The sequence below is a fragment of the Drosophila rhopaloa genome, unplaced genomic scaffold (genome assembly GCF_018152115.1).
Source record: "Drosophila rhopaloa isolate 14029-0021.01 unplaced genomic scaffold, ASM1815211v1 contig_218, whole genome shotgun sequence".
Classification (NCBI taxonomy): Eukaryota; Metazoa; Arthropoda; class Insecta; order Diptera; family Drosophilidae; genus Drosophila; species Drosophila rhopaloa.
The window spans coordinates 1,142,616-1,214,704 of NW_025335104.1; the positions used below are offsets into that span (position 1 = coordinate 1,142,616).

At 38.7% G+C, this 72,089-nt stretch overlaps 2 protein-coding genes and 2 long non-coding RNA genes across 5 annotated transcripts; 1 reads left to right on the forward strand and 3 right to left on the reverse strand.

Moving 5' to 3' along the window:
- Positions 1-16,961: 16,961 nt before the first annotated feature.
- LOC123037904 lies at positions 16,962-19,224 on the reverse strand. Its single transcript, XR_006417680.1, has 2 exons — positions 18,784-19,224; positions 16,962-17,944 (listed from the first exon to the last, which is right to left on the reverse strand). It is a non-coding gene; the product is annotated as an uncharacterized LOC123037904 (long non-coding RNA).
- Positions 19,225-19,573: 349 nt separating this feature from the next.
- LOC108040096 lies at positions 19,574-19,963 on the reverse strand. Its single transcript, XR_001769048.1, has 2 exons — positions 19,831-19,963; positions 19,574-19,770 (listed from the first exon to the last, which is right to left on the reverse strand). It is a non-coding gene; the product is annotated as an uncharacterized LOC108040096 (long non-coding RNA).
- A 3,010-nt stretch (positions 19,964-22,973) lies between these two features.
- Positions 22,974-37,637, forward strand: LOC108040097 (CCR4-NOT transcription complex subunit 3). 2 transcript variants are annotated; one of them, XM_017117338.2, is made up of 10 exons: positions 22,974-23,620; positions 23,695-23,792; positions 23,880-24,029; positions 24,088-24,903; positions 24,968-25,037; positions 25,100-25,438; positions 25,498-25,644; positions 35,897-36,516; positions 36,589-36,792; positions 36,856-37,637. In XM_017117338.2, the coding sequence occupies exons 1-10, from the start codon at positions 23,596-23,598 to the stop codon at positions 36,952-36,954; spliced, it is 2,568 nt and encodes an 855-aa protein (XP_016972827.1). In that variant the 5' UTR covers positions 22,974-23,595; the 3' UTR covers positions 36,955-37,637. The 2 variants fall into 2 exon arrangements, with proteins under 2 accessions (XP_016972827.1, XP_016972826.1); XM_017117337.2 differs by having other exon boundaries at positions 22,975-23,620; positions 36,583-36,792.
- Positions 37,638-37,916: 279 nt separating this feature from the next.
- Positions 37,917-40,217, reverse strand: LOC108040098 (protein-associating with the carboxyl-terminal domain of ezrin). The gene is made up of 2 exons (XM_017117339.2): positions 39,933-40,217; positions 37,917-39,880 (listed from the first exon to the last, which is right to left on the reverse strand). Exons 1-2 carry the CDS (start codon positions 40,140-40,142, stop codon positions 38,030-38,032), a joined length of 2,061 nt encoding a protein of 686 aa, XP_016972828.1. The 5' UTR covers positions 40,143-40,217; the 3' UTR covers positions 37,917-38,029.
- Between the last annotated feature and the right edge of the window lie 31,872 nt (positions 40,218-72,089).

Below are 72,089 nucleotides of genomic sequence, written 5' to 3' on the forward strand. Positions count from 1 at the left end.
CAAAAGTAGGGTTACCCTACTTGACGAGGATAGATAGGCAATCAAAGCAAAAATTAAAAATATTGATTGACACAGGAGCAACATCCTGCTATATAAAAAAGGAGATCTATTCAAACAAAAGTGAACTCCCCATATACAAAAGAGTCTCCACTGTAAATGGATACTCAATAATAAAACATTACCACGTAATAACTATTTTTAATACAAAACAAATATTCTACGAAATTGAAGGGTTAGACGCCGATTTGTTAGTAGGATTTACCCTACTCAAAAAAATAGGTGCCGTAATCGACACAAATATAGGCGTCATTAAATATCACGGAAAGGAAGAAAAATTTGTTTTTCATAATAAAGTGAGCGGAAATAAAGCATCCCCCACCGAGGAAAAAATTAATCTTCCCCTAACTGAATTCATTATAAACAAGAGAGAACGCTATAGTCGGGTGCCCCGACTATCAGATACCCGTTACTCAGGTAAAGGGAGTGCGAGGGAGATGGAGATAGAAACTTTGATGACGCATAACTTTTTAACGACTGGTCCGATTTGAAAAATTTCTTCTACATTTCGATAGGTATTGATAAACAAAATAAAACTGCATTTTTACTTTTCCGAAATATTTAAATTTTTAAAATCGTATATAAGTGATTGTGGGCGTTAAAGGGGGCGTGGCACCTTTTTGAAACAAACTTGCGCTGCGTAGGAACTCCTAGAATCTGCATGCAAAATGCCAATCTTCTAGCTTTTATAGTTTCCGAGATCTCAGCGTTCATACGGACAGACAGACGGACAGACAGACGGACAGACGGACAGACGGACAGACGGACAGACAGACGGACAGACGGACATGGCTAGATCGACTCGGCTAGTGATCCTGAACAAGAATATATATACTTTATAGGGTCGGAAACGCTTCCTTCTACCTGTTACATACTTTTGCACGAATACAATATACCCTTTTACTCTACGAGTAACGGGTATAAAAATTCTTCAATGAATTAGCATTAAATAAAACCGATTCACTCTACGCTGAAAAAAGTAATTGCAGCTCGAAAACGGAGCGTTCCGACGTTGAATTATCCGTCAATAGTGAATTAAATAATATCCAGTTGGAATTTTCAAACCAAGTGGAAAGAATGAAAGAAAATATAATAAATCAAATCGAAACAAAACATTCTACGATCGATATCCAAATTCCATTTCGAACGGATATAAGAGGAGAAATTACTACAATTCTGTCAGTCTCAGATTTTGTTAATAGGGAAATAAGCCGAATGCTATCGGAACAAATAATAAGGCCAAATAGAAGCCCATACAACTCACCCGTCTTAGTGGTCCCGAAAAAGGGACAAAATGAGGACGAAAGCCCTAAGTTAAGATTAGTAATTGACTATAAAAAACTTAACGAGAATACCGTTCCAGATAGATATCCGATGCAGGATCCATCAGTGATCTTAGCAAATTTCGGGAAGGCAAAAGTATTTTCAACAATCGACTTAGAGTCCGGTTTTCATCAAATCTTGATGAAAGACTCCGACATTGAAAAAACGTCATTTTCCATAAATAATGTGAAGTAGGAATTTTTAAGAATGCCATTTGGTCTAACGAATGCTCCTCGAATTTTTCAGAGAGCTATGGACGACATATTAAGGGAACAAGTCGGGAAAATTTGTCACGTCTATATGGACGATATAATTATATTCTCCGACTCAATATAACAACATTACCAAGACTTGCTGAAAAAAATAAATATTTTATTCAAAGCAAACATGAAAGTGTCTCTAGAAAAATCCAAATTCTTCATGTAAGAAATCAGTTTCTTAGGGTACGTAGTATCCTACAATATTATTAAAACAGACCCCGAAAAAATTTCAACAATACTTAAGTATCCGCAAAAACCTCTTACCAAATATTTAGGAGGAGACAATGGTAAAATATCCAAAACAATGTCTAAAAAAACTTTCCAACAGCTGGATGAACCTGCTGTAAAAGCTTTTAACGAGCTAAAACAAAATCTAGTAGCTCAAAAAGAACTAACTCAACCAGATTATAACAAGAAATTCACATTGACTACAGACGCTTCAGATTTTGCTATTGGCGCAGTCCTTTCACAGGAAGGCAAACCAATAACTTTTATTTCAAAAACTTTATCGAAAACAGAGCAAGTGTACGCAACAAACAAGAAGGAATTATTAGCCAAAGTCTGGGCATTAAAAAACCTTCGAAATTATTTCTATGGGGTAGTTGGAATAGAAATCCAAACTGACCATCAGTCATTATCCTTCACGGTCTCAGACAAAAACCCCAACATAGAAATGAAGCTATGGTACTCATTTATTGAAAGTTACTGTCCTAAAATGTAGTCGCTGATGCATTGTCAAGAATCCAAATTAACCACCTCTCAGATGAAAATCCAAGTTTGGACAATTCAGAATCAACAGGTTCAGAACAAAATACCATCCACTCAACAGAAAGCAGTTTCGAGAATATTATCGAGGAAACAAACAAACCTTTGAATCAGTTTAAAATTCAACTACTAATTACAACGGGCAGGGTCACCATTCATGAGTCATTGAAAATATTCGACAATACCAGACACATAATCCAGTATGATACACCCGAGAATTTAGTATCAATTCTTAGAGAATATATTCAACCAAATATAACCATTGAACTTCACTGTACCCTTGAAGACCTTTACGTAATTCAAAAACCTCTTAAGAAAAATTTCATAAACAAGTTTTTATTTACAAGAACATTCGTTCTAGACATAGAAAAAGATGAAGACAAAGCAATCATTATTGAGGAAATTCATTGCCGTGCCCATAGAGGGCTGGACGAAAACTACAAACAAATAACGAGACTTTACTACTGACCGAAATTATTTTTAAAACTTAAAGAATATATTAAGAACTGTACAATTTGCAACGAAAACAAATACTGTAGACACCCTGCAGAAATTCTGATTGGGGAAGCCCCTATACCATCAAAGGAGGGAGAAAATCTACACTTAGACATTTTTTACGCTGATAAAAAAATATTTTTAACTTGCATTGACGCATACTCCAAATTTTTAGTAGTAAAAGAAATTGAGAATAAATTAAATATTGAAAACAAGGTCTTAGAAATTTTACAACAATACCCACTGGCCAAAAAACTTATGACGGACAACGAGCCAAGTTTCACTTCGGCAGAATTTAGAGCATTTATAAATAGATGCGGACTTACAATACATTACGCTGACCCTAGACATAGTTCTTCGAACGGACAAATCGAAAGAGCACATTCCACACTGACAGAAATTGCTAGATGTATTAAAGACGAATTTAATCTTACTGACCACTCAGAAATAATTATTAGATCTGCCCAAAGGTATAACCAAAGCATTCATTCTGTAACAAATGAAAAACCAATAGACATTCTATACAATAAAATAAAACATGAAAAAGTCCCTGAAATACTTAAGGTGCGCAATCAAAAATGCTTAAATCACATAACCGAAACAAAAAAGCAAAAGAATATCATGTAGGACAAGTAATATATGAAAAAAAGTACGGGGAACGAAATAAATTCAAACCAAGATACAAAAAACAGGTAGTTAAAGAAAACAAAGCTAATAAAGTAATAATAAATAATAGAAATATAAATATCCACAAAGATAATATTAAATATTAAAATATTTTTAACTTACAGATAATAAATACTATAATATGTATATATAGTTTTGATAATCGCTTCAACTAATTCTGAGATAATCGACTATTCAAACCACGACTTTTTTATCTACAAAGACAACAAGGACATCCTGACTTATGATTCATACGCAGAACTTTTTCATATCACTAATATAAGCTTTTACAAAGAAATTATTAAGGAAGAATCAGAAAGCTTAGAAGAATTCAGAAATGATCAGTTCCACTGGGAGTTGACTTACAACCTAAAAACCATCGACTTAACTTTATCACAATAAACTTTATCAAGAAATAAAAGAAGCATTAACGAATTATGCACCATTTCAAAATGGATAACTGGAACACCGGACCATGATGATTTTACAACAATTCAAGAAAAAATTAACGATTTAATTGAAAATAATAATAAGCAACAGATAATAAATTCCAAATTGTTTGACGAAGTTAAGAAATTATCTACCACATTAGATTCAGTTTTCACCCACCAAAACACCGCTTACGCCTAATAACTTTTGATTTACAAAATTTAATTGACACCATTACTTTAGCAAAAATCGACGTTTTTAACACAAAAATATTAAACCATGACGATCTTCAAGAAATTTATAAACATGAAGAAAAACTTGTCATGATCACAGATCTAATGGATATTTCCGAATTTAAAATTGCACTACACAAAGAAATATTTGTAATTTATATTCGGTATCCAGTCATTCGAAATCGATGCGATACATATTTCACCAGGGCTATCTCTCAAAATGATGGCAAATTAGTTTTAAGCAACCAAATTGCAAAATGCAATAACACATTTTACGAAATTTATAATTTTAAAAAGGAATTATTCAACAACTATTGTACTCTAAATAAAAACCAATCATGTTTTACTCGTTTATTGAATGGAGAAAAATCCTACTGCATTAAAATAAAAGAAAAAAATAAACAAATTTATGTTATACAATACGGTGCAGTGCTGATAAGCGGAAATAATATTGTAAACGATACTTATTTAACGGGAACATATTTAATTATATTTAATGGCACTACCGTAATAAACAATATATCCTACACAAACATAGGTAATAAGATGCTCGAATTTATTACAGCCCACAATTACATTAATTTTGAAATATCCGAATATATATTATCCAAAAATTCGGAAGTATCCTTTGACAATATAAAAATTCTAAACCCATTTGTTCAAATCAGAATGACAAAAATACCCCTAACACTTATTGTAATATCAATAGTTATACCCGTTACTCGTAGATTAAAAGGGTATATTGTATTCGTGCAAAAGTATGTAACAGCTAGAAGGAAGCGTTTCCGACCCTATAAAGTATATATATTCTTGATCAGGGTCACTAGCCGAGTCGATATAGCCATGTCCGTCTGTCTGTCTGTCCGTCTGTCCGTCTGTCTGTCCGTATGAACGCTGAGATCTCGGAAACTATAAAAGCTAGAAGATTGGCATTTTGCATGCAGATTCTAGGAGTTCCTACGCAGCGCAAGTTTGTTTCAAAAAGGTGCCACGCCCCCTTTAACGCCCACAATCGCTAATATACGATTTTAAAAATTTAAATATTTTGGAAAAGTAAAAATGCAGTTTTATTGTGTTTATCAATACCTATCGAAATGTAGAAGAAATTTTTCAAATCGGACCATTCGTTAAAAAGTTATGCGTGATTAAAGTTTCTATCTCCATCTCCCTCGCACTCCCTTTACCTGAGTAACGGGTATCTGATAGTCGGGGCACCCGACTATAGCGTTCTCTCTTGTTTTAGTATATTAACTTTTATTGTCAATCTTTAAAGTCAAAAAATATCTGTTAATCATCAAACCACGGCTAAAAAATATTATTAAAAATAACAATATTCAAAATAATTCCCAAGAAGAAAATGTTGTAGCAGATTAAGCAGCTCAAACTAAACGCCATCTAACCAACGTCATTTGAATCGGGACGCTTCAATTTAGAAGGGGGAGTGTTATCCAACCCATGAATATTCTTAGCTTATGAGTTTCATAAACAAATTTTCAATCGTAGCAACCGCTGAAAAATCTAAGCTTCGCTAGCAAAATCTCCCCTCGGGCTATTGTAAACAAATGACCCTTTCCAATCTTAGCAACCGCTGGAAATTCTAGCTTCGTTAACAGAATCTCCCCTCACTCAAACCTAGCCCTGTGAGAACCACATCCGGCCTACTGTAAACAAATGACTCCAGTCATAAACAAAGCTTCCAAATTTTCCACTTAGGGTCCGATCTAGTCCGAGCCAGTTGCTAACCAAATTTTTGTCAAATAATCAATTTACTGAGTTTAAATTACTTCTCAATTATTTCATCAGCCAATTGTCCTACTCTCTTAACTTTGCCTAATCTCTTTTAATCTCTTCTGAGCAAGATTATCTTAAGCCTAGGTTTCATGATTAATATTTTATCAAACCAAGGGCAGTTCTTTTTTGGAGACGACTCGATCGGTCGCGAAAAATTAAGTTAATACATAAGTGACTTGTGAAAGTGAATTTAAAAAAAATAAAAGGTGAACATCATAACAAAATAAAAAATTATTTTGTTTAGAAATTATCAACTAATAAATTTAATTTGCACGCTAAAAATCGTCTTGTTTTGTTGGTATGTTCATCAACGTTTCTGGAAAATTAAGCCATTTGACAATAGGAATAAAAAAAGCTGGAGCAAACTTTGAAATAAGTCAAATATTACAGTTTTGCACTGCGGTCATTTTGTAAACAAATATTTTTATCAATTTTTTAATAATGTGTGCACAGCCATTTTAACTTTTTTAGTTCTCCTAAGAGATTTGGCATACTTTGTGTGTAGCGTTGCACCAATTCGGGGGAATAGCATTCCATATGTCCTTTGTTCTCTCCCACAGCTTCTTCATTCCACTTGGAGGAACTGCATATTTCGCCAATTGCGATTTCACATGACTCCATTAATTTTTGAATTTGATTCATATCCGGAGATTCATGGCCTGAAATTTTTGTTTTAAAATCCTATTTTTACCAAAAGGGACGTAAGCTTTGGGTCATTGCCTTGCTAAAAAATGCATTTTTCAGCATCCCGTATTCCGGATGACTTGTGGACGATTTTCTTGTAAAATGCTCAAATATTGTTCCTTCCTCATTATTCCAAGGGACCAGACCATCATTAAGCCGGCACCGTGCTTGACGGTTTGTCGCACATTACTTGGTGTCTGGATTGTGGGTTCTGTAATCCAATACTTGGAGCGACCATCTGACTCAACTCGATTTTTGTTTGGTCAGACCATACAACCTTGAAAACCAAAAAATGTTAAAATAGTTGGCATTTTCAGATGAAGATCCACAATCCAGTTAGTGCATAAATAAAATTCGGACCAGTCATAGCCGAATATAAAAGTATTAAAAAAGTATTTTATAAAAGTTTGCCTTACGAAAGCAGCTATGTTCTCGCATATACAGTCAGCTCTAGAGTTGGGTGATAGGGATCCTCCGGTTGTGTAAGTGGTGATGTTCTTAATAGACAAACGCCTTCTGGACTTGAAACAAAACACAAGTTCAGTAAACGTCCTAAGGAGTTTGTAACATAGTTTACTTGGGATAGGACAATGTCAATAAAACCGTCAATAAAGTCTAAAATATATTCAAATAACCTAATACTACTTAATAAACTCGATCCGACAGTTTTTTGGAAATGTACTGGATAACGGAAAGGTGATTTACCTAAATTGGGAACAGATGATGGTGGGAAATATGAACAAGAAATATATATAAAACTACTGGGAAACGATAATTTAATACCTAGGAATTCGATGTCACTAAATTCTTCAAAAGAGTTGAGTTGGTTGAGTTAGTTCAAGTAAATCCCAACTTTTTGGGTATTGCCATTGATACGTTACCACTTTTTGAAACGAAAAAACTTACTCTAAGTGACAACTAATATTATAACTAAGAACAATGAAAATTCATTCACCAAAACATATATACTGTTATTATGTTTTTTTATTTTAATTAATTTTGTTCCTATAAATTTTAATTTATTTTATTATTTTTTTAAACGTTGGAAAAAAGTTTTAACGACAGAATTCCATATATGTAAAAACCAATAAAGTTTGGCAACTCACAATTGCAAAAAAGCTTCTCTGATCGTAACATTGAGGAGTTTCTGACGCTCTGCTTCTATACCCGTGCGGCTAGCTCAGAAGATTGTGTGTTCGTCCCACCAAATTTATATGACCTTCCGCAGATCAGTGAGAAGACAAAGGATTCGAATGGTAACAGTGGGCTTATTCTTGTGCTAATTATTACAGCGGGTGTGTGGTTTGGCTGGTCTCGATGTTGTCCCGCGCTGATTCCACTGGCTACTGATATTGCTCGTCCTAGATTGTTGACGCGTTGACCTGGTGACCACTGGCTCTTTCTTGTGTCTCGGGATGTTCCTAGTAATTCGCCTCCGCTCGCTCGTCGACGCGTTGACTCGAGACCGCTTGTCGCGCCTTGGGCTCGCAGAGAGATCGGCCATAAGAGAATACCAACATTCGTCTCATTTGATTAAATTTCTATCCCCGAAATTTAGTTTTTAATAGGTTGAAAATTGTGTCATCCAAATAATTAGCCAGTTTTTATAAGCTTGAATACAAAAACCTATTTGAGTTTATAAATTTAATTTTATAACGACAAGTAGCATTGAGTCAAATAGTTTGGGTGAGGGCATTACACAATTCTTTATTGCAGATATTGGTTTCGATTTATCTCATAATTTCTTAACAAATAATTGTATGTCAAACTATAAAGATGAAAAACGACTAGTTTAGTTCATACTCTACTTTAGGATTCTTATGTATATGACTTTTATAGTTAACATTGATTAAAGTGGTTCCGAATTGGTAGCACAGCAATGATCGTTTTCTTTGTAGTACTGATCGCATGAATCCAATGGCCCGGTCATTACGGACCCAGTAACTATTATAAAAATTCAAAGTAGTTCAAAGTAGGGTCTTAAAAAATTGTTTAATATAATCAGAACCTTAAAAAAAAATTATTTTACTATGTTTGTAAATTTCTTCAGATGTCCGTTGTTCGTTAAAAGATTAATTATATATTTAATACAGCGTTGATATCATACAAACTACTGGCAGAGATATTTATTATAAACAATTTTAAATTTTGTTACTGAATTTGTTATTGGGTATGCTGCTTTACCACTCTCCTAATAGTCGTGTGTCGAATTTGTAATACTAATTTGTGTCGGCAGATTGCTGACGTTTTGGGTGACTGACAGTCTACTGCTTGACTACCAGTTATCAACCTTGTTGTAGATCGACTAGTTCCTTGTAACCTGAATGGGTTGTTTAGTCGTCTGGACCTTGAGTTAGCGGTGAGGGAGTTACTTATAGCTGCTTATGTTTCCGAGGCGACTGAATGTGGTGTGTAGCTCGCTTATAACAAGCTTGTGGTGCTAATGCTGAAGTTGTTATTGCGGGCACTATATCCAAGGGAAAGCGATATTAAGATGTACTGTTGACGGACGTTTATTGCAGACTACTTTTATCCACACCATGTCAGAATTTGTTTTCCTAACTTCGCAATTCGTTGCTGATTTATTGTTTTATTGTGTGATGATTAAAACCAATGTGGCCAGCATTAAAGAATGGGCGTGCTTGGGTGAAAGTTCGTCATGCCCTAGCGAAAAGATTAAAAAAATATTATTTTTGGGGGTGTCTGTTTTTAGATCAGTGTTTTTTGGATCAAAAATGGACAGAAAAACACAAAAAACCCAGAAAAATGGCCTGCACGAACTGAGGGCAGCTATGATCTCTAAAACACCAAATAATTATGAGTAATTAAATTAAAGTATTAAATTTAAAGTATATTGTTTTCTAATTTCTTTGTATAGCAGCAGACAAGTCTTGCCCAAGTAGTTGTCCTTTAAAGGCTCTTTCCCGCAAATTAGATTTTTTAATTTGAACTGCTTGTTAACAAGCCCAGCTGATTGATTTTTGAATTTTAACTACTTGTTAACAAGCCCAGCTGATTGACAGTACGACCGTAGCACGTTCAATAGAGATGAACTCTCTAAAATGCTGTCACACTGGAAAGAAAGTTTTTCCGCTGGCGAACTCGTTTTCGATCTGAGTACTACGCTTTAGTGCCTAAGCCCCACAATGCATATTTTTTTGTGAATTTCCCAAAAAAGCATATTTACAATTGGATAGTTAAGCTGAAGTAGTAATTAATGCTTTATATTGTACGGAAGCGACAGTGATTCCTCTGCAAAGCACGGGCGCAGTATTGTTGGACGATGAATTTTGGTATTCACTTTCCCAAAAAGGTATGGTAGGTGGTTGCAATCACTCCAGAAATATCCTTTCGAATTCCGTCGGTAAGTTCTGCTCCTAATATTGCGGAATATAAGACCAGTCGGGGTTTGGTTTGCCATCGGAACAACTCGGAATTTCGAACAGAATAATCGAACTGAAACGCAGTTGTTTTTGTGTGTGGCGAGTACGTCGATTGCTATGCCGTATTCCTGTTCAGAGTCATCGACCATAGAGTAAGAATCTATATAGAGGTTTTATTTGCTCTGCCCGGGCCTCTGCCAAAGCTCTGCTGAGAGCTATGTTCGAAGCAAACTTCTTCTAACTTCTGTTTCTCACTATCCCTAACATGTGCGAAGCACAAGCAATAGTATGGGGAGTTTTCGCACCAATCCTTAGGAATAAGAGCGACCAATACAGCAATAGGTATTCACCATGGGACTCGATTCCAGTTCGATCGAAGAAATGAAAAACTCTCTTTTTTTCCGTTTTTCCCTTACGTGGCATCACTGGCAAAGTCACTCGAGAGCGCGGGCAGAGCAAATGAAACCTCTATATAGATTCTGACTCTATGCATCGACAAATGTGTGTAATTACTGCGTTACTGGAACTTTTACATCGTAAATGTGACAAGGAACCTTAAACGAATTTAAAGTTTGTAAATCTGTTTTGAGTTCGTTTTCTAGCTCGCGGTCACACCGGCCACGCTGGCTAAAACATATATATTTTTTTTTTTTTTTTTTTTCGCGCGGAGTCCCACGGCCCACTTACCCGCCCAACCGACCGAGGGGCGCAGCCGTGTATCGTACGGCACGATTCGCGATAGGATAGACGCGAGATAGGAAAATAAAGGTAAAGGTCCGGGGAAAAAGTAATAGTTAGATCAATCTTGTGCCAGTGAAGCAAGTATTAATCGTTTTAGGAGCGGCAGAGAGTCAAGATTTGATATTACAGGAAAAAGTCTATTATAGTCAGAACATAATACTCTGAAAGGCTCATGCAAGGCATAGTTAGATCTACAATGATTTAAAATTAGGGGAATATAATTTCTAGTTAATCTACTTGGCACAGAAAAGTTTAGCCGACTTATCGGGGCAGTCAATATCACCATGTATAAGGTTATAAATAAAGATAGTACCAAGCATCGTTCTACGGTTGGCTAGGGATGGTAAATTAATCAAAAGAAGTCTACTAGAATAAGAAGGTAAGATAAGATTTGCATCCCAGTTTAGGCGCCGTAAAGCAAAAAGAAGGAAGTTTTTTTGTACAGATTCAATACGACCAATATGTATTCCGTATTGTGGACTCCAGACGGGAGACCCATACTCCAGAATCGGACGGACTAGCGAAATAAATAAAGTTTTAGTCAAATAAGGATCATCGAATTCTTTTGACCACCTTTTAATAAATCCAAGCACTCCTCCGGCTTTATTAACCATGGACGAAATGTGATTAGAAAATTTTAGTTTAGGGTCCAAGAGAACGCCAAGATCGTTTACAAGAGTTATTCTATCCAAAGAGCTGCCACTTAACGTGTAAGTCGCGTATATCGGATCGGCCCGATAAAAAGTCATCAGCTTGCACTTGGAGCCGTTTAAATTTAGTAAATTATCTCGGCACCAGTTTTGAAAATTATCTAGATCGGATTGCAAGTCTAAATGGCAGGAAATGTCCTTATACTGCAGGCACAACTTAACATCATCTGCGTACATAAGTACGCGAGAATGACTTATAATTGAGGGAAGATCGTTAATAAATAATGTAAAAAGTAACGGACCCAGATGGCTCCCTTGTGGGACACCGGAGGTAACACGGAGAATTTCAGAAATTGAATTTTTAAAAAGGACCCTTTGTGACCTGCCATTTAGATAACTTGAAATCCATTTAAGCAGATCAACTGGAAAACCTAAAAGGTCAAGTTTATGAATAAGAAGTAAGTGATTTACAGAGTCAAATGCTTTACTAAAGTCAGTGTAAATGACATCTGTTTGAAAACTACTATTGAAGCCTTTTATCACAAATGTAGTGAGCTCTAGAAGGTTTGTAATTGTGGATCTACGTTTAATAAATCCGTGTTGACACGGAGAAATAATTGATCTGCAAAAGTGCTGCAAATGAGGAGTAATAATTTTTTCAAAAAGCTTAGGAATAGCTGACAACTTAGAAATACCTCAGTAGTTACTGGCTTCTAACTTGTTACCTTTTTTGAAAAGAGGAATAACAAATGATTCCTTCCAAATATTTGGGAATTGGGACGTTTCTAGAGATAAGGTAAACAACTTGTGAAGAGGTTTGCACAGGGCCTTAGCGCAATACCTAAGCACGCACCCAGGAATACCATCGGACACAAATAAATTCAATGGTATTGAATTCATCAAAAAATAACTCCTCAGACGGGAAGTTTGAATCAACTCCAATTAAGACTCCACCTCCCCGTCTAGAGGGACGGTCATACCTATATATTGTGTACTTACCTGGAAAAACTTCGGAGCTAAAGATCTCCGGCTTTAACCAGGTTTCTGTGAACACAATAATATGAGATGCAAAGGAAAGGCTATCAGAATACAATTTAGTGAGTTTGCTACGCAAACCTCTTGCATTCTGATAGCAAAGAAGGAGGTTAGAAGTTAGTTTTTTGAAATTGGTACACTGGTTTGGCCTCGACTAGGAAGTTTTACTCCTACGGGTCCCTTCTTCTTTATCTTAGCCTCGAACTCTTTTACAACCATATTATCCGGCCAAAAGTCGCCCGAGCATATGGCTTCAAAAAGCTCGTTAGGGACAGTTATCTTGAAAGATGAAATGTCTCTAGCATAAGAAAACTTAAACTTTTCCACCTTTACACTATTACAATCGGCTTTAGTTTTGTCTTGTATATAAGACAATACATCAGAAGATGTTTGATCAGGGGAAAGCCGAGAAACGAAAATTTGTTTCTTTAGTGGAACCACTAAAAGGGATTTTGGTGGAGCAGACATTGTTTCTGCAAAACCAACTTGAGCCGGTTGTCCGGACTCAGTAGTCCCTTGTGGTGGTGATACTACATTCTGAGAGATAGGTGGATCCACTAATTGTGAAACCACTACGGACAAATCGGAATTCTTAGAAGTCCCTGGTTGCATGCATTCTGTAACGGATTCTTCGGATACCGAATCTTTTTAGCTGCTGATCTTAGCAACATTTGAGGGTTTGCTGAAATCAGCTGCTGATCCGCCGGAATGCTCTGTTGTTCTTTTGATTTCGGTTGCGGGGTGTTCCCCTTTTGCTCCTTACCACCAGCGGCCTTTTTGCGCTTAGGGGACTCTTCTAATAGCTTACGACTATTAAACTGCGAGTCCAGCGCAGATAGGAGATCATCAGCTCGGCGAAAACTATCTCTAGCAACTCCGAAACAGCTAATCAGCCCCATCATAGCATAGAGTAAGAGGTTTCATTTGCTCTGCCCGCGCTCTCGAGTGACTTTGCCAGTGATGCCACGTAGGGGAAATACGGAAAAAATAGAGTTTTTCATTTGTTCGATCGAACTGGAATCGAGTCCCGCGGTGAGTTTCTGCAGCTGCACTGGTTGCTCTTATTCCTAGGGATTGGTGCGAGAACTATTGCTTGTGCCTCGCACATGTTGGGTGTGGGGAGAAACCGAAGTTAGCTTCGAACATGGCTCTCACCAGAGCTTTGGCAGAGGGCCAGGCAGAGCAAATGAAACCTCTATATAGTTTCTTACTCTATGTCTCCAGTGACTTTGCCAGTGATGCCACGTAGGGGAAAAACGAAAAAAAAAGTTTTTCATTTGTTCAATGGAGCTGGACTCGAGTCTCGCGGTGAATACTTATGTCTGCACTTGTCGCATCTATTCTTAAGGATCGGTGCTAGAACTCCCCATACTATAACTGTTGTGTCGCACATGCTAGAAGTGGTGAGAAATCAAAGTAAGCATCGAACATGGCAGAGGCTCAGGCAGAGCAAATGGAACTTCCATATACATTCTTACTCAGGGCCGTAGCTAGCATGGGGCAGGTGGGGCGGAGCCCCAGGGCCCCGAAGTGAAGGGGCCCCGCCGGGGCCCCTTCTTATCGACCACTTTTTAGTTCTGAAAAAGCCTTACCATGGCTTTCGGACTTTCTGAATGTGCTTTAAATGGATCACAATAGTCTAACAAAATAAAAAAATTCTAAATTTTTTACATTTTTTATTAGATAATGTACAAAACAACATGTTTTCGCTTTGTTTCAACATATCTCAGTATCTCATTTGGTAAATACCATTAAAAACGCCGCTTTCTCGCTTTGCAAGCCGCAAATTCGTCGATCGCTTGGCTGAAATCGATCTTTCTTGCTCGCTCATTTTCAATCGATAATAATGCCAATGCACACAATCGCTCTTGCCCCATAGAGCTTCTCAAATAATTTTTAATCAATTTCAATTTCGAAAAAGATCTTTCCGCCGTTGCAACTGTGACAGGAAGTGTCAGAAACATGATACAAGCAGTGCACATGTACATCAGAGTAAGTTGACGTTAAGGAACTGTTTTCAATTATGATCATTTCAGCAAGTTGTTTCACACTATCAATCAGACCGATTTTTTTTTCTGAACACTGAACGCAACGAGAGTAATTGCGATGGAAATGTGGAAGAAATGTGATCACGGAAATTTTTCATGAATTTTTCGGCTTCTAACGAAATTTCCCCGTCAGTGGCATTGATTATGAATTTTGGTTGAACAATTTTGTAGACATCCAGAAAGGGGAAAGGACCCGGAGGTTGTTTTGGGCCAGACGAAATAATAGCGTGTTTGATTATTGGGTCCGTAATGACGTCAGGAAAAGTGTTCCCTGTTCTTGCACCGATAGGAGGAAGTGAATCTGTTCCTGTTGTAGCGCTCGCGCTACTCGCATCGAACGAAGGAACCTCGCAATCTCTTTCATTTTGGGATGATTCTGGCAGTGGTTGTGGTTCTGTGGCCAATGGAGATAGATTCCGAGTTGATGTACTCGCTTCAGGTTCTAAGAATTCCGTATAAAGAATTAATTTTATAATGTCAGCCTGGATCATTCATAATTTATGGAATATTTGAATTATTTCTTTATTCCAACGGGATTATTTTGGGATGAATTATAGGATAAATTGATTGATTATTTCACTGTCTCAATTTGTATACCCTTGCAGAGGGTATTATAATTTTGGTCAAAAGTGTGCAACGCAGTGAAGGAGACATCTCCGACCCTATAAAGTATATATATTCTTGATCAGGATCACCTCCTGAGTTGATATAGCCATGTCCGTCTGTCCGTCTGTCTGTTTCTACGCAAACTAGTCTCTCAGTTTTAAAGCTATCGAGTTCAAACTTTGCACACACCCTTCTTTCCTTTGCACGCAGTATATATGTCGGAACGGCCGGGATCGGCCGACTATATCCTATAGCTGCCATATAACTGATTGATCGGAAATGCCATAACTTTGGTGTTCGTAAAGTTAGGAAGTTGAAATTTTCTATGGGTTTTATTTTTAGCCAATCAATCCGACCTACCAAATTTCATAAGGATCGGCCGACTATATCTTATAGCTGCCATATAACTGATTGATCGGAAGTGCCATAACTTTGGTGTTTGTAAAGTTAAGAAGTTGGGATTTTCTATGGGTTTTATTTTTGGCCAATCAACCCGACATACCAAATTTCATAAGGATCGGCCGACTATATCTTATAGCTGCCATATAACTGAACGATTGGAAATGCCATAACTTTGGTGTTTTTAAAGTTAGGAAGTTGGGATTTTTTATGAGTATTAAGAATGCATCATATGAATAATTTTGGAGAATATAGTTTACAGAGTATTCTGCAAGGGTATATCAACTTCGGCTCCGCCCGAAGTTAGCTTTCCTTTCTTGTTTTATTTATATATCAATAAAATGTTTTTTTTTTCTACCTCACACTCATGTAACCTATATTTGATGAGTCTTTTTATACCCTTGCAGAGGGTATTATAATTTTGGTCAAAAGTGTGCAACGCAGTGAAGGAGACATCTCCGACCCTATAAAGTATATATATTCTTGATCAGGATCACCTCCTGAGTTGATATAGCCATGTCCGTCTGTCCGTCTGTCTGTTTCTACGCGAACTAGTCTCTCAGTTTTAAAGATATCGAATTGAAACTTTGCACACACCCTTCTTTCCTTTGCACGCAGTATATATGTCGGAACGGCCGGGATCGGCCGACTATATCCTATAGCTGCCATATAACTGATTGATCGGAAATGCCATAACTTTGGTGTTTGTAAAGTTAGAAAGTTGGGATTTGCTATGGGTTTTATATTTGGCTAATCAATCCTACCTACCAAATTTCATAAGGATCGGCCGACTATATCCTATGGCTGCCATATAACTGATAGATCGGAAATGCCAAAACTTTGGTGTTTGTAAAGTTAGGAAGTTGGGATTTTCTATGGGTTTATATTTGGCCAATCAATCCGACCTACCAAATTTCATAAGGATCGGCCGACTATATCCTATAGCTGCCATATAACTGATAGATCGGAAATGCCATAACTTTGGTGTTTGTAAAGTTAGGAAGTTTGGATTTTCTATGGGTGTTATATTTGGCCAATCAATCCGACCTACCAAATTTCATAAGGATCGGCCGACTACATCCTATAGCTGCCATATAACAGAACTATTGGAAATGCCATAACTTTGGAGTTTTAAAGTTAGGAAGTTGGGAATTTTTATGAGTATTAAGAATGCATCATATGAATAATTTTGGAGAATATAATTTACAGAGTATTCTGCAAGGGTATATCAACTTCGGCTCCGCCCGAAGTTAGCTTTCCTTTCTTGTTTATTATGCGAAGGGTTCATCAAATTGTTGAAAGTATTTGAAAAAAATGTTTGCACGCCTTGAGTACAAAAACCTATTTGAGTTAATAAATTTTATTTTATAACAACAAGTAGCATTGAGTCAAATAGTTTGGGTGAGGGCATTACACAATTCTTTATTGCAGATATTGGTTTCGATTTATCTCATAATTTCTTAACAAATAATTGTATGTCAAACTATAAAGATGAAAAACGACTAGTTTAGTTCATACTCTACTTTAGGATTCTTATGTATATGACTTTTATAGTTAACATTGATTAAAGTGGTTCCGAATTGGTAGCACAGCAATGATCGTTTTCTTTGTAGTACTGATCGCATGAATCCAATGGCCCGGTCATTACGGACCCAGTAACTATTATAAAAATTCAAAGTAGTTCAAAGTAGGGTCTTAAAAAATTGTTTAATATAATCAGAACCTTACAAAAAAATTATTTTACTATGTTTGTAAATTTCTTCAGATGTCCGTTGTTCGTTAAAAGATTAATTATATATTTAATACAGCGTTGATATCATACAAACTACTGGCAGAGATATTTATTATAAACAATTTTAAATTTTGTTACTGAATTTGTTATTGGGTATGCTGCTTTACCACTCTCCTAATAGTCGTGTGTCGAATTTGTAATACTAATTTGTGTCGGCAGATTGCTGACGTTTTGGGTGACTGACAGTCTACTGCTTGACTACCAGTTATCAACCTTGTTGTAGATCGACTAGTTCCTTGTAACCTGAATGGGTTGTTTAGTCGTCTGGACCTTGAGTTAGCGGTGAGGGAGTTACTTATAGCTGCTTATGTTTCCGAGGCGACTGAATGTGGTGTGTAGCTCGCTTATAACAAGCTTGTGGTGCTAATGCTGAAGTTGTTATTGCGGGCACTATATCCAAGGGAAAGCGATATTAAGATGTACTGTTGACGGACGTTTATTGCAGACTACTTTTATCCACACCATGTCAGAATTTGTTTTCCTAACTTCGCAATTCGTTGCTGATTTATTGTTTTATTGTGTGATGATTAAAACCAATGTGGCCAGCATTAAAGAATGGGCGTGCTTGGGTGAAAGTTCGTCATGCCCTAGCGAAAAGATTAAAAAAATATTATTTTTGGGGGTGTCTGTTTTTAGATCAGTGTTTTTTGGATCAAAAATGGACAGAAAAACACAACAAAAAACCCAGAAAAATGGCAGCTATGATCTCTAAAACACCAAATAATTATGAGTAATTAAATTAAAGTATTAAATTTAAAGTATATTGTTTTCTAATTTCTTTGTATAGCAGCAGACAAGTCTTGCCGAAGTAGTTGTCCTTTAAAGGCTCTTTCCCGCAAATTAGATTTTTTAATTTGAACTGCTTGTTAACAAGCCCAGCTGATTGATTTTTGAATTTTAACTACTTGTTAACAAGCCCAGCTGATTGACAGTACGACCGTAGCACGTTCAATAGAGATGAACTCTCTAAAATGCTGTCACACTGGAAAGAAAGTTTTTCCGCTGGCGAACTCGTTTTCGATCTGAGTACTACGCTTTAGTGCCTAAGCCCCACAATGCATATTTTTTTGTGAATTTCCCAAAAAAGCATATTTACAATTGGATAGTTAAGCGGAAGTAGTAATTAATGCTTTATATTGTACGGAAGCGACAGTGATTACTCTGCAAAGCACGGGCGCAGTATTGTTGGACGATGAATTTTGGTATTCACTTTCCCAAAAAGGTATGGTAGGTGGTTGCAATCACTCCAGAAATATCCTTTCGAATTCCGTCGGTAAGTTCTGCTCCTAATATTGCGGAATATAAGACCAGTCGGGGTTTGGTTTGCCATCGGAACAACTCGGAATTTCGAACAGAATAATCGAACTGAAACGCAGTTGTTTTTGTGTGTGGCGAGTACGTCGATTGTTTGCACGCCTTCACATACCTTTAACAGTTCCCGTATCAAGAGACGATGCAGGCGTGGATGATAACGAATTAACGAATTTCCCGGAAATCTTTTTTGCTTCATTGTAATTATACAATTGTCCGATACTATATTTTGTCAATAGCACCTCAATTGAGCAGCTGATTCGCGTCAATCGAGGTATCGAACAGTGTTCGCGACCACTATACGCGCGGGAAATTCAAACGTTCCACACATAGACAACCCTAAGCGTACTTTAAAATTTGACAAAAGACTTCCGTATAGGGGGCCCCAAATTTACTTGTTGCCCCAGGGCCCCCGAGGCTATATCTACGACCCTGTTCTTACTATATGGAGGAATTAGCAAATTCGATTTTTCAAACGTATTATTTGCAGGCCTCGACTCCTTTATATAGTATATATCTTTATTATTTTTTAAATAATTTTTACATACATAGGGAGAAAATCAAAATATGTAAAAAGAACTCACGTTCCAAATTCAACCGTTACTCAATCACTGCTAAGTAACCGATGCTAATACCCTCTTCCCATAGAGTCCATCCGTTCGAACGGTTGGGAATTTTGACAAATGTGAAAGTCCGATACCCACAAAGCACATCCAGCATCCGATAACAGCTGATCTGAACAGCTGTAGCTAATTATTCTAGCCTGTTGCATATTAGACAACATTTAAAATGAGCACAACAGCGCTACGCGAACAACCAAATCGGACTAATATATCTGCAGATTTTTGGCAGCCAGCAGAAAATATATAAACAGCTATTGCCCAATATTGTTTAAATGGTAACAATTCATATTTAATTTTATTATTATTAATGTCAAGAATGGCAGACAGCCAACCTCATTTCAATGACATGATCTCAGCCTACGCTCACAGCTCATTCAGCCCTTCTTGAACGCTATCTCCACAAGCTCGGCCTTGTGGTCCACCTTTATGGGCTTTGCTGGGCGAGCAGACGGGCGCAGAGGGGCCCCATTTTTTTCTGCCTTCAAAAAATAATATTGTGGAATGGATTGCCAATATATTGTTGCACGCATATAAGTTACCTGTACTTACACACACATAACACCCAGCTTCTATTAGGGACTGAGCCACCTTTATGTACTGTATTATAGACGGTAAATTTTAAAAAGTTTCCCGTCATTATTGTTTACGCTTTCTTAGTGAACGTTTCCATTTTCACTGTCAAGATAACGAACTCAGAGTTGCAGCGAAAAAACATCGCCTAACTATCGCATTAAAAAAGTCCGTCAAATTTGGATGGGGAATTAACTGGGAATTTTTGGAACGGTAAAACCTAAAGCCTAGTACTCAGATCGACAAACGAGTACGCTAGCGTAAAAACTTTAATCTTTCAAGTGGGACCAAAATTTCGAGAATTCATCAGAATTAAGCGCGGTACGGTCGTACTGTCAATCAGCTGGGTTTGTTGCCAAGCAGTTAAATTTCAAAGATCGTATTTGAGGGAAAGAGCCTTTAATAGATATTATCAACTACATTGGCAAGACAAGTCTGCCGGTGTACAAAGAAATTAAAAAACAAAACCATTTAAATTTAACAGTTGTTTTTTTTTAATTTACTGATAATTATTTGCTAATTTAAAGTTCATAGCTGCACTTTTATTGTGTTTTTTCGTACATTCTGGACCTAAAAAACATTTTGCTCTGACAAGAGGCACCCCAGATAGTATTAATGTTATTTTGTCCTCACATGGAAACTCCTGCAATCGACTTTTGCGGGTTTTTTGATTTTTTCCCTCCATTTATTAAAATGTTCAGTGAGAAGCGCACGCCGAAAGACTTAAGCCTAGTATCCAGATCGACGAAAACCGAACGCCAGTCATGAGAGAGCGAGAGGCAAACAGCTGGCGTTCACTTTTCGTCAGGCCTTTTTTTCACGTCGGTCCCCTGATCGACGAAAAAATACCAGAAAATTCCATAGCGTTGCCAGTCTGCGGAAATGAACTTTGAATGAATCTCACAAAAGTCGATTGCAGGTGTTTACATGTGAGGACAAAATAACATTAATACTATCTGGGGTGCATCTTGTCAGAGCAAAATGTTTTTTAGGTCCAGAATGTACGAAAAAACACAATAAAAGTGCAGCTATGAACATTAAATTAGCAAATAATTATCAGTAAATTAAAAAAAAACAACTGTTAAATTTAAATGGTATTGTTTTTTAAATTTCTTTGTACAGCGGCAGACTGGTCTTGCCAAGATAGTTGATAATATCTTTTAAAGGCTCTTTTCGGCAAATACGATATTTGAATTATAACTGCGTGTCAACAAACCCAGCTGATTGACAGTACGACCGTAGCACGCTTTATTCTGATGAACTCTCGAAATTTTGGTCACACTGGAAAGATTAAAGTTTTTACGCTAGCGTACTCGTTTGTCGATCTAGTACTCAGAAGGCTTTAAAGGGTACGATGAATCCTTTCATACCTGAATTAGTGAACCTTATAATGTGAAACTCCGATTCCCACAGAGCACATCCACCATCCGATAACAGCTGATCTGAACAGCTGTGGCTATCATTCTAGCCGGTTGCATTTTGCACAACATTTAAAATGAGCATAACAGCGCATTAAATGATAGTTGGTAACAGACTACAAGTGATCTACGCGAACAACCAAATCGAACTAATATGTCTGTAGGTTTTTGCCAGCCTGAAGAAATAATATGAACCGCTTTTGCCCAATATTGTCCAAATGGTAACAAATCAAGTTCATTAAATATTTGTTTGTTTTTTGTTTTATTATAATTTCATGTTTCATTTTATTTTTAATGTCTAGGATGGCAGACAGCTAAGCTCAGATCAATGACATGATCTCGGTCTGCGCTCGCTGCTCCTCCAGCCTTTCTCGAGCACTATCACCACAAGCTCCGCCCTGTGGTCCACCTTTGCGCGCTTTGTAGGGGGTGCAGAGCTTCCTGAGCGTTCCGCGGCAGAGGCTTCCAGGTCAGCGGGGTCCACATCTAAGACCTTACAAAAGTATTCCCTAGTACCTGCAATAAATATATTTTATTAGTAATTGTAAACCACATATATAAGTCTGGGGACATACTCTCGTTCTCCAAGGTGTCCTGCTCCATGTTGTGATTACGGTATGCGCCTAGGAAAAAGTTGAGCAACTCTCAATGCTGCCACACGGATGGATCAGTAATTAATTAATTATTACGAGTATAAACAGCATTTTTTCATTTGGGGCCTTTATTTTTCAAAAGTTATCCGCCATTATTTTTTAAATTTTCCTAGGGAATGTTTCATTTTTCACTGTCAAGAAGAAGAACCTAGACTTGCGCCGAAAAAACATCGCCTCACCTAAGTCCGTCAAATTTGGATGGGGAACTAACTGGGAATTTTCGGAACTGCAAAACCTTATGGACCATCCGTACAACGGATGGTGGGTGATGAATGGATCTCTGTGGGAAGTAGGCAGAAGATAAAACGTCTTTTGCCCGATCATGCAGATGCGCTACTATCCGAACTGGTACTTAGGGGGTTTAATATTACTTGTTCATAGCTTTATAATACGGTGCTCACACCGTAATGTGGTTGTGACCCATTCTCACAAGCACCCACTGTTTCAAAAGCAGCTGATCGGCCAGTGAGAATTAGAAAGATTTATATACATTTAATGGCATTCCCTTAGAAAAACCTGACTCGCTCCGAAATGCAGGGCCTTCTAAAAATTTCAAAAGTTTCAATTAAAAATCATACATGTAAATAACCAATATAATTTCAGGGCACACTAATAGCAACAGAAAGTTGTTGTAACTTATTCTCTTCTCTATTTAGCAGGTTAACTTCTCATGGAAGAAAAAGTCAAAGTTTCCAAAAATTTGGTTGCCATAGCAGAAAAGGATCCTTTGTGAATAGGAATTAATAGATGTAATCAGTAATTAATAACGAACAATAAAATTAAATATTTGGAAAGTACATAACAATTATATAATATCTGACAAAGCGTGGAATTGTCAAAAATTCAACAGAAACATTATATTGCTCAGATCTTCCAATGGATTTTTTGAAAAAAATACCAAATTAGTAGTTCAAGAAACTCCCTAATGAATTATTTAAGTTAATTTAACTTAGGTTTTTTTATTTTGAATTGTTCAAATTCAGGGCTGGGACAGTAGCATACAATGCAATCGATAGATCGATACTTTGTAAAAGTTGTATTCTTGGTATATATTCCAAGATGGCGGAATGTGCGGAGGAGAAGAGAACAAAAAGCAAGAGAAAAATCTTTAAGCGTATATTTAAAAGTATTAATGCATAAATCTATGTATTTGCTAATGCCCAACACATATTAAAGGGCAAACTAATCAATATCCAAGAAACTCGAGCACGGATGCCACGTTGTGCGTCTTCCTCTCAAAGTAGAGCCCACAAAAAGACAGCCAAAAAATCGAAATCTCGCATACACGGAAGGCCGAGTATTACTGCCAAGCATTAAAAGAAGCAGAAAGGCGACCAAGAAGATTAGTCCTGTAAATTGCTTGCGGTACTGTAAGAAGTGTTTCGGGCGATTCGAGATAGATATTCGCGGGTCAGACAAATCCGGCAGTTTTCCCAACGTCCTGGGGGCACCGAAATTTGACCGCCTCTGCAAGAGGCAACAGCGATATTGGACTTATATTTCCGACACTCCGCAAGATTTGTGTGTGCCCACGTCAACGCTTGCAGTGTCACCATCTCGGCACCTAGCAGTCACTTCAAAACACCGACAAGCTTTCTGCCGGGGTGCAGCAGACTATGTCTGACTTTTTGCATCACCAAAAACCACAAGAGCACACATAGCCATGGCAGCGACGAGAAAACTACAAGGTAAGCAAAACGGGCTTCCTTTTAAATATAGTTGCAATCTGAAACCTAACTATTAAACTCATGTTCGTGATTAGGCGAAATAGATCGATGTTTAAAAAAGGTAGCCGAGGGCGTTGAAACATTTGAGGATATTTGGAAAAAAGTGCATAATGCGACAAACACCAACCAAAAGGTGAGTTTAAAGTACAATAATCTCAGCTATATAAACCAATTTACAAACAACAAATTATGTACTTATGTCCTATTTAAATCCCATCAGCAAAAACATCTGCAGGAGAAGTATGAGGCAGATCTCAAAAAAGAAATTAAAAAGCTGCAGCGATTACGCGACCAGATCAAATCATGGATTGCATCGGCCGAAATTAAGGATAAAAGCGCACTGCTGGAGAATCGAAGGCTTATTGAAACCGTAGGTTTTTCTTATCTTTATATTTGTGACGAACGTCACCAAATTATTTGTCTTTTAGCAAATGGAACGCTTTAAGGTGGTCGAGCGCGAGACAAAAACAAAAGCTTACTCGAAGGAAGGTTTGGGCGCTGCACAAAAAATGGATCCTGCCCAGCGAATCAAAGATGATGCCCGCAATTGGTTAACCAGCTCAATAAGTTCACTTCAAATCCAGATTGACCAGTATGAGAGTGAGATCGAATCTCTGCTGGCAGGTAAAAAGAAACGATTGGATCGAGACAAACAAGAGCGAATGGATGACCTACGAGGGAAGCTGGACCGTCATAAATTCCATATAACAAAACTAGAAACCCTGCTTAGGCTGCTCGATAACGACGGAGTCGAAGCAGAGCAGGTTAACAAGATCAAAGACGATGTCGAATACTACATTGATTCATCGCAAGAGCCAGACTTTGAAGAAAATGAGTTCATCTACGACGACATCATTGGACTCGACGAAGTGGAGCTTAGCGGCACGGCAACGACGGACAGTAATAACAGCAACGAGACTAGCGGGTCCCCAAGCAGCGTCACCTCTGGTGGCAGTCCGTCACAGTCGCCCGTCACTGTTCAACAGATTTTAAACACCTCGACGCAAGCGGTGGTAAGTAGCGGCAGCAGTGCAGCCAGCGCTACACTGTTCCAGCAGCAGCAGTCAGCGACCCAGTCAAATGGCAACAACGTAGGATATGCGAGCGACACAAGCGCAGCTTCATCATCGGCCACCACATCTACAGATCCGGCGGGCAGCACAGCTGCAATGAATTGCGGTGGAATAGGTGTTGGTGATAAACGCAACAAGAGCAGCGAAAGCAATGCCATCAGCAAATTAAAAGTGTGTAGTCGATTTCCCGTGTTTTGTATGCGTTATGCTTTTAATGATATACTTTTGTTCGCAGTCACAGCCTCAGCAGCTTGTTAAGCCCACACCGCTGCGACCGACGGCCAAGCTGCCTTCGAGTAGTGATAGTAAATTCTTACTCTTTTTATTCGTCAAGTGTTTGTTTTACTAACTGTTGATCCTTATGCAGCTCCAGTCAATAAGATTGTCAACTCAACTCCCAGTAAAAATCAGCAGCAGCTACCCTCGGCGGCTTCAATCGTTGCGGCCTCCAGCTTGTCGCAAAACAGTAGCAGTGGAAACGGAAGTGTCAACTCGGCAGCGGGAACGGGAGCGGCTCAATTACCATCTAGCAGTCACAATCCTGCGTTACAGCCTCACGCTCCAACGCCTGGCCTCAGCGCCGTCACAGCAGCTGTATTGAATGCCGCTCCCTCAACGATTGCGAGCATCGTCAACGTTCAAGGCTCATCTGTGATCCAAACAACACCAACAATTGCTTTCGCTGCAGTGGCAAAACACAATTCATGTAGGAGGACGGCTCAATCATACTTATTGTCCTTACTTAAAGTGATATCCTGATTCTAGCACTCCTGGAAAATGGTCCTATATTGCCGCAACAACAAGCAATAGCTCCTACGGTGGCAGCTATTGTAGGAACAGGAGCCCAGCCACAGCAACTACAGGGGGCACAATTATCCAATCTTCAAACGAATTCCTCACACTTGCAAAATGGTAAGATCAATGGTTTTCATTACTACCACTAAACGCTTTTCTCAGTAAGGTAAAAAACGCGCAGAATTTTTAAAAATATCCAAAATATTTTAAATAAATTAAAAATTTTGTTTTTAATTTTGAAACTTTTAGAATAGACGAAAAAACTTGAAATAATAAGCTATAAACTTGCAATTTAATCGATATATTATTAAAGTTTAAGACAAAAAAATCCGAAACACATAGAAATCTTTAAATCCTGGAATATACACGGGTTATTTCAAAACAAGCGTTTCGCAACCTGCCAGGACAATTATCATTTTAGTCAAAAGTATCTTTTATCTGCGTTTAAAATTTATAATTTTGTGCACACCTTTAAGGGGAAAGTGTCATTTGACAAACGTTGAGGAAAAAATAACCCAAATTTAAGAATAAATTTAAAAAAATTTGAAAAATCGTTAACCTTAATTTTGTAAAAAACGATTTAAACCCCCTATAACCACGATTTGATACATGAAAAATGACGAGCAAAGCGACAAAAATTTGTATTCCCGTTTTAATGAAATTTCAAATGGGCTATCGAATTCTGAATAATGACGCTAAAATATGCAATTTTTCATTAAATTTCACTTTTTTTACTTTTATTTCTATTTCTTTTGATTTTCAATTTTGGATCTTTGAACACTCGCCCGATATTCATCGTCACTACGTGTTCTGCCGTTGACAAGTATAAAATGTTCAAATAATAAAATTTCCATCAACTGCAGGTTTCCCGGTAAACCTAAATTTCAATTTGTTGAACCATTGTCTAGGTCTGTCTAGGTAATCTGTCTTGTAATCTTTCCTTTTCCACAACTTTTTATGCTTGGAACGGCATTATATTTTTAATTTGTAATTCGTAATCAATTTATTGGCATCTGCATTTTTTAATAAAGGTTTAAATTGTATTTAATTTCATCATGTTTCCAATTTTTAAATAGCACAGCTAAATTTACATTTTGATTTTGAAGATCGAATGTCTTATTTTTATACACTTAGCTATATTAAAAACCGTGAAAGTGATGGAAAATATGTTTATTAGGAACTTTTTAACTTAAAGACTCTGCCATTATGAAAAAGTTACAATTACTCGTGAAAATTTAAAAGTATTCGAAATTATTGGAAATAGACAATTTTGCCAAGTTGGAAATATCTGATATCAATTTTTGTAACAAACAAGAAAGGAAGAAAACTTAAGCAAGCCGAAGTTTATATACCCTTGCAGTCATTACAAAACGACATTTCGATTTCTATGCCTATAGTCAAACCTCATATTCTGTCCCACTTTAACAGAAAGCTCTCTTCTTTTGGATCTTCTTCGTATTAAGCCTGTTTATTCGCCAGGGCCCGATGGTATTCCTGGGTGCGTGCTTAGGTATTGCGCTAAGGCCCTGTGCAAACCTTTTCACAAGTTGTTTACCTTATCTCTAGAAACCTCCCAATTCCCAAATTTTTGGAAGGAATCATTTGTGATTCCTCTTCTCAAAAAAGGTAACAAGTTAGAAGCCAGTAACTACAGAGGTATTTCTAAGTTATCAGCTATTCCTAAGCTTTTTGAAAAAATTATTACTCCTCATTTGCAGCACCTTTGCAGATCAATCATTTCTCCGTGTCAACACGGATTTATAAAACGTAGATCCACAATCACAAACCTTCTAGAGCTCACTTCATTTGTGATAAAAGGCTTCAATAGTAGTTTTCAAAGAAAACGTCATTTACACTGACTTTAGTAAAGCATTTGACTCTGTAAATCACTTACTTCTCATTCAAAAACTTGACCTTTTAGGTTTTCAGATGTTACCTCCGGTGTCCCACATGGGAGCCATCTGGGTCCGTTACTTTTTACATTATTTATTAACGATCTTCCCTCAATTATAATTCATTCTCGCGTACTTATGTACGCAGATGATGTTAAGTTGTGCCTGCAGTATAAGTACATTTCCTGCTATTTAAACTTGCAATCCGATCTAGATAATTTTCAAAACTGGTGCCGAGATAATTTACTAAATTTAAACGGTCCCAAGTGCAAGCTGATGACTTTTTATCGGGCCAATCCGATATACGCGACTTACACGTTAAGTGGCAGCCCTTTGGATAGAATAACTCTTGTAAACGATCTTGGCGTTCTCTTGGACCCTAAACTAAAATTTTCTAATCACATTTCGTCCATGGTTAATAAAGCCAGAGGAGTGCTTGGATTTATTAAAAGGTGGTCAAAAGAATTCGATTATCCTTATTTGACTAAAACTTTATTTATTTCGCTAGTCGGTCCGATTCTGGAGTATGGGTCTCCCGTCTGGAGTCCGCAATACGGAATTCATATTGGTCGTTTTGAATCAGTACAAAAAAACTTTCTTCTTTTTGCTTTACGGCGCCTAAACTGGGATGCAAATCTTAACGTACCTTCTTATTCAAATAGACTTCTGTTGATTAATTTACCCTCCCTAGCCAACCGTAGAACGATGCTTGGTACTGTCTTCATTTATAACCATATACATGGTGATATTGACTCCCCCGACTCGGTAAGTCGGCTAAACTTTTCTGTGCCAAGTAGATTAACTAACTAGAAATTATATTACTAAAAACAATGAAGCTATGTTGATTTTGCGCACATTTTGTCATTGTTTCTATGACAGCTATATGATATTTTCGATTGTCCGATTTTGACAAAACTAAAAGCGTAATTCTGATATAGAAAACAATTACTATATCTCAAAGGAATATTTTGATAAGCAGAAAAACAGCAAATTTCTTTTGTTATTTTTCGATTTTCCTATGGGAGTTATATGATATACATGTCCGATCTTAATTTAAATAAAACCAAAATTCCATAACATTTAACATTTAACATTTTACCAAATCCCAAAGAAAAAAAAAAGTAAACAATAAAGTTATTTTTTTAAAAATTTATTTCCAATTGTTCCTATGGGGGCTATATAATATAGTCGCCTGATCCGGCTCGTTCCGACTTATATACTACCTGCAATAGAAAGACAACTTTTGGGAAAGTTTTCAGCAGATAGCTTTAAAACTGACAAGTTTGCGTAGAAACGGACGGTCGGACAGACAGACGGACTCGGCTAGATCGACTCTCCTGGTGATGCTTCACTGCGTTGCAAACTTTTGACTGAAATTCTAATAATTTATTTATAATAGTTTTATGGTATTTAAGTATTACCAAATCCCAAAGAACAAAAAAAAAAAATTAAAACAAAGTTGCTCTTTTTTTTAATTTTTCCGATTGTTCGTATGGGAGCTATATGATATAGTCGCCCTATCCGGTTCGTTCCGACTTATATACTTCTTGCAGTAGAAAGACAACTTTTGGGAAAGTTTCAAGCAGATAGCTTTAAAACTGAGGGACTAGTTTGCCTAGAAACGGACAGACAAACGGACGGACGGACGGACATGGCTAGATCTCCTGGTGTCTGAAATGTCTGCTTCACTGCGTTTCAAACTTTTGACTGAAATTATAATACCCTCTGCAAGGGTATAAAAATAGACATCGCCAATACATTTTATTTTTTTGATTTGGAAGTTTATGAGTACAGATACAGTGGCCCTTACCACACCAAACAGTTTTTGTTACGCGCAGCTTTTCCCCTTGGGCCGTAAAAACGATATCGTATGACGTGAAACAAGGACAATAAAGAGACAGACATTAATTATAATAATAATATAAAATATACGCTTTTAAGAACAGTTTCTATCTGGCCTATATGTATAACACATTGTGGACGCCAAAATCAACATGCATGATTCTAGTCAACGCACAACCACCCACCGTAAAAAAATGTGCATTACTTTTCATTTAGCACTATTAAATTCAAAAAGATTACCACATTGCGTACATAGGGACACGCGACGTTGTCAAGAAGAATATTGTTGAGAAATAATTTACAAAGAAGGAGATCAGGTTTAAGACACAACATTTATAGAGAACATATCGAGATACTTTGGAGATCCAAGAGAATTGAGTTTTCCGACTAAAAGTTAGCTTTGAAAAAATTGCTCAAAAAGATCGCCACTGGCTTGATAAGTGTTTGTATTACATTTTTAAATGACAAAGATGCAGGTTAAGTGACTTATTTATGCTTATTGTTAACAATACTAAAAAACTATTTTGGGAGAACTGGATCCTACAACGAGACGGAAGATCAGAGATTTTCTCCGGCTTACAGAAAAGCACAATAAAAAGAAAAACTAACACAGTTCTGCCCTCCGACCATAAGCTGATTTAAGAGGTTTAATTGGCACCAATTCTGAAAACAGTCAATATCAGACTGGAAATCGAAACGAGACTGAAAATTATTATTGGAACAAAATAGAGGGGAGATTATTAATAAATAAATAGAGTAAACAGCAAAAGTCCAAAAAACTATTATGAGGCACTTCAGATGTTATAATTTAAAAAGCACTTAGAGAAATATTGATATATAACATTAGTCTGCATTTTATAATTAAATCATTTTACTACTATTCAAGTAGTTTCGTTGTGATATAAGCGACGAATACAAATTTTGCAAGTGAGAAGTAATAAAACGCTCATATGAGATTAAAAAAAATGAGTAAAAATCCAGATAATTTAAAAATTCCTCTACAATTGTGAACATTCAACTTCCCACAAATAAAACAGTTTAGGAATCGGCTTACAAATAGTTGAGGCATTTAACTTAAGCACACACCCAGGGAGCCAGGAAATTTCTAAATCGCTTAAAAGAGAATTTTCTATAATTACCGGGGAAAAATGCAATTCGACCTATTTAAATAGTAAGGGTAATTTAAATGTTAACTTCTGATCAATTTTTAATTCGGTTTTAGACGGGTTAAATACTTATAATTTACTGTTAAGAACATTAGAATCCGTTCATATTTTGAAAAGTCAGATGGCTTACCTGTCCTTTCTTACTTTTTGTTAGTGTTTGTTTTAAGGTTTTTAAGTTCTTAAAGCTCCGTTGTAAACCACGGGGGTCTGCATTGTCTGTCAGGAACGCATTCATGAAAAAGCGTGTTATAACTCTATAAAATAGTTCAGTGTCATTTTCAATTTCCATGCAAGTGTATACATTTTTCCAGATTTATTTGGGAATCAGTAGTTTAGTTTATTTAAGTCACATTTACGGAATCATTTCGTTTTAGTTTAAGAAGGCAGGAAATTGTCAAGTCCTAGTGTAGGACAATTAGGGGGTAAATTTAAAATACAACAAACTCAGACGGATCAAAAACAAGTAAAAGAACTTATTTCCTATTTAGGGAGTTATAAATTAAGCTTATTTGCTGAAATAGTAGATCCAAGAGTCAATCAACAATCAGATAAATGTGTGGAAAAAAGTAAGTGAGTAAGAGAGGACTAAGATATATCAGTAAGATTGAAATCATACAAAACAAGAGAGAACGCTATAGTCGAGTGCCTCGAAACAACTTCGCAATTTCTTTAATAGAAATCCTTATCGAGAATTAACGTTGACTCTGTTGAGCACCTTGGCCAGCTGTTCCAAAGTCATCCGTTAGATGGCGCTATTGTATTGCGCCATCTACCCCAAGACATTGGAACCACGGGCCATGAAAGGCGGAAATGTAGGAGCTAGCCAGGCTAAGCGTTAAATGGGTTTTTGGGCGTCAGAGTGGGCGTGGCAAAGTTTTATTAGGCCAATCGATAGGTATTGACGAAACAAATTTTCATAATAGCATGAAAACTGTGGCCACAGCTTGCGGCTTGTGGGCGTCAGAGGTGGCGTGGCGCAAACTTGCGCTGCTTAGGAACTCCTAAAATCTACATGCAAAATGCCACGCTTCCTTCTACCTGTTACATACTTTTGCACGAATACAATATACCCTTTTACTAGTTTTACTAGAGTAACGGGTATAAAAACATCAAATAAGCACACATGGACGCTTCAGTTAGTTGTTTTAGTACACCAAAAATAAACCACTAATCTAGAGCTCCATTTCTGTGTTTACTAGACCACGTGTGTCCACTCCGCAGATTAATATAATCTCGAACTCTACCAACGAATACAGCGCATTTAGCATGCGTCAATAAATACATCTTATATACATGGATTGTCTTCAAGCACAGCTGAGAGGGTATTATAAAATGGGTTAGAAGTTTGTAAATCAGTGAAGGAGACATTTTGGTTTTAAAAAAAAACCAATCTTTAATATACCACCATTATACCCACATTTAACTTTCGGCAGCACCCTAATTAATAAGCGTCGCAACTTTAAAATTTGTTTTAAATAAATAAAATTCAAGCTATACAAAATAAGTTGGGGTCAAAAGGGTTAAACAATTTTCGTTTTTTTTTCGGAAAAATTCGGGAAACGATCCTTTGGGTATGTATGTGCGTAACGATCGGTAACGCACGCATATATACACAAATTAGCGCCCCCTTATCCTGTGACCCTTTATAGTGAATCTTCTCTTGTTTTGCTGATTGACGCCTACAGCCGAACGCCAAACGGTTCTGCTAGTAGAGTTCTGCTAGTAGAGCGGTCAGTAAGAGACCGATTTCGCTAGACCAGATACCCAAAAGCAAAGAAATTGAATAAGGAGGTTGCAGAACACTTTTGGTTAAGCATATTTTCCGATCCGTCCCAAATATACAGGTCAGTATTACATCCTACTTTCTGACAATTAGGGTTAGATTGAATTAGTTTTTTTGCGCAATATAGAAACATTTTCGGCATATTGTTTAATCAACATCTATGTTGTAAACCAATCCAACACTTCTGGAAAACAAATATGTAATATATGTCTATACTAACATTATTTTGTAAGGATAAGCCGGTAACTTTTATTTTTTGTTGTCCTGAGTTATCAAATAGCTACCTTTCTAGGTTTTTGAGTTATATCTATATCTTGATTTCGATGTTTAAAAACAATGAAGCTAAGTCGATTTTCCGATCGTTTCAGTGCAGCTATGATATAGTCGCCCCATTTTTATATAAGCCCAATTTTTTCCAAATGACTTTATTTTGGAGAATATCGGCATATAAATAATGCCGTTATAATTTTATTTCCCTTTCTTGTTCCTATGGGAGCTATATGCTTATACTACCTGTAACAGAAATAAGACTTTTTGCTAAGTTTCATCCGATTAGATTTAAACATATAAAACTTGTCAGTACTAAATTAGTTTTTTCTCAAAAAATATAAAAATCGAAACTTACTTAGAGCAGAAGGAAGCCGACTTCAACAACACTGCTTGCAGTACGGACTGGAAAGACTTTGACTGTTTTGTAAAAATTTAACATATTTAATTTAATTGCATTTAAAGTTTTATCCCTGTTCTAAAAAAAAATAACCTAACATTTTTGCATGGAAATTAGACTGCAGATTTTAATTTATCAAACAAAGTGCATCTACATCTATACCCTTGCAGAGGGTATTCGAATTTCTATTAAAAGTTTGCAACGCAGTGAAGGAGACATGTTGTGTCTTAAACCTGGCCTCCTTCTTTTTAAATTATTTCTCAACAATATTCTTCTTGGCAACGTCGCGTGTCCCTATGTACGCAATGTGGTAATCTTTTTGAATTTAATAGTGCTTACGAATGCGTATAGTGTTTAATTCCCAAAGCCGAGGTTGACAACAGGAGCGAAACTTTATTCTTCGAACATTTCTTTAATTCAAATATGCCGCTGCTCAAAATGATTGAGTACGGTGCTTATTTTTATATTTTGCAGATCTTTCGATTCAAAATTATGATCGCAAATGTTATCCTGCGTCCTGCTGTTGCTGAGTAGTGAGAGTGAGCATCATCACTAACCATTTCATATTTAAATTGTTTGTATATTAGCGGAATAAACGAAACTTAAATCTCAAAAAAAAAAAAATGCAAAGTAATGCACATTTTTTTGAGACAAACTTTAGAATACCACGTATACGGTGGGTGGTTGTGCGTTGACTAGAATCATGCATGTTGATTTTGGCGTCCCCAATGTGTTATACATATAGGCCAGATAGAAACTGTTCAAAATAACTTAATCTTAAAAGCGTATATTTTATATAATTTAACACGAAATTATAATTAATGTCTGTCTCTTTATTGTCCTTGTTTCACCTCATACGATATCGTTTTTACGGCCCAAGGGGAAAAGCTGCGCGTAACAAAAACTGTTTGGTGTGGTAAGGGCCACTGTATCTGTACTCATAAACTTCCAAATCAAAAAAATAAAATGTATTGGCGATGTCTATTTTTATACCCTTGCAGAGGGTATTATAATTTCAGTCAAAAGTTTGAAACGCAGTGAAGCAGACATTTCAGACACCAGGAGATCTAGCCATGTCCGTCCGTCCGTCCGTTTGTCTGTCCGTTTCTAGGCAAACTAGTCCCTCAGTTTTAAAGCTATCTGCTTGAAACTTTCCCAAAAGTTGTCTTTCTACTGCAGGAAGTATATAAGTCGGAACGACCCGGATAGGGCGACTATATCATATAGCTCCCATACGAACAATCGGAAAAATTAAAAAAAAGAGCAACTTTGTTTTAATTTTTTTTTTGTTCTTTGGGATTTGGTAATACCTAAATACCATAGAACTATTATAAATAAATTATTAGAATTTCAGTCAAAAGTTTGCAACGCAGTGAAGCATCACCAGGAGATTCGATCTAGCCGTGTCCGTCCGTCCGTTTCTACGCAAACTAGTCAGTTTTAAAGCTATCTGCTGAAAACTTTTCCAAAAGTTGCAGGTAGTAAATAAGTCGGAACGGGCCCGATTAGGCGACTATATCATAGAGCTCCCATAGGAACAATCGGGAAAAAAATTTAAAACAAGAAAGGAAAGCTAACTTCGGGCGGAGCCGAAGTTAATATACCCTTGCAGAACACTCTGTAAATTCTATTCACCAAAATTATTCATATGATGATTCCTAACTTTAAAAACACCAAAGTTATGGCATTTCCAATCGTTCAGTTATATGGCAGCTATAGGATATAGTCGGCCGATCCTTATGAAATTTGCCAAAGTTATGGCATTTCCGATCAATCAGTTATATGGCAGCTATAGGATATAGTCGGCCGATCGTTATGAAATTTGGTAGGTCAGATTGATTAGCCAAATATAAAACCCATAGAAAATCCCAACTTCCTAACAAACACCAAAGTTATGGCATTTCCGATTAATCAGTTATATGTCACCTAAAGGATATAGTCGGCCGATCCCGGCCGTTCCGACTTATATGCTGCGTGCAAAGGAAAGAAGGGAGTGTGCAAAGTTTCAATTCGATAGTTTTAAAACTGAGAGACTAGTTTGCGTAGAAACAGACAGACGGACAGACGGACATGGCTATATCAACTCAGGAGGTGATCCTGATCAAGAATATATCTACTTTATAGGGTCGGAGATGTCTCCTTCACTGCGTTGCACACTTTTGACCAAAATTATAATACCCTCTGCAAGGGTATAAAAATGAAACTTTGTTTAATTTTTTTTTTGTTTTTTGGGTAATATTTAAATACCATAGAATTTTAATTTTAATTTTTAGTTAAATTAAAATCGGACATCTACAGCTCCCATATGAAAATCAAAAAATTAAAAAAAAATACATTTTTTTGCTGTAAATAAATAGATTATCAAAATATTCCTCTACTATATCAGAATTACGATTTTAGTTTTGTCAAAATCGTACAACAATATCATATAGCTGCAATAGAAACTATGGCAAAATAATAAATTAGTAAATATAGGCATAGAACTCGAAATGTAGTTTGTAATAACTGCAATTAAAACAGCAATTAAAGAAGAAAATTATGATCAAACAGTAGCGAGCCAGAAACTCATTAACCTTGAATGAATGTTGGTATAAAATATATATACTTGTTGTGCATGTGTTTTAATATTTATGCTTCGACGTAAGGGTGTAATGTTATCTCTATTTTCGTAATTAATTTTGTTTTAAAACAATGCTACGTCTTCATTTCAAAGAGCCATTTTTGTTTGGTTTAATTTCACTGTTTTTCATTATATACAAAATTAAAACAAACAATTTTTTTTCATGTTCTAGGCAACAAAAATGTTTTATTATTTTTTTTAAAGGCGTTACCACGTCCATTTAAATAATTGTGTGTTAATGATTCAAACTAAAGGAACTCAAAATTGCAGGAAAACTCAACTCATGTAAAAGGGGTTTACCTATAATTTCATAAATACAACCCATAAGAATCGCCATATTATGCAATGAAAAAATTGCATTTGTCACTATCTAAACTGACCGATAATAACATTTTGCAGGGCTGCCTGTCTCGGAACATACTAGTGACAACAGCAGCAGTTTCGTCGATACGATTTCTCTAAAAACTATGGCACAGGAAGCCATTGATCGATCCGCGATCGATACTAATTCACTAAATAAGCAGCAAACAAGCAACGTTGACACAAGACAGCAGCAGACGCAGCAATCACTCCTCCAACAGAGTTTCAGCTCAGAAAACACTGCCAATCAACAGCAGCAGCAAGTGGCATCACAGCATCAACAACAACAGCTCCAAACTACCACGGTTGCCGCGGCTGCGATCGGTTCAATTACGACAGCGGCACATGCCGCTGCAACCAGTAATGGTCCTACAACTGGCAGTGGGCTTATGAATCTTGCAAATGCTGCAGGTCAGCCAAACAGCGCCAATGCCAAAGTGCATTCGTGCCAACACCAGCAGATGGCCACTACGGAAGCGCACATTCCCACGTTGCTTGGAGTAACTCCATTAGGGCCAACGCCACTCCAGAAGGAGCATCAAATTCAGTTTCAGATGATGGAAGCTGCCTATTATCACCTGCCACAGCCTATGGACACGGAGAAGCTACAAACGTACTTTCATCGCGCGCCAGTTCCCACGCCGGCGCATTATCCACAGGTGAGTTATTTTTATTAGGCTTACATCTTGCATGGATTACCTTATCTAATAAATATTTCAATCAAGGCACAGCTGCCAATATATGATACAGTTGAATTCTATCAACGACTCTCAACGGAGACGCTGTTTTTTGTATTCTATTACATGGAGGGAACCAAAGCCCAATATCTTGCAGCTAAGGCCTTAAAAAAGCAGAGCTGGCGTTTTCACACCAAGTACATGATGTGGTTTCAAAGACACGAGGAACCCAAAATTATCAACGATGATTACGAACAGGTAAACTAGACAACTTATTATAAGGAAGAGCTAGCTACTAATAAAGATAAACACCATTCACAGGGTACGTACATCTATTTTGACTACGAAAAGTGGAGTCAACGAAAGAAGGAGGGATTCACCTTTGAATACAAGTACTTAGAGGACAAGGAGCTGAATTGAAAATGTTGCAATGTGTGTTGCTTCGTCTGTCTAATAGAAAGTCAATCCATTGAAACAATAAAATAAATCAATACCATTTTCATACAAAATCACAAATCCACAATCAAACACATGAACCTAAAAACAACAAGCAAGAGAGAGATCATCTAAGTTAAAATATAAACAAATAGGAGAGCGAACCAGACGTAAGAAAAAGTGAAAAAAAAGTATAATACTTAATCGGAATGCGTGCTTTTTTTTTTAAATATTTGTTGTTTACAACTACTCTTAGTTTGTACATTCTTTCACAATTAATGAGGATGTTAATGACGTGAGATTCATACAAAAGTCTCATACATTTCGCTAAGCTCTCCTTTTTATTAAAGCTATACATATTTTAAAATTGTTTACTGATTCTCCTAAACTCCCAATTCGCATATTGTAAAAAAAAACAGCCGAGTGCAGCTCACTTTAAATTAAATATAACATAATTTGTCTCCGATTTATGCGATTTGTATGTGTTTAGAATGAAAAGAAACCATATTCAGCTGATCTTGTTTAAATTTAATAATGTAATTACGGTTACTAAGATCTTTGATTAAGATAAGCATGATATGCTAAAATGCAAACATACAAAAAATTATGCATAAATAAAACTTTTTTAAATATAAGAAAACAGAAATAAAATCATGAGTAAAATGAAATTTATAGAATTTTTATAATTTTTTTTTAATATTAAATCTTTTTTAAAGTAAAAATTAGTTAGTGTACAATTTTTGTTTTTCCCTAATAGTTTCGTTTCTGGATTTTACGATCGATTTTTGAGTTATAAAAAATATTTTAGTCAAATGATAAATGAAAAATCTTTAAGAGTAAATGCATTTTAAAATGTTTTTGCTTAAACACGGCATTTTTACCAGTACTTTTAAAAAACATGCGAAGAAATGGAAACCTATTTAAAAATAACTAAACATGCTTATAAATGTACTTTACAATAATTATAGCACTTTATTGAATAGTTTACAGTTAAATTAAAGTCTTTACAGCATAATCAGGATTATCATACTGTTTGTATGATTCCGTCCTAAAACCTTAATTATGCTTTCGTGCCCCAGACAATGTCGTCTTCATCTTGCTCTTCGTGGCCCCAACCCTGATCCGCTGCAGCATCCAAAACATTGCTGTGGGCGGTGAGTGCAGCAGCAGCGAAACGGCTGTTGATCAGCTCCGCGTCCTCACTTCTACTAGTCTTCGCTTCAATAACTGGTTGCATGTCTTTAAAGAAGTCAAACTCACTTAACTCTGAGCTTTTGGACACCGATTGCACTTGTATATCCAGCGCGCTAAGATCATCGATAAACTTATGATCCGTTTTCGACAGTGGTTTTTTTACTTCGAGGGATAGGTTTAAGTTGTCTGTGTTAAAAGAGTCAGATAATGAAGTTAGATTAGCTCCACCTGGTGCACTGTCATTGGATTCCAAATCGTGCTCGACCTGATCGTCTAGTTCTGTTCCATTAATGTGTAAGCGATGAAGCTCGTCTGTAGTATCCCAATCAGACCAAACTGCCTCTTCATCCAGGATGTCTAAGGTTTTTTTAAGGCCTGTGGGAGAGCCGTTTGAGTTAGTCTCGGGGTCACTATTGTGACTGACACCCCGCAACTTTTCATTTAAATTTAAACCTCCCTTCTCGTCTTCCCCACCGTCTGGACTAAGGCGGATGGATAAGGGAGGCTCTATGCTTTCGGCGGGCAAGGGACTTCCAGAGACCATAAAGTCGTCTTCTACTTCGAAGGATCTTGTGTTTATTAGGGGAGTAATGGATCGTGGCTCTGGGATGAAATTCGAGCTAACGGCGGAGACAGCAGCATGCGGGCGACCATCAGAAAACCATCGTCGCCGATCATCCCCGCCCAAAGCTTTATTGGCTCCCAGTATGGGAACCAAATCCGCCATGCACCTAAGCGTTTGAGCCACTAAAACGTCGTTGGTGTCGCTCATACCAAGTTGCAAATGCGGGAGAATCTCACTTTGTAGTTGTTCGTCACTTAAAAGATGAATATAGTCAATAAAATAGTCCAGGAGTATCAAACGGATCTGGGCGTCACGCAGACGAAACATCTTGAGTATGTGTGGCATTAAATATTGAACGTAGGTCTGCGGAGAAAACAACGACGCCGTCGCTTTATCTGTTACTTTCGTACGGAGTACATGGGGAGTCACGAATTTCTGTGCGGCAGGATCCAGCAGAACCATTCTAGAGAGCAGATCACACGCCAGCTGCGAGGCAACAACTTCCTCGTCGAAGCATCGTAGGCGTTCAATCAAACTTCCGAAGAACTGCTGACGTTCTTGCACGGACTTCAACGGCAATTCGAACAGAAAGGAATGTATAAGCACGAATTCGTGGTTGAAATAAGGATGTAGCAGGATGGCCGAAAGTCTGGGTCTTAGGTTTGTATTTTGGTGCTTTAAGTGAGTGCTGCAGTACTCACGGAACTCCTTGGCATGCGGAGTGTCATCCCCATCACCTCTCTCACTTTTACTTCTATCCAGCACCTGCTCACAGAGAAAGGCAAAGGAAAACTGCTCGCAGTTCTCTCCGGGAATGTTGGGATTAATAAAGGAACGTGCCACGTCAAGCAGCTGTTTGTCGACTTCTATCGCTCTCCAAACGTATTCGAAGCCAGCCAGTCTCCAGCTGCCACTGTCCGTCACGTAAATGGAATGCGTATTAATGTTTAAGTGTCTAGCCAGGGCCGTCTCAATTAAAAATATTAAGCTGCATAATATCGTCCGCAGGCCGAGACAGATTTCAATGTTGGTCTGCTGTGCCAATACCTCGTTTAAAGGTCTGACCCTCTCCGTTGCAAGATGCTTCTGTCCTGACTGGTCCCAAGTAGCTACATATTTTAATATGTATGGGTGACGGTAGACCATTAGATTCTAGAGGGAGACATTCAGTGAGTAGTTGTTTTCCGGTTTACTATAAGTATACTTTTATTGCCCTTTCTATTGGGGTCATTCCATTGGACCACAGCAGTCCCTTGACGAAGATTTCGCCCTGAAATACCGACAGCCTTTGGCAGCAACCTTCATCATTGGATGTCGTCGGTAACTGTGCGTTATAGAGCGTCCAAAAATCATTAACCTCCACTGCATTTTTTTCAATAATTAACCCTTTTAGTTTGCTGCCTTCATTGCCCATTGCTGTTGAAGCTTGAAACGATAATTCCAGATGTTTTAAAATAGTTTTCGCTAGAGATGAAAAAAATGATGTTTGAATGATCGATGAAATCAATTTTCGATTTCCTAATAAACATAATCGATGTTTAGAACGATTGTTTTCCGTTGTAATGTGGTCCGAATTAGCGGCGATTGTGGAGCCGTAGTATATGAAACGTGAGGACTGTTTTTATAAATTTATTTATTTTCATAATGAGAAGAAAAATGAAAACAAATTCCACCGTATATTTATTTATTAATTTTTTTTCGCTATTTGGGCAGGTAATCCAAATATATTATATAAAGATCTGTTAATAGTAGACAGAACTAACTTTATAAGTTTAATGAAAATTGTATCCACAGTTTTCGAGAAAATTACATTACAGTGGGCTGAGGAAATGACGCCCTCTACTTTATGTGAACCAGTTCGTTACCCAAGACACGAACCAAATAAAAATTCAATGATTACTTTTACAAAATTCCTACGTCTTTTAGAAGGCTTATGTTTAGTTGAATAAATAAATTAGGTAGCAATCGTACATACTTTTAGGAAAGTTTTAATCTGTCCGCGGTTTCTTGAAAGTAAAATTTGTTAATGCCACCCGGTAGCATATTGAAGACACATAGTGAATCATCAGTTATTTGGTATTTAACAATTGGCGCTTTACCGTTTATAAAAAAATGCTGCTTTTGTACAGAAAAAACTTCAGGAAAACAAACGGGAACTCTTTTCTTTTTTATAAATATATTATTTGGCACTTTATAATATGGAAGCATTTCGAAAGTCTGGTTAGACCATACCTGTATATTTAAATAACAAATTAAGTAGTTTTTTTAAAAAAGCAAGGTTTTCATTTTATGTTCAGCTAGAAACATACAACTAAAATAATATTTCTAGCTCATACAGTACGATTTTTGGGTTCGAGTCGAATAAATATCACTGTATTTATATAGTTATGTTGTCGACATTTTTTTTTGTTTCTGGACGGTGCTCTGGTTCGGCAACATTGTTTTTATTCTCTTTTGACTTGTATTTATTTTTTTAACGAAATCTATTCGCTAGCCATGAGGGGGTGCGACATGCAAACAGCTATTGAACTCTTTTCTTCAGGTCCTTCTTTCACACCAGTACCTGAAAAATACCAAAATATTATATCGCGTTGCCAACAACTTAAAATTAATTTTGGGTGAACGTTTGTCAAGCCCAAAAGCAAAGAGATACTGTTGCATTTCAAGTTGGAATCGGCTGGAAGAAATAAGAAGGAGGTAATTTTGGTGGTGCTATCGATAAAGTTATGTCGGTGGCAGTCCCTACTGAAGTGGCGACCCCTTCGGCTGATGCCCTTGGCTATCTAGCTATTTAAACTAGCCCGGTTCGCTCTGGGTATGGCTAGGATAGCCTTGGATTCGTCCAATGGCCTACTTTTGGGAGAGCAAAAGGGAACATGGCGAATGACATTGCGTAGGTCAGGGATAGGTTTTAGTTGCTGCCGAAGATCGAAGCCAAGTATTCAATTTTTTAATTTTCTTTTAGTTTATTATAATTCGAGAAAAGTAAGAGTGTCAACAAGTGTTAGTGAAATTTGGGAATAAAGTGAAGGTTTATTTCTTTTGGGTTCACCGGGGACCCTATTACCTAGGGCCCGGCAGCTTCTTCTATTTTCTTCATTTTCCCATATTTTCCTCTCGGAGGAAGGCAGCAGGCCACAGCTCGTGGTAACCCGCCAGCCACAGGCAGCACACAGCACAGGTAGTGCACAGCCACCGACAGTGGCAGCAGCAACAGCCACCAACAGCAGCAACAGCCGAAGGCAACGGCAACGGCCACCGGCAGTAGTAGCCAGCCACGGGCAGCAGCAACTACCACAGGCAGCAGTGTCCGCCAAAGGCAGCAGCAACTACGACCGGCAGCAGCCACGTGCAGTAGCAACCGCCGCAGGCTGCCGCAACCTCCACGATCACCAATAGAAAATACCCATTACCTCGGTGAGTCCGTTCCGGGCACGTAGAACCCGTGCAGCGCAGCGTCGCGACCACGACGCGGCTCCTTCACCACGCGGCATCCATACCACCGCGGTCGGCGGCAAGGCGTGGTACCGATCACCGGACAGCCATCCCCACACCTTTCTGTCCCGATTTGTTACGCGGCGACCAGTAGCCGAAATCTCTATGTGGCTTACTGGCCGCGCCTGAAATTAGATTTTAAGTTAATTTTTGTACACACGTAATTTTTATACTTACTGTGGCAACCCGCTGCAAATATCGAACCCTACAGCAGCGGATCCGAAGGTGGGAACCCTAACAACGTGGCATGAGGAATGCGGGCAGTCTAATATATACCGCTAGCAAACCAACAGTGTGTGGTCTCGGAATAAAAAGAGTGAATTCAGTTTGGAATATAAACGTGTTTTTATTGCTAAGAGATATCCATTTTGTGAGTTATTACATTGGCGACGAGGTAAAACAGAGACCTATAATTGGTGAATTCTAAACATACATTTAAGAGGAATGGCTGCAAATGAAAATAGTTTTATTGGCATTGCAGTATTTTAGTGCGCATGTATGTGTGACTTGCAAGAACAGTCCTTCTGTTTCTTCCTTTCGGTCATTCGTTGCCGAATGGTGGGAATGACAGAGGAATTCGTGAATTCGAGAATACATCGAAACAAAGTCAATTGAGTCAAAAAGAGAATTTTGATTCAAAGGCAAAAACGAATACATAGCTCCACTTAAGAGAGGGACTGAGTGACACTAAGTTGCAAGTCATGAGAATTATTGTAAAAGAGCAGAGGAAAACGCAAAACAGAAATGCGAAATAATTAACTGAGGAACAGTTAGTTTCAAGTTAAAACAAATGAAAATAATTTTGAATCGAATTATTGGTTACGGTTGAAACCGTAAGCCAAATCATAAGCTGACACAGTCAGAGGCAGTTTGCCAAATCATAAGCTGACATGGTCAGAGGCAGTTAGCCGAAAACACAAGCTGACACGGTCAGAGGCAGTTAGCCCTAATAAAAGTTAAAAAAAAAAAAAAATTTTTTTTTCTTTTACTTTCAGATAATAAATAACAAGATGTGCGAAAATATTATTAAACCATTTCTTTGTGAAACAATAGAAAGGTCTTTATTGCGGAGCGAGTGGGAAAAATGGCTTCGGGCATTCAAAATATATATCGACGCAGAGGACATTGAAACACCCAGTAAGAGACGGAGCAAATTACTTCACTTGGGAGGCGTTGAGTTACAAACGGTCGCTTATTCGTTGCCCGATGCTTTGATCGATCCAGACGAGGATAAACAGACTGATGTATTTTTGGTGTTGGTGAATAAACTAAATGATTATTTTTTCGCCAAAGCAAAACTCAACCTTCGAACGGCATCTGTTTAGGAGCCTTTCTCCTTTGGAGGGCGAGAGTTTTGCGAAATTTATTGTCCGTTTGCGTCAGCAAATGCAGAAATGCTGTTTCGGAACCACAAAGGCCGAAATTGAAGAGATTTGTTTAAAAGATAAAATTATGGATTCCTGGACTTCCTTTCAATTAAAGAAAAAACTATTGGAAAAAGAACACACGTTGGCTGAAATCATTGAAGCTTGTCGAGTAGACGAGGAAATTAGTAAGCAATCCAAATCGATGCTAGCCAAATCGGAAGAGACAATAAATAAGATATTCAACCGAAACTCTGAAAAGGAAACCGAATGTGGCAGATGTGGTCGCATCGGGCACGCGCATGATAACGCCACATGCCCTGCACGGCAGGTTAAGTGCAACAAGTGCACTCGCATCGGACATTTCGCCCGGAAATGCAGAACAAGTTTCAAACGCCAGTACACACAGCCAAATAATAATGGCGCCAAGCGAGTACGGTCACACGTACGATGGGTTCAAGATGCAGATACCTATTCTGAAGTAAAGGCAACGAAAGATAATTGTTTCCGTATCTATAGTGATGGTGAAGACGATGAATTCATTGATTGCTACATCGGTGGCCAACTTGTTTCACTAATAATTGACTCAGGATCCCGTTTTAATTTAATCAGTCAATTGGATTGGTTGTCAATGGAACAAAACAAAGCAGTAGTCTTCAACATCAGATCAAATTCAGAGAGACAGTTTCGTGGCTACGCCTCAAACAAATTGCTCAGCGTAATTTGTGTTTTTGAGGCTCCCATATCAGTCGGCTCAAACACAGAGGTAGTCATGTAATTGAAAATGGGACACAATCACTATTAGGCCGAGATACCGCCATACAATTGAAGGTCCTCGCATTGGGATTGCAAGTAAATCGAATGGAATGCATTACCCCGTTTCCCAAGTGGAAAGGAGTGACGGTCAAGCTTTTAATTGACCCGAAAGTGAGACCCGTACAACAGCCTATGAGACGCATCCCAGTTGCGGTCGAGAATAAGGTTTTGGCTAAATTGGACGAAGCATTAAACAACGACATTATAGAGCCAGTGCACGGCCATAGCCCTTGGATCTCACCAATCGTGGTAGTTTTTAAAGAAAATGGCGATATACGTAAGTGCCTGGACATGCGGATGGCGAATAAAGCAGTAAAAAGGGAACACTACCCACTGCCAACTTTTGAGTCATTCATGACTAGGTTGGAAGGAGCAAAATATTTTTCGCGAATTGATTTAAAGGATGCATACCACCAATTAGAACTGGATGAGGAGAGCCGACAGATAACAACATTCATAACGCCAAAGGGGTTGTTCCGGTACAAGCGTTTAATGTTCGGAATAAATTCAGCTCCTGAGATATTCCAACGGCGGCTCGAAGAACTGTTAGCGCCTTGTTCCAAGGTCCTAAACTATATAGACGATATCATTATTTTCGGAACAGAAGAAGAACACGACAAAACCGTCACGGAAGTCCGATCAATATTTAAGGAAAATAATGTCTTGCTAAACGATTCAAAATGTGTTTGGAAAACGAATCGTTTGAAATTTTTAGGCCACATTTTATCTGACAAGGGAATTAATGTTGATCCGGAGAAAGTGACGACCATCACGTCTTTTCGAAATCCGAAAAATAAGGAGGAGACCCGAAGCTTCCTTGGTCTCGTCACATATGTCGGAAAGTTTATCCCGGACTTGGCCGATCGCACTGAACCACTACGACAGTTGTTAAGGAAAGAAATTAAATTTGTTTGGGGCCCTAAAGAGAAAGCAGCGTTCGATGATTTAAAAATTAGATTGGCCGAAATACCCAGACTCTCGTATTTCAACATAAACCACCGAACACGTCTGATTGCCGATGCCAGCCCTGTGGCACTAGGCGCGGTTCTGCTCCAGTTCACAGATAACAATGAACCATTAATAATTTCCTTTGCAAGCAGGAGTTTGTCTGATGTGGAGAAGCGGTACTCGCAAACGGAAAAGGAAAGCTTGGCATTAGTATGGGCGGTGGAAAAGTTCTATTACTACTTAGCAGGATTGGAGTTTGAATTAGTTACCGACCACAAGCCACTCGAGACTATATTTAAACCGTCATCAAAACCACCAGCTCGCATTGAAAGATGGCTTCTTCGCTTGCAGGCTTTCAAATTTAAGGTTATCTTTAAAGCCGGAAAAGAAAATATATCAGACTCTGCATAACATCAACAAAGGATTTGGAGCCACGAGCAGAATATAGCATTCTGCACATACTACAGAGCTCAATCCCGGCATCAATGAGTATATCCGAAGTAGCAGAGAAGAGCATACGGGACGAAGAAATAGTCGATGCTATGACTTGCCTGAATGACGATTCTTGGACATCGGCGATATCAAAAAGGCTCTACCCATTCAGGCATGAGTTATCGACAGTTGGTTCAATCTTATTGAGAGGAGACCGAATAATAATCCCAACTTCTCTTCGGCAGAAGACACTGGAGTTAGCCCATGAGGGTCACCCGGGCGAATCCGCAATGAAGCGCCGATTGCGTTCCAAGGTGTGGTGGCCTGGGATTGACCGGGAGGCTGAAAAATTCGTAAAGTCTTGTAAAGATTGCCTTTTAGTCTCCCAAGCTAGCAATCCAGCACCGATGAACAGAACGACGTTTCCAACGGGTCCGTGGATTTACGTGGCGTCCGATTTACTGGGTCCATTGCCAAACGGCGAGTTCTTGCTCGTATTCATCGACTATTTTTCACGTTACATGGAATTTAAGTTCCTTCGTACTATAACTTCCACAAGCATAATTAACACTATGAAAGAAATTTTCTGCCGACTTGGGTTTCCAAAATACTTAAAGACAGACAATGGACGACAGTACATCAGCAACGAATTTAAAGAATATTGTAAGATCTCTGGAATCGAACAGATTAGAACTCCGCCCTACTGGGCCCAGGCAAACGGCGAGGTAGAAAATATGAACAAGTCACTAGGGAAGAGATTAAAGATAGCTCATCAAAACAAGGCTAACTATAAAGAAGAAATCCAAAAGTTTGTTCATATGTATAACGTAACTCCACATGGCAGTACAGGCACTGCACCCACGATGTTAATGTTCAACAGATTGATTCGAGATAAGATGCCAGGAATTCAAGACTTAGGAGGCAATATGTTAGATTCGGCTGAGCGAGACCGCGATGTTTGTGTTAAGCAAAAGGGAAAAGATTTAGCTGACAGAAAGAGAGGGGCGAGGGATATCGACATCGAAGTAGGAGACAAGGTACTAATCAAGAATGTTGTATTCCCGCACAAACTAACACCTAGTTTCGACCCCACTACATATGCTGTAATTAAGAGGAAGGGGAACATCGTAACAGTGTCAGGAGATGGTCGTGTTTTAACGCATGAGGAATGCGGGCAGTCTAATATATACCGCTAGCAAACCAACAGTGTGTGGTCTCGGAATAAAAAGAGTGAATTCAGTTTGGAATATAAACGTGTTTTTATTGCTAAGAGATATCCATTTTGTGAGTTATTACACTTACCTTCCTCCGTTTCTGCACGTCGTCGTGATTCCGCGACCTTGAGTCCAGCCTTGCGCAACTCAGGGTATAAAATGCGAAAGCGGGCTTAGCAGAATTGAATACTTCCTATTTATTCGTATTTACCTGTCCATTTTTGTCCTCTTTGAGCTCCAGCAGGGTAGTTACATTTAAGCCGCTAGCGAACTTAAACTTTTCTGCGAGACCAAATTTCGGGACTTAAAGAAGGCCTTGCTGCTGACACACTCCAGGCCCGGGTAGTGGTTTTCCCTGATCTGCGAATAATGGTGTAAAAAGAAGAAGATAAATGTACCTAGCAATTGAGATGCAGATGATGTTGGCCAAAGGCTCTTACCTGTGGGGGGATGAACCGTCCGTAGTCCGGCCTTATAAAATGGGTGGTGCCCCCCGAATTCCACTGGGGCACCATAGGATGGGTGGGAGCGCGATGGCAAGTCCATCAAATGCTTTTTTGTATTTCATCCGATGTTTACCTTTTTTTCTTTTTGTTTACTTTTTGTTGTCGTTAGAGATGGTCCAGTTGAAAATAGTGTGTGAGACGTCGGTTTGTATCGATTCCATGTTGGGAACTGTAGGGACATTGGGGGTACCCTGCCCTGAGCATCTAGCTAGCCGGTGCTGTCCCCATGAAACAGAATTTCAGTTCCATAACATAGTGGCGCCCAAAGTAAATAAAATTCGTCGAGACGATGACGCTTCGCAAGTAGGGATTTGCCTCTCACAGCCTCCACACCGGTGACTTGCAGGGCAACAGCAGGTTGCATGCAACTGCACCGGGAGTGGTGGGCTGCCAGGCAGAGCGAAATGTTTAGGGGGATTTTTTTTTGAGCAGGCAGGAGGCTTGACGTTTAAAATGAAGACAATTGCTCCTAGTCACAGAGAGCAGATCGGTCGTGACCGCCGGGTGGCATTTTCGGCTGGAAAAGGAGCTAAAGATTTGCAACCGAAGGTGGTCCGTGCAATAAGAACGAAAGACGATATTTCTGTGATAACTGTGTGAAATAAACTGTGATAAAATAGTTAGGGCGTAGATTTTTATTTATTTATTTATATTTATAGTTTTGTGTTTGTGGGGTAAAGTCCATTTCATAACATCCATTAGTTGTTTTTTTGTTGATCCTAAGGTTTTTGTTTCTCGTAGGTGTTTGATATCTTCTGTCGATTGGATATTTAAATGTGTGTTCTTGACCCGCGACTTACATGCGCTGCCCGAACACCTCGATTTAAAGATCAAACTACAAACGGGAAAACAAAGCCAACAGGACTCAACTAGCAGCCGATGTCCTTAACTGGCGGCTATCAACAAAGTTGATAGTCAGTCCAGTTGACGAGCGGCAGTGCAGGGACGAAATCACAAAAAAAAGAAAGTCTTTGGTCAGGAGTCCACCGGCTGGTGACCGGTTCCATCTCCCCATAATAAATCCGAAAAGAATTTAAAAAAAAAAGAAAGGAAGAATCATTTATATTTTATTTATTTATCTGTTTTTTATCCTATTTATTTACTTATATTATTTATTAATTTACCCAAAGATCTATTTACTTACCAAAAAAATGATCTATTTATTTCCTAAATTATATATTTATCTATTTTGAACATTTAATTATTTATTTCGGACATTTATTTATTTATTTAATACCCGTTATTATGTGTTAATATATGTATCTGTTTATTTATTATTCACTGGTCCTTATTTTATTATTATTCTTAAGTATTTATTTAAGTATTTGCAGACGTGTTTTATTAACTCTCCGGAAAAACAATTAGTCAATCAGTCGAAAACGTTCGAAAAATTAATAAACGCGAGGTTTTGCGTTTCGCTATGCAAATCGCATATCGTAAACTAAAGTTTTAATTTATTAAATAATTAATCTTTACGATAAACAAACGCCATGGAGTGAGCAATGCAAGACTCCAACAGAGCTTCTGCAGCCTAGCGCAACAACAACAGCAACTACTACGACTACTACAACGGTCTCTGTCGCCAACAATGCAATAAGGACTCCACCCTCTTCTCGTGCTGCAGGTAAAGCAACAATACAACCAAGTGCAAAAATCGGTGCAAAAAGAAAAACAATGCTGCGGTAGAAGAAGTGACAATTCTGCAAGCGGGTTCGGCCATGCAGACAGGCATGGATCGCTACATTAATATCTCCAAGCGTAAGCTAACACCCCCAAAAAAATCGCACGGCAATAAGCCAAAAATAAATCGTTCCAACAAAGGCCCTGAAAATCCCGGGCCATTAGATGAAAATAGATTTTCCATTCTGGCGGAGCCTGAAACAGAGTCGGAACAATTAGCCCCAAGGAAACTAAAGCCCCCACCTATTTTTATTCGGGAGAAGATCTCGAATGCCCTAGTCAACAAATTAGTTGAGCTTGTCGGGAAAGATAACTTTCATGTTATTCGGCTTATGAAAGGGAATATAAGCGAAACTAAACTCCAACCAAAACCGAAGACGATTTCCGAGCAGTGTCGAAGTACTTAAACGATGCCAAAAAGAATTACTACACGTACCAGCTGAAAAGTTGCAAAGGTTTGCAAGTTGTGCTCAAGGGAATAGAACCCGATGAGACCCCCTCCGAAATTACAGAGGCCTTAAAAGAAAACGGTTTTTGCGCAAAAAATGTTAAAAACATTATGAACAAAAACAAGAAGCCGCAACCACTCTTCAAGGTCGAGCTGGAGCCAGACAGCAGAACTTTGAAAAAAAACGCAGTGCACCCGATCTACAAGTTGTAGTACCTTCTGCACCGTAGGATCACAGTGGAAGAGCCGCACAAACGGACCGGGCCAGTGCAATGCACAAATTGCCAGGAATACGGTCATACCAGGGCTTACTGCACCCTCAGGTCAGTATGTGTAGCTTGGGGAAACTGCCACGGCTCCGAACCCTGCCCTGCCAACAAGGAAGACTCTCTCACTAAAAAGTGTGTAAACTGCCAAGGAAACCACACCGCAAACTACAAAGGCTGTCCAGTGTACAAGATGATGAAAAGTCGGATGCAACGAGCGACAACGGCACGCTCACTGAACACACAAAACACTTACATGAGATCACAAACGACACCGGAAGTTTTCTTCGCGAAAGCAGCCAGATCATCATTTGGCCCTTCAATTACCACCAACGGAATGTCTTACGTCAGTGCTTTAAGATCAGGCACAGCTCACATAGAGCCGAAAATTGATAACATCCAGCAGGCCATGGGACAGCCACAAAGTAACATGGAATCTATGATGATTACTTTGCAACAAAATATGATGCAATTTATGTCCTTCATGAAAACCACCATGCAAACCCTTATGCAAAACCAAAATATCTTGTTACAAATGCTTGCAGCTCAGCAGTCCAAATAAACCATGCCTAGCCTTCGAATTACTCTGTGGAACGCCAACGGTGTTTCACGGCATAAACCTGAAATAACTCAATTTCTGAACGAAAACCACATCGACGTTATGTTGCTGTCAGAAACGCATCTCACCAGCAAATATAACTTTAAAATACGGGATACACGTTCTACGGCACCGATCATCCAGATGGTAAAGCGCATGGCGGAACTGGCATCTTAATAAGTGACCGCGTGAAACACCACTTTCACCAACGGTTTGCAAAAAATCATCTGCAAGCTACTTCGATAAAATTACAGTTGGACAACTGCAACCTTGCCATTGCCGCTGTCTACTGCCCACCCCCGCAGTCTCCGAAGACCAATTCGTGGACTTCTACAATTCACTTGGTGAGCGATTCATAGCAGCAGGAGATTACAACGCCAAACATACGCACTGGGGATCCCGCCTCGTGACCCCCAAAGGAAGGCAATTATATAATGCACTCATTAAAAAATGCAACAAACTGGACAACGTTTCACCAGACAGCCCTACATACTGGCCTAAAACATTTCTCGCAATCTAAAATTAGCAAAATCGCTTTTGGATCTATCATCGGACCACTCACCTGTGCTAATAACTCTTCTTCAAAGCCCTGAATTAATCGAGCACCCTCGCAGGCTGACGTCGCATAGAACCAACTGGCGGAAGTTCAAAAAGTACGTAAGTTCCCACATTGAACTAACTCCACAGCTCAACATCAAGATGCACTGGAGTCTGTACTCGTCGCAGCAGCCAAAGTCTCAACACCGCAAGGGTAAGATGGGCACACACACCAACACAAAACTAACCTCGAAATCGAACAGCTTGTTCTGGCGAAAAGACGTTTGAGACGTGCTTGGCAAACCAGCAGATCGCCATCCTCCAAACCAAGTCTTAAGGAAGCTGGTCGCAGACTGACCAGGGCTCTAAGGCAAGAAGAAGTAAAAGCACAAAGACAGTACATTGTGAAACTTTCACCCACCAGCACTAAGCATCCCTTGTGGAGGGCCCACCCAAATCTAAGTGCGCCGGCCAGAAGCGACAAAGACAGAGCTTGTACATTTGCTTTACACCTTCGAAATGTTTTCCAGCCAAACCCTGCAACTAATTCATTCGCACTACTGTCGCCGTCAATTCGAATCGAATCTGAGACGAAGCCAATTCTGTTTCAACCAAATGAAGTTGTAAAAGTAATCAGCGAGCAATTGAAACCAAAAAAGGCCACGGACGGTGATCAAATAACTCCCAAAATGTTAATCGAACTTCCAAACTGTGCAGTTGAGGTTATTTGTAAACTCTTTAACGGGATTACAAGACTTGGCTATTTTCCAAAAAAATGGAAAAAATCGGAAATCATAATGATCCCAAAACCTGGAAAAGATCACACAATACCAGCTTCGTACAGACCGATAAGTTTACTCTCGTGTCTGTCAAAACTGCTCGAAAAATGACTTTTGACGCGTAGAATCCCATATCTGAAAGAGCACAACGTTATTCCAGCACACCAATTTGGCTTTCGAGAAAGCCATGGAACAATAGAGCAAGTCAACAGACTAACAACAGAAATACGGACTGCATTTGAGCATCGGAAATACTGCAGTTCGGTATTTCTTGACGTTGCACAGGCTTTCGACCAAGTCTGGCTTGATGGCCTTATGCATAAAATCAGCCGGGAAACACTCACAGGATACTTGAATCGTACCTTTACAACAGAGCCTTCGTCGTGAGATGCAACACTACAACATCCGACGACTACGCTATAGAGGCTGGAGTTCCCCAAGGTAGTGCCTTTGGTCCAACTCTATTTCTCCTCTACACCGCAGATATCCCAACGAACGAGCGGCTAACTACTTCTACATTCGCAGACGACACCGCGATCATAAGTCGGTCCAAATGCCCAATTCAGGCAACAGCACTACTAGCTGATCATCTCGTTGTAGTGGAGAGGTGGTTATCAGACTGGCGTATAAAAATAAATGCGCAAAAGTGTAAACACATAACGATTACTCTTAACAGACAAACGTGGCCCCCGCTAACCCTAAATAACACGCCACTTCCACAAGCTGACGATGTAACGTATTGGCATCCACCTAGACAGGAGACTTACATGGCGGAGACATATCGAAGCTAAGAAAATTCACCTAAAACTAAAATCAAACAGTCTCCATTGGCCTATAAACGCGCTCCCCCCTCTGCCTGGACTTCAAGGTCCTGCTCTACAATTCAACGCTTACGCCAGTCTGGACCTACGGCTCCCAATTGTAAGGAAACGCGAGCAGCAGCAACATCGACATTATTCAGCGAGCACAATCCAAAATCCTGAGAACTATCACTGGGGCACCTTGGTATGTTCGGAACGACAACATCCACAGAGTTCTTGGCGTTCTACCCGTAAAAGATGAAATATCAAAACAAAAAGCGTCCTACCACACCAAGCTAACTTCTCATCCAAACCAGCTCGCCAGGGGCCTAGCCAGGGTTTCCAACCGGACCCGATTGCAACGCAATGACCTTCCAGCTCAGCAATAGTTATTAGAGCCCCTAAATCTCGCGCCAGTCACCTTGACTGTCAGATAGTTTTTTAATTTAAGATTCTATATACTTATTGTTAGTCTCAATTCAGAGAAGATCCAATGAATAAAATGTAAAATGTTTAAAAAAAAAGTATTTCTTTCTTTTGGTGATTTGTTTCGGGTATTAAATAAGAATTTTTTTTGTGCAATGCGAAGATGCAGCCGAGGAAGATGAGAATCTATGGTCCACGGATGTAGATGAGGTAACCGGGGCCGAACAGCATCGTATATCGATGGGACTGCCAAGGACTCCGTTGGTTTGTCTTCGTCAGGGACTGCGCAGGGAATAGCAGGTGGGAACAGATCCCACGCAGCACCAGAAAGGGGCGATTCCGAAGACTGATTTGGATTGGCTCCCGTCCACCGCCACCAAGGGTTCCACCAAAGCCGCCTAGAAGGCGTTGCAGGTGGAGAGCAGCAGTCCAGGATATCCTCCGGATGGTGAACGATGGCGACGCAGCGAGTTCCGAAACTGGGACATAGATGACCGGAGGGCTTCCGATTCCCGCGAGGAGCCGCGTCAATATGGAAATACAGGGCCAGGTAGCGGCAGCCAACAGATCAGAGGTGCAGAAACATCGAGTGAAACATCGATAACATCGATGTTTTCAAAACATCGAAACCATAGATGGTTCGTGACCACCATCGATGTTTTCACTAAAGCCTAGTATCCAGATCGACGAAAGCCGTACGCCAGTCATGAGAGAGAGCGAGAGGCAAACAGCTGGCGTTCACTTTTCGTCGGGCCTTTTTTTCACGTTGGTCCCCTGATCGACGAAAAAAATACCAGAAAATTCCAGAGCGTTGCCAGTCTGCGGAAATGAACTTTGGGTGAACCCTAGCGAAAAGATTAAAAAATTGAATCTTTTGGCGTGCGCTTCTCACTGAACATTATAAGAAATGGAGGGAAAAACTCAAAAAACTCACAAAAGTCGATTGCAGGTGTTTACATTTAAGGACAAAATAACATTAATACTATCTGGGGTGCCTCTTGTCAGAGCAAAATGTTTTTTAGGTCCAGAATGTTCGAAAAAACACAATAAAAGTGCAGCTTTAAATTAGCAAATAATTATCAGTAAATTAAAAAAAACAACTGTTAAATTTAATTTGTATTGTTTTTTTAATTTCTTTGTACAGCAGCAGACTTTTCTTGCCAAGGTATTTGATAATATCTTTTAAAGGCTCTTTCCCGCCAATACGATATTTGAATTTTAACTGCTTGTCAACAAACCCAGCTGATTGACAGTACGACCGTCGCACGCTTAAATCTGATGAACTCTCAAACTTTTGGTCACACTGGAAAGATTAAAGTTTTTACGCTAGCGTAATCGTTTGTCGATCTGGATACTAGGCTTAACAACTCTGCGTTCGGTGCGAACAAATTGTGAGTAAATTAATTTCTTAATTTTTTTCTAACAACTAACAAAACTGTTAATTTGTTAATTTTGACAAACATGTTAACTAAGAAATACTTTTTACAGATTACTGATGACAACGAATTAAAATAGGTTTCAAAAAAATATTTCTGTGTACAAGCCTCGTCCTGTGGGTCTGAAAGGGTGTTCAGCAAAGCTGGACAAACTGTATCTGATCGCAGAACAAGGCTTAAACCTGAAGTTGTTGATCAGCTTCTTTTCCTCAACAAAAATAGACACTTTAAATGATCTCAAATAAACCTCATTGTTATCGTTTGTACTGATTTGCCTTTTTTTTTTTTTTTTTTTAAAAACATCGATGTTTCACTCGATGTTTGTTTTGAAAACATCGAAAACATCGATGGACACGAACATCGATGTTTCTGCACCTCTACAACAGATTCGCATTGAGCGGTGGGGCGTTTCCTTCGACGAGCGAAACTCCGTTGAGGATTTCCTGTTCCGGTTCGAGTTCTTGCAGCGGCAGTACCAGTGCCCTTGGCAGGAGGTGCTCCGCCATTTCCATGTGCTGCTAACCGGACGAGCTCGCGAGTGGTACTGGGTCCAAGTGCGTCACTGCAGGGTGGACAGATGCCCGCAGCTGCGTGCCGCTCTGATGGATAGGTTCCGAGGCCACCAGACGAAGCACGACAGGATGAATCAGCTTCTGTAGAGGGAGCAGCAGCCGGTAGAAGCCGTGGAAGATTATGTTCATGCGTTGAGGTGCGCACCCGATGCGTTATCCTCCGGCGGAGAAGGCCAGGGTTAGCGAGGCAACCGGTCCCGACACTGGAGAGCATTCCCAGTGACAGGTGGATGAGTTCCATGCGAGGGCCAGGAATCCGTTCCGAGCGGGCTGCTGGAATTGTGGAGCCGTAGACTACGGGTTCCGTGACTGCGCTGCAACAGACACAGTGTATCCGAAATGTCCGGATTGCGCGGGAAACGCTCGGCTGGGCGATCAGAGGGCGGGAAGGATGCGTCCAGACAAGAGACCTGCGAGGCAGAAAATGTTTTAGGAATAGATGGAGGTTTAGTATGCACGAGTGGTAATAAGCTCAGTTTAAAATACTTACCGTATGAGGAGAGGATGCGTCGATACTTGAAGACCAGGAACAGAATATTCTCGGAGAACCAGTTAGTCGGCATGCGAACAGTGTCTCGAAAAGTTCAGAAGGCCAGAGATAGCTTCCGGAAACGTCAGGACAGGCGACGCGAAGTAGTGGCCGCCGTGAAGCGCGGTTCGACGCAAGATCCCAGACCGTTCGCCGAAATACCTGACCGAAGTCCGCAAGGCAGCTGGTGAGGATCGCTCGATCATATGACGGGTCAGTCTACCGGTGGAGTATCGTGGTCAGACAGAACAGATACTATTCTATTTGTGCCCGTATCTGGAGCAGGCGGCGTATTTTTGAGTTGACTTCTGGCAGGCGTTCGGGCTGACCCGGAAAGCATGAAGAAGGCAGACGCTTACCCACTGCCTAGTATCGACGGCATTCTGTCCAAAATCGACCAAACATTTTACATTTCCAGCGTGGATTTGAAGTTCGCATTCTGGCAGATCGAGTTGGACCCGAAAAGCAAGAAACTGACGAGATTTACGGTTCCTGGTCGGCCTCTCTACCAGTTCCGGTTGATGCCCTTCGGACTCTGCAACGCAGCGCAGCGGTTGGTGAGACTCATGGATCGAGTAATCCCAGCTGAGATCTGTTCCAACGTCTTTGTTTACCTAGATGATCTGTTGATAATGGCTCCAGATATCCGGACCCATTTCAGGTACCTTCGGCGAGTCGCAGAATGCCTGAAAGCAGCGGGTTTAACCATCGCACTATGGTCAAGAAGTCGATTTTTTGGCATGAATACGAAATTTGTATGTTAATGTTTTGTATTTTTGATTTAAAATTCTTAAAGTTAATACATTAAACATAAACAAAACTAAAAAAATAAGCTTTAAAAGCTTCACTGATGAGCTTTCCAAACCACACAATCGAAACAACTGTTTGGCGGCAAATTGCTCTGTTTACATTTTTGCGAGAAAATAAATATTCTTTGTCCGAACAAACTGATAGTAATGAAAATTGTAAATCAAGGAATGTATTTTTTAATGAATATAGTCTGTTTATGTGTAGACTTAGTGTTTGTGTTTTGTTTAATCTATAGAAAATTAACATGAGTCCCTTGTGTTTCGTGGAATAAAACTAACGACCTGACGGCTGCTGACAAAAACTAATTACGCCAGTTTATACTAATATATGTCGTTCTTTACCGCTAATTAACAATTTTTCCCCGTTCGTCGCCTTCTTTCGCAGTTCCGCAATATTCAGCGAAGTTCGAACTTGGCTCAGCAATAATCGCAAAATATCTTTCGTGTCAGATTGCATTTATAAAAAAATTAGCCAGAAAAAGACTTCCAAAGTTCAACTATATGGTCGAACGATTTAAGTCCAAGCATTCTGAATGGATGTCATCTAAAATATCAATTACAATTAATGATAACTATAAGACACCACAAAAACTGGGACGCTGTAACTTGTCTTATGCAAACGCAGGACCACGATTGAAAAGGAAATTGGCATCTGAGCTTGCGAATGAAAAAGAGCACAACACAACTCTTCTTATGCCTGCTGCAGCAGTTTCTGCTAAGAAAGAACGTAATACAAACGTGGCCTTGGCCCTTAAATAAATTACAACACCTGCTGAATACCCAACAGAATTAAGAAAGCATCTTCAAATCCAAAAACCGACTCCACTCACACCAAATGAATCCCTAGCCTACATTCTGAAAATTCTTTAAACAAACAGTAATATGCTAACTGTAGGGTTTTGGATATAAATCATCACAGTGACATATATCCGAGGTATAGAAGTTACAGAAACTACTGCTTAAGTGTCACTGCAAAACCTATTGAATCATTCTGCAGAGCAAATAATTGAAATGCAAATTGATGTTTTCAAGCAATCTCCGGATAGTTCTGTACTCAAATTAATTTGCAGTTGTGGCTTTGATGGATCAACTGGACAAAGTGCATATAAGCAGAAGTTTGAAATAAAAACACCTGACGTTCAGGTCTCAGATCAGTCTTTGTTTGTAACTTCTGTTATACCCATAAAATAATTATTGACTCATTTCAACGAAATATCTGGGTTAACATAACACCGCAATCCATTCGATTTTGCAGGCCGCTGAAAATTAAATTTGTAAAAGTAACTTCTGATCATATATTATGGAAAAAAAAATTAGTTAGACTATCAAATAGGTAGTCTAAACCCGTTTTATTATACACTGAATGAGGCTATGAAGTTGCAAAAGTAATCAGCGAGCAATTGAAACCAAAAAAGGCCCCAGGCGGTGATCAAATAACTCCCAAAATGTTAATCGAACTTCCAAACTGTGCAGTTGAGGTTATTTGTAAACTCTTTAACGGGATTACAAGACTTGGCTATTTTCCAAAAAAATGGAAAAAATCGGAAATCATAATGATCCCAAAACCTGGAAAAGATCACACAATACCAGCTTCGTACAGACCGATAAGTTTACTCTCGTGTCTGTCAAAACTGCTCGAAAAATGACTTTTGACGCGTAGAATCCCATATCTGAAAGAGCACAACGTTATTCCAGCACACCAATTTGGCTTTCGAGAAAGCCATGGAACAATAGAGCAAGTCAACAGACTAACAACAGAAATACGGACTGCATTTGAGCATCGGAAATACTGCAGTTCGGTATTTCTTGACGTTGCACAGGCTTTCGACCAAGTCTGGCTTGATGGCCTTATGCATAAAATCAGCCGGGAAACACTCACAGGATACTTGAATCGTACCTTTACAACAGAGCCTTCGTCGTGAGATGCAACACTACAACATCCGACGACTACGCTATAGAGGCTGGAGTTCCCCAAGGTAGTGCCTTTGGTCCAACTCTATTTCTCCTCTACACCGCAGATATCCCAACGAACGAGCGGCTAACTACTTCTACATTCGCAGACGACACCGCGATCATAAGTCGGTCCAAATGCCCAATTCAGGCAACAGCACTACTAGCTGATCATCTCGTTGTAGTGGAGAGGTGGTTATCAGACTGGCGTATAAAAATAAATGCGCAAAAGTGTAAACACATAACGATTACTCTTAACAGACAAACGTGGCCCCCGCTAACCCTAAATAACACGCCACTTCCACAAGCTGACGATGTAACGTATTGGCATCCACCTAGACAGGAGACTTACATGGCGGAGACATATCGAAGCTAAGAAAATTCACCTAAAACTAAAATCAAACAGTCTCCATTGGCCTATAAACGCGCGCTCCCCCTCTGCCTGGACTTCAAGGTCCTGCTCTACAATTCAACGCTTACGCCAGTCTGGACCTACGGCTCCCAATTGTAAGGAAACGCGAGCAGCAGCAACATCGACATTATTCAGCGAGCACAATCCAAAATCCTGAGAACTATCACTGGGGCACCTTGGTATGTTCGGAACGACAACATCCACAGAGTTCTTGGCGTTCTACCCGTAAAAGATGAAATATCAAAACAAAAAGCGTCCTACCACACCAAGCTAACTTCTCATCCAAACCAGCTCGCCAGGGGCCTAGCCAGGGTTTCCAACCGGACCCGATTGCAACGCAATGACCTTCCAGCTCAGCAATAGTTATTAGAGCCCCTAAATCTCGCGCCAGTCACCTTGACTGTCAGATAGTTTTTTAATTTAAGATTCTATATACTTATTGTTAGTCTCAATTCAGAGAAGATCCAATGAATAAAATGTAAAATGTTTAAAAAAAAAAGTATTTCTTTCTTTTGGTGATTTGTTTCGGGTATTAAATAAGAATTTTTTTTGTGCAATGCGAAGATGCAGCCGAGGAAGATGAGAATCTATGGTCCACGGATGTAGATGAGGTAACCGGGGCCGAACAGCATCGTATATCGATGGGACTGCCAAGGACTCCGTTGGTTTGTCTTCGTCAGGGACTGCGCAGGGAATAGCAGGTGGGAACAGATCCCACGCAGCACCAGAAAGGGGCGATTCCGAAGACTGATTTGGATTGGCTCCCGTCCACCGCCACCAAGGGTTCCACCAAAGCCGCCTAGAAGGCGTTGCAGGTGGAGAGCAGCAGTCCAGGATATCCTCCGGATGGTGAACGATGGCGACGCAGCGAGTTCCGAAACTGGGACATAGATGACCGGAGGGCTTCCGATTCCCGCGAGGAGCCGCGTCAATATGGAAATACAGGGCCAGGTAGCGGCAGCCAACAGATCAGAGGTGCAGAAACATCGAGTGAAACATCGATAACATCGATGTTTTCAAAACATCGAAACCATCGATGGTTCGTGACCACCATCGATGTTTTCACTAAAGCCTAGTATCCAGATCGACGAAAGCCGTACGCCAGTCATGAGAGAGAGCAAGAGGCAAACAGCTGGCGTTCACTTTTCGTCGGGCCTTTTTTCACGTTGGTCCCCTGATCGACGAAAAAAATACCAGAAAATTCTGCGGAAATTAACTTTGGGTGAACCCTAGCGAAAAGATTAAAAAATTTAATCTTTTGGCGTGCGCTTCTCACTGAACATCATAAGAAATGGAGGGAAAAACTCAAAAAACTCACAAAAGTCGATTGCAGGTGTTTACATTTAAGGACAAAATAACATTAATACTATCTGGGGTGCCTCTTGTCAGAGCAAAATGTTTTTTAGGTCCAGAATGTTCGAAAAAACACAATAAAAGTGCAGCTTTAAATTAGCAAATAATTATCAGTAAATTAAAAAAACAACTGTTAAATTTAATTTGTATTGTTTTTTTAATTTCTTTGTACAGCAGCAGACTTTTCTTGCCAAGGTATTTGATAATATCTTTTAAAGGCTCTTTCCCGCCAATACGATATTTGAATTTTAACTGCTTGTCAACAAACCCAGCTGATTGACAGTACGACCGTCGCACGCTTAAATCTGATGAACTCTCAAACTTTTGGTCACACTGGAAAGATTAAAGTTTTTACGCTAGCGTAATCGTTTGTCGATCTGGATACTAGGCTTAACAACTCTGCGTTCGGTGCGAACAAATTGTGAGTAAATTAATTTCTTAATTTTTTTCTAACAACTAACAAAACTGTTAATTTGTTAATTTTGACAAACATGTTAACTAAGAAATACTTTTTACAGATTACTGATGACAACGAATTAAAATAGGTTTCAAAAAAATATTTCTGTGTACAAGCCTCGTCCTGTGGGTCTGAAAGGGTGTTCAGCAAAGCTGGACAAACTGTATCTGATCGCAGAACAAGGCTTAAACCTGAAGTTGTTGATCAGCTTCTTTTCCTCAACAAAAATAGACACTTTAAATGATCTCAAATAAACCTCATTGTTATCGTTTGTACTGATTTGCCTTTTCTTTTTTTTTTTTTAAAAACATCGATGTTTCACTCGATGTTTGTTTTGAAAACATCGAAAACATCGATGGACACGAACATCGATGTTTCTGCACCTCTACAACAGATTCGCATTGAGCGGTGGGGCGTTTCCTTCGACGAGCGAAACTCCGTTGAGGATTTCCTGTTCCGGTTCGAGTTCTTGCAGCGGCAGTACCAGTGCCCTTGGCAGGAGGTGCTCCGCCATTTCCATGTGCTGCTAACCGGACGAGCTCGCGAGTGGTATTGGGTCCAAGTGCGTCACTGCAGGGTGGACAGAGCCCCTAAATTTTCGCGCCAGTCACCTTGACTGTCAGATAGTTTTTTAATTTAAGATTCTATATACTTATTGTTAGTCTCAATTCAGAGAAGATCCAATAAATAAAATGTAAAATGATGATTTGTTTCGGGTATTAAATAAGAATTTTTTTGTGCGATACGAAGATGCCTTCCATCGGAGGTTCTTCCAGCCGAGGAAGATGAGAATCTATGGTCCACGGATGTAGATGAGGTAACCGGGGCCGAACAGCATCGTATATCGATGGGACTGCCAAGGACTCCGTTGGTTTGTCTTCGTCAGGGACTGCGCAGGGAACATAAGGTGGGAACAGATCCCACGCAGCACCAGAAAGGGGCGATTCTGAAGACTGATTCGGATAGGCTCCGGTCCACCGCCACCAAGGGTTCCACCAAAGCCGCCTAGAAGACCACTGGAGGCGTTGCAGGTGGAGAGCAGCAGTCCAGGATATCCTCCGGATGGTGAACGATGGCGACGCAGCGAGTTCCGAAACTCGGACATAGATGACCGGAGGACTTCCGATTCCCGCGAGGAGCCGCGTCAATATGGAAATACAGGGCCAGGTAGCGGCAGCCAACAGATTCGCATTAAGCGGTGGGGCGTTTCCTTCGACGAGCGAAACTCCGTTGAGGATTTCCTGTTCCGGTTCGAGTTCTTGCAGCGGCAGTACCAGTGCCCTTAGCAGGAGGTGCTCCGCCATTTCCAGGTGCCGCTAACCGGACGAGCTCGCGAGTGGTATTGGGTCCAAGCAAAGACCAATATAAACTCTAAGATGCGTAACGCCCATACATTGGTTTTGCAATATGCAGTTCGTTTTTTGGTTGCGACAAAAATTCCGTTCTCTCCGCTCGCACAAAGTTGAGAGCGTAAAAATCTAAAAATAGAATTGCACGAATAAGGAAGTGCGAATGTGTGCGTATTTGTTCCAGAAGACGATTTTCGTCCAGAAATCATTTCTGGACTAAGAAACTAATTGTGTGTCAAAAGAACTTCTATGATTGAACAGGATGATTATTTAAATTGCATTTATGTATATATGGCAATGAAGCTTGATGTAAAACTTTTTTATATACCTTAAAAATTAATATCTGCATATTTAATTCATTGTTTCGTTTTACATATTTAAATTAAAGCTAAAAACAAAACTTTTAAGTCAAAACATATAAAACTGCTTTATTAAATTTAAAAAATTTTTAATAAAGTTTAATATATTTGAATATACTATGATTGTTAAACAAAAACAAAGCGACGTTTATTTAAATTAAATATATTTAAAGGATAAAGGATATTATCCATGTCTGTTTTTTATTAACTTTAAAATTGAAATATTAAATTTAATTTTTATTCAAATATATTAAACTTTGATTTAATGATTTATGGAAATATTAAATTTAATTATTCAAATATATTAAACTTTGATTTAATGATTTATGGAAATATTAAATTTAATTTTAATTAACATTTATTAAATTTTGATTTAATGACTTAAAATATTTAAAGTAAATACGAATATCATCATATCCAATATTATCAACCTGCATTTAAATATTTTAATCAAGCAGTTTTATTTTAATTATTTAATAGTATATTTTATATAATGACTATTTAAATTATTTAAACAGTTTAATAGAATATTTAACATATTAACTATTTTAATTATTAAGTATATTTAATAAATAAAATAGTTAATATACAAATACATATACAAATATTTATTATGTATTTCTATAGGGTAGGTTTAATTTTCAAAATTTAGCTACCTTAGGAGTATATTTATATATAATACCAGTACATTTTTTATAAGTTATCCATTCTTAGTATTTTGTATGAAAATAAAATTTGGTTTATTGATTTTGTGCCTTTTAAATTTGATTTGAAGCTTTTTTGCGTTTTTCTTGTTTCTTAATAATTTAAATAGTTAATATACAAATATTTATATAAATTTAATTTTAATTTATATTATGATAATAATTTTATATAATGTATAATATAAAAATACCACATTTTTTTAAGTCCATATATTTAAAATACAACAAGAAAGGAAAGCTAACTTCGGGCGGAGCCGAAGTTGATATACCCTTGCAGAATACTCTGTAAATTATATTCTCCAAAATTATTCATATGATGCATTCTTAATACTCATAAAAAATCCCAACTTCCTAACTTTAAAAACACCAAAGTTATAGCATTTCCAATCGTTCAGTTATATGGCAGCTATAAGATATAGTCGGCCGATCCTTATGAACTTTGGTAGGTCGGATTGATTGGCCAAAAATAAAACCCATAGAAAATCCCAACTTCCTAACTTAACAAACACCAAAGTTATGGCATTTCCGATCAATCAGTTATATGGCAGCTATGGGATATAGTCGGCCGATCCCAGCCGTTCCGACATTAATATTGTTCCTTTTAGGCTAAACCACGTCGCCATATTCCTCCTGACAATACTGACCACGAACGCGACATTCCGACTTAGTGACTATTCACACGCTGATTACATACCGGTGACCGACGGGGTTGTAACTATCTGGGACGAGTACGGATACCTTGGACACACAGCCAATATAACATTTTACGAGACTTATGCGGGCGAAACATCATCATTAACGACAAAGTTCCCAAGAAAACATATGAAACTAGTAGTACTCTCCGACGTCGAAAAAACGTACACTAGTAGACACAATTAAAATACACCATAGACAGGGTCGTAGTATTAACATGTTAGGATCCGCATTAAAAGTAATAGCAGGGACTCCAAACTTTGAATCAGATAGACATCAATAGCAAGATTCCAACCCAATTTAATCTTCTGTCCCAGCAAGTAAATTCCATTAGCAAGTCAGATAAGATAGACTCCGACCACCTGTACGAGACAGTTCTTGCAAAAAATAGAGCAGTAATAACTGAATTGGAAAACTTAATAACATCCATAACTCTAGCCAAAGTAAATCTGTTGAGTCCGGTTATTTTAGATAACATTGATGTGAAAGAGATAACGAATGAACACCTTACAAATGTCAGTGTGGCTGATGTGCTGGCGGTGTCTAAAGTAAAAATATTTCAAAATAATAACCTTTTGTATTTTCTAGTTAAGTTCCCAAAACCGAAAGTAGTTTGCAAAAAATTAATGATTTATCCCGTTCAGCACAATAACGTAATATTAGATTTAGATCAACACAACACTATAGCCGACTGCGGGGAGCGAATTCTGGCCGTCTCTAACTGCGACATAGCCGTAGGACCAAGCTTCTGCAAAACTTTGGAGAGTTCAACATGCGCTCAACAGCTGATGACCGGCGCTCTCGCTCACTGCGACACAAAATCTAGCCATCTCCAGCCCGTGGTTACGGTGGACGAAGGCATGCTAATCATCAACGACGCTGCTGCAAACATAACAGGCGGTAGTACTCATCAAAACATTGCCGGCACGTTCCTTGTAACCTTCGACGACCAAATAAGCTTGAATGGTACCCCATACATCAATCACCGCGTTGCGGGTCGCCAGCAGCGGTTGCCCAAAAGTGCGGCATCACCATCTTAGCCGGGCGATGGAGTGGCGAGCTGCAGTCTCTTTTTGAATTGTACTTTTAGTTTCTAAACAGATCTCAAGCTGCCCAAACGGGTTATCAATAAATCAATTAAAATATAATAAAAATACTTTTGTTATAATTTGTATACATACATATATAGCAATGAAGCTTGATGTAAAACTTTTTTATATATCTTAAAAATGAATATCTGCATATTTTATTCATAGTTTCGTTTTACATATTTAAATTAAAGCTAAATACATAACTTTTAATACAAAACATATAACCTGCTTTATTAAATTTAAAAATATTTCAATAAAGTTTAATAGATTTGAATATACTATTATTGTTAAACAAAAACAAAGCGAACTATATTTAAATTGAATATATTTAAAGGATATTTAATGAAATATATTTCGCTTTATTTTTTAATCCATGGCTGTTTTTTATTAACTTTTAAAATGGAAATATTAAATTTAATTTTTATTCAAATATATTAAACTTTGATCTAATGACTTAAAATATTTAAAGTAAATACGAATAACATCATATATAATATTATCAACCTGCATTTAAATCTATTCCTATTTAGTGAAGCATTATAATACGTATAATATAAAACTACCACATATTTTTACACCCATATATTTAAAATACAATAAATATAAAAATATTCATCCTGTTCAATCGCAAAATTTCTGACGCTCCTAAAAATCGTTCGCATGCTGAATACCCTAATGACAATTATTCCAATGTGAAGTCATGTATGAAATAAATTATGTTTTTTTTTATACTTAGATATATTTGGTCATTACTAAAAAATATTATACATTCGAATAATTAGTAAATAAAGTAAATAAAAAGGCAATACAATAGAAGTATTTTTAATAATGTTATAATTTTAAAATAAAGAGTATATTTCGACAGCGCGCTGCAGCGAATTTCTTCGCTTGTGAATACATGTGCACACATACATTCGTCGGCTGTCGCAGTATGCGTGCAAAATAGCGGCTGGCTTTAGAGCGCTCTCTAGCTGGCTTTTGGGCAGAGAGCGAAAATCCAGTTGAAAAGCCAGCACAAAAAATTCGTGTGCAAAAAAATCGTATGGCGTTACGCATCTTAGAGTTTATATTGGTCTTTGGTCCAAGTGCGTCACTGCAGGGTGGACAGATGCCCGCAGCTGCGTGCCGCTCTGATGGATAGGTTCCGAGGCCACCAGACGAAGCACGACAGGATGAATCAGCTTCTGTAGAGGGAGCAGCAGCCGGGAGAAGCCGTGGAAGATTATGTTCATGCGTTGAGGTGCGCACCCGATGCGTTATCCTCCGGCGGAGAAGGCCAGGGTTAGCGAGGCAACCGGTCCCGACACTGGAGAGCATTCCCAGTGACAGGTGGATGAGTTCCATGCGAGGGCCAGGAATCCGTTCCGAGCGGGCTGCTGGAATTGTGGAGCCGTAGACTACGGGTTCCGTGACTGCGCTGCAACAGACACAGTGTATCCGAAATGTCCGGATTGCGCGGGAAACGCTCGGCTGGGCGATCAGAGGGCGGGAAGGATGCGTCCAGACAAGAGACCTGCGAGGCAGAAAATGTTTTAGGAATAGATGGAGGTTTAGTATGCACGAGTGGTAATAAGCTCAGTTTAAAATACTTACCGTATGAGGAGAGGATGCGTCGATACTTGAAGACCAGGAACAGAATATTCTCGGAGAACCAGTTAGTCGGCATGCGAACAGTGTCTCGAAAAGTTCAGAAGGCCAGAGATAGCTTCCGGAAACGTCAGGACAGGCGACGCGATGTAGTGGCCGCCGTGAAGCGCGGTTCGACGCAAGATCCCAGACCGTTCGCCGAAATACCTGACCGAAGTCCGCAAGGCAGCTGGTGAGGATCGCTCGATCATAGGACGGGTCAGTCTACCGGTGGAGTATCGTGGTCAGACAGAACAGATACTATTCTATTTGTGCCCGTATCTGGAGCAGGCGGCGTATTTTTGAGTTGACTTCTGGCAGGCGTTCGGGCTGACCCGGAAAGCATGAAGAAGGCAGACGCTTACCCACTGCCTAGTATCGACGGCATTCTGTCCAAAATCGACCAAACATTTTACATTTCCAGCGTGGATTTGAAGTTCGCATTCTGGCAGATCGAGTTGGACCCGAAAAGCAAGAAACTGACAAGATTTACGGTTCTTGGTCGGCCTCTCTACCAGTTCCGGTTGATGCCCTTCGGACTCTGCAACGCAGCGCAGCGGTTGGTGAGACTCATGGATCGAGTAATCCCAGCTGAGATCTGTTCCAACGTCTTTGTTTACCTAGATGATCTGTTGATAATGGCTCCAGATATCCGGACCCATTTCAGGTACCTTCGGCGAGTCGCAGAATGCCTGAAAGCAGCGGGTTTAACCATCGCACTATGGTCAAGAAGTCGATTTTTTGGCATGAATACGAAATTTGTATGTTAATGTTTTGTATTTTTGATTTAAAATTCTTAAAGTTAATACATTAAACATAAACAAAAATAAATATTCTTTGTCCGAACAAACTGATAGTAATGAAAATTGTAAATCAAGGAATGTATTTTTTAATGAATATAGTCTGTTTATGTGTAGACTTAGTGTTTGTGTTTTGTTTAATCTATAGAAAATTAACACGAGTCCCTTGTGTTTCGTGGAATAAAACTAACGACCTGACGGCTGCTGACAAAAACTAATTACGCCAGTTTATACTAATATATGTCGTTCTTTACCGCTAATTAACAACTTTTCCCCGTTCGTCGCCTTCTTTCGCAGTTCCGCAATATTCAGCGAAGTTCGAACTTGGCTCAGCAATAATCGCAAAATATCTTTCGTGTCAGATTGCATTTATAAAAAAATTAGCCAGAAAAAGACTTCCAAAGTTCAACTATATGGTCGAACGATTTAAGTCCAAGCATTCTGAATGGATGTCATCTAAAATATCAATTACAATTAATGATAACTATAAGACACCACAAAAACTGGGACGCTGTAACTTGTCTTATGCAAACGCAGGACCACGATTGAAAAGGAAATTGGCATCTGAGCTTGCGAATGAAAAAGATCACAACACAACTCTTCTTATGCCTGCTGCAGCAGTTTCTGCTAAGAAAGAACGTAATACAAACGTGGCCTTGGCCCTTAAATAAATTACAACACCTGCTGAATACCCAACAGAATTAAGAAAGCATCTTCAAATCCAAAAACCGACTCCACTCACACCAAATGAATCCCTAGCCTACATTCTGAAAATTCTTTAAACAAACAGTAATATGCTAACTGTAGGGTTTTGGATATAAATCATCACAGTGACATATATCCGAGCTACAATCAAGTAACACAAGCTAAAATGCAGTGTCGCCCGTTGGGTATAGAAGTTACAGAAACTACTGCTTAAGTGTCACTGCAAAACCTATTGAATCATTCTGCAGAGCAAATAATTGAAATGCAAATTGATGTTTTCAAGCAATCTCCGGCTAGTTCTGTACTCAAATTAATTTGCAGTTGTGGCTTTGATGGATCAACTGGACAAAGTGCATATAAGCAGAAGTTTGAAATAAAAACACCTGACGTTCAGGTCTCAGATCAGTCTTTGTTTGTAACTTCTGTTATACCCATAAAAATTATTGACTCATTTCAACGAAATATCTGGGTTAACAGAACACCGCAATCCATTCGATTTTGCAGGCCGCTGAACAGGCTTGGATTCGGTTTCTAGAATTTGTCCTGAATATATCATACAAAATGGAAATACAAAAATGGCATGTAAAAGGTGATGAGAAGATTAAAATGAGTGCACGGAAAAAATATATTCAAGAAAAAATGTGGAATGATATGGGTCTTTGAGTAATCGTGCCAAAGCAGAATGGTAGCGCGAACAGCAATGACTGGCTTCATAACTGGCTTTGACAAAACACTTTTAAATAATTTTCACATTATATTACTAGCAATTTCTTGTAACTTTTATATAAACTCTGAAAAATTTCGAACTTTTTGTGAGAAAACGTTTTGCCTATATATGCATAAATACCCGTGGTACCCAATGTCACCAACGATTCACAAAGTTCTAGTCCACGGTTTTTAAATAAATAATTCGACGTTATTTCCACTAGGATGCTTAGGTGAAAATTTTAGAATCCCGCAATAAAATCTACAACAAGAAAGGAAAGCTAACTTCGGGCGGAGCCGAAGTTGATATACCCTTGCAGAATACTCTGTAAATTATATTCTCCAAAATTATTCATATGATGCATTCTTAATACTCATAAAAAATCCCAACTTCCTAACTTTAAAAACACCAAAGTTATGGCATTTCCAATCGTTCAGTTATATGGCAGCTATAGGATATAGTCGGCCGATCCTTATGAAATTTGGTAGGTCGGATTGATTGGCCAAATATAAAACCGATAGAAAATCTCAACTTCCTAACTTTACAAACACCAAAGTTATGGCATTTCCGATCAATCAGTTATATGGCAGCTATAAGATATAGTCGGCCGATCCTTATAAAATTTGGTAGGTCGGATTGATTGGCCAAATATAAAACTCATAGAGAATTCCAACTTCCTAATTTTACAAACACCAAAGTTATGGCATTTCCGATCAATCAGTTATATGGCAGCTATAGGATATAGTCGGCCGATCCCGGCCGTTCCGACATATATACTGCGTGCAAAGGAAAGAAGGCTGTGTGCAAAGTTTCAACTCGATAGCTTTAAAACTGAGAGACTAGTTTGCGTAGAAACAGACAGACGGACAGACGGACATGGCTATATCAACTCAGGAGGTGATCCTGATCAAGAATATATATACTTTATAGGGTCGGAAATGTCTCCTTCACTGCGTTGCACACTTTTGACCAATATTATAATACCCTCTGCAAGGGTATAAAAAGACCGACTCTCACACGCAAGGAAAATAGTCAAATCAATACAAACACATTTTCCACAGGGCGATCGATTCCTCGGATCCGTTACTATCTAGTGCCTGTTTAAAGGTAAGAGAACGAAAAAACACCAAAAAAACAATTCCCAAAGAAGTATTAAGCCTTCTGGAGCGGCCGTCAACCGAGAACAACATCCCACTTGAAAGGGAATTGCAATCTGATTGTGATTCGGATGAGGACCTGATCGAAGGCTGCACTGTAATACTAGAATAAGAAGATAATGTTTAAGATAAAACCCATACCTAACATATATACATATATGTATATATAGATATTTAAGTCATTCCTGAAATAAATGTAAGTCTATTGTCTGAATTTAGCGTCATACTCCATTTCTAATAATAATACTACGAATCGGTTTGTATGGGAGGCAATAGAAGGCGTGGTCGCACGGACTCAAATGTTTGTTTACATTATTATCTTTTTATAAAAACACAATGTGCAAAGTTTTAGGTCTGTAACTCTATTTTTAGAATTTATGCAAAAAAAATTGACTTCTGGACCATAGTGCAGTGCTTCATTTTCTAACCACGACAAAAAATGGTTTTTCTCCATTTAAATATGGTGGATCCAAGTCAACTAAGCTTTCGAGTTAAAACTTACATTAAGAACGATTTTAACGTGCATATTCTGATTCTTCTCATGTAAAATTTTAAAAAAATCGATTTTTTTTTTTCATAGATCGATAGAATAATGTCTTGAGAGTATATTCCCGAAGTTTTATGACTCAACTCTCAATATTATGGAATGGCATTGCGGATTAAGGTATATTGCAAACAAGTTCAAGACCCACTAACTCAAAACTTTAAACCGTTTTTTCTCAAAACTATGATTTTAAAAACGCGGTACACGATTACGAAAAAACTACTGAACCGATTTTTGATTTCTAAAAAGTGTTTTGCAGATTATACATTGAACGAGTGCATGAATATCTGAAATTGTAAAAAAAAGTTATTTTATACACTTTTTAGACCAAATCAGCAACAAAAATAAGACGAAACAAGAGAGAACGCTATAGTCGAGTGCCTCGACTATTACATACCCGTTACTCAGCTAAACAACTTTAGATTTTGCCTTAACATAATGTGAATTAGAGTGACCACAGGAAAAAAGGACAAAAAGTTCAAATTATTAATTTCAATTAGGCGATCTCTTAGCGCTGGCAGCTTTACAGCACGAGCATCAGCACCAGCGATTTGATTTGATTTGCATAGTTCTTGGGATATAGTTCGGTATTGACAAATGAAAACCATCGCAATTTCCTTTAATAGAAATCCTTATCGAGAATTAACGTTGACTCTGTTGAGCACCTTGGCCAGCTGTTCCAAAGTCAAGTCAAAGCGCTATTGTATTGCGCCATCTACCCGGGCCATGAAAGGCGGAAATGTAGGCGCTAGCCAGGCTTAAGCGTTTAATGAGTTTTTGGGCGTTAGAGTGGGCGTGGCAAACTTTTATTAGGCCAATCGATAGGTATTGAGAAAACAAATACATATCAATTAAAATTTTTATAATAGCATCAAAACTGTGGCCACAGCTTGTGGCTTGTGGGCGTCAGAGGGGGCGTGGCACCATTTTGAAACAAACTTGCGCTGCGTAGGAACTCCTAAAATCTACATGCAAAATGCCAATCTTCTAGCTTTTATAGTTTCCGAGATCTCAGCGTTCATACGGACGGACAGACAGACGGACATGGCTAGATCGACTCGGCTAGTGATCCTGAACAAGAATATATATACTTTATAGGGTCGGAAACGCTTCCTTCTACCTGTTACATACTTTTGCACGAATACAATATACCCTTTTACTCTACGAGTAACGGGTATAAAAATTAAAAGAAAGTACTTTACCTGACAGGTAACCAATGCAAGACCCATCAGTAATTCTATCCAATTTGGGAAAAGCAAGATATTTTTCAACAATAGATTTAGAATCAGGTTTTCATCAGATATTAATGAAAGAATCTGATGTCGAAAAAACATCTTTTTCAATAAATAATGGAAAATACGAATTTTTAAGAATGCCATTCGGACTAACAAATCCACCAAGAATTTTTCAGAGAGCAATGGACGACATCCTAAGAGAGCAAATAGGGAAAACATGTCATGTCTACATGGACGACATAATAATATTCTCAAATTCGATTGAACAACATTATGAAGACTTAAACAAAATTATAAATATATTATTAAGGGCAACCATGAAAATCTCTTTAGAAAAATCAAAATTCTTTAAACGCGAAACCAGTTTTCTAGGATACATCGTATCTTATAACGTAGAAAAGAAAAAATTGACACCATTAATAAGTATCCGCTTCCGAAAAATATTCGGGAACTAAGAAGTTTCCTAGGCCTTACGGGCTATTATAGAAAATTTGTTTTAAATTACGCTTTCATAGCGAAACCTCTAACCAAATATCTTGGAGGTCATAATGGCAAAATTTCAAAA

Excerpts from the sequence above, each read along its gene's own strand:
- LOC108040097 (XM_017117337.2), top strand. The coding sequence starts at position 23,596 with ATGGCAGCGACGAGAAAACTACAAG. Across the intron at positions 25,038-25,099 it reads GCTGCCTTCGAGTAGTGATA|CTCCAGTCAATAAGATTGTC; the intron begins GTAAATTCTTAC and ends ATCCTTATGCAG. Across the intron at positions 36,793-36,855 it reads TCAACGATGATTACGAACAG|GGTACGTACATCTATTTTGA; the intron begins GTAAACTAGACA and ends CACCATTCACAG.
- LOC108040098 (XM_017117339.2), bottom strand. The coding sequence starts at position 40,142 with ATGGGCAATGAAGGCAGCAAACTAAAAGGGTTAATTATTGAAAAAAAT. Across the intron at positions 39,881-39,932 it reads CAATAGAAAGGGCAATAAAA|AATCTAATGGTCTACCGTCA; the intron begins GTATACTTATAG and ends GTCTCCCTCTAG.